This window comes from Telmatherina bonti, assembly GCF_933228915.1.
Source record: "Telmatherina bonti genome assembly, chromosome: 6".
NCBI classification, from domain to species: Eukaryota; Metazoa; Chordata; class Actinopteri; order Atheriniformes; family Telmatherinidae; genus Telmatherina; species Telmatherina bonti.
In genome coordinates this window covers 12,771,555-12,843,643 of record NC_136624.1, presented here as the reverse complement: position 1 = coordinate 12,843,643, position 72,089 = coordinate 12,771,555, and the positions used below count along the sequence as shown (strand labels likewise).

General features: G+C 40.6%; 3 protein-coding genes across 3 annotated transcripts; 1 reads left to right on the top strand and 2 right to left on the bottom strand.

Moving 5' to 3' along the window:
* Positions 1-16,190: 16,190 nt before the first annotated feature.
* Positions 16,191-24,444, top strand: nicn1 (nicolin 1; the record flags this gene model as incomplete). Its single annotated transcript, XM_079241973.1, has 6 exons — positions 16,191-16,370; positions 19,391-19,570; positions 19,928-20,041; positions 20,228-20,296; positions 20,593-20,697; positions 24,403-24,444. 6 exons carry the CDS (start codon positions 16,191-16,193, stop codon positions 24,442-24,444), a joined length of 690 nt encoding a protein of 229 aa, XP_079098099.1.
* A 2,154-nt stretch (positions 24,445-26,598) lies between these two features.
* LOC306757230 (zinc-binding protein A33-like) lies at positions 26,599-27,978 on the bottom strand (the record flags this gene model as incomplete). Its single annotated transcript, XM_079242207.1, has 1 exon — positions 26,599-27,978. One exon carries the CDS (start codon positions 27,976-27,978, stop codon positions 26,599-26,601), a length of 1,380 nt encoding a protein of 459 aa, XP_079098333.1.
* A 22,725-nt stretch (positions 27,979-50,703) lies between these two features.
* Positions 50,704-52,086, bottom strand: LOC306757008 (nuclear factor 7, brain-like; the record flags this gene model as incomplete). Its single annotated transcript, XM_079241972.1, has 1 exon — positions 50,704-52,086. One exon carries the CDS (start codon positions 52,084-52,086, stop codon positions 50,704-50,706), a length of 1,383 nt encoding a protein of 460 aa, XP_079098098.1.
* Between the last annotated feature and the right edge of the window lie 20,003 nt (positions 52,087-72,089).

Sequence of the window (72,089 nt, the reverse complement as noted above, 5' to 3'; positions counted from 1 at the left end):
ACTGAGTGAAAACTGTAATATAAGACAAAACAAGAGTTTGGAAATTTAGCAACCAGTTTTTGCCTATTTAGATGCAGAGAAGCTTCTAATGAATGATGAAAATAAGAAGCTGAAATCAGAGGAATATGCAGATAATTGACAAAAAGTTTGATGTAAGTGAGAAAAGTCAGATGAAAGAGGGACTGCATCAGCTTATAGTTGTTTAAATAAATATATGAGATTTCAGCTCTGAATGAAGCCTGTGGAGGAGTTGAGACCAGATCTCTCCTGCTTGTTTAAATCAAGGTTAAATTCAGACGAAGGCAGAACATGATGGTGCATTTAAACCTCACACTGTCATTTTCAGATATTTCCAGCTGCAGAAATCCTCCATCTCTTATTTGAGCATGACGCCTCAGCTTTTAATAACTCAACTCCTTCTGCCACCATCATTTGTCTCACCTTTTAAAGGGTGGTGGGCCTGCGACTGCTCCGGACTTGTCAGCTGTGATTTACCGCGCGCCATTACAGAACCCGAGTATAAAACACCGGCCTGATAACAAATGCATGGAAAATAAAAAATCTGCAGGTGTTTGCACTGGTGTGCTTCTCCAGGCGAAAAATCAGGTGGACTTTACTGGGATCATTTCTCTTCTGCTCTGACGATGCCACCGGTCTCCTTCTCTTTCTCCATCTCTCCTGAAGCCATCTTTCTTTTCCAGCTCAATCTTTCTCCCTCCCTTTTTTCCTCGTGTTCTTTTTTTTTTTTCTCTCCAAAAGCAACACGCATTCCTCATTGTATGATTAAGAGAAGGCTGCGGTCAAAAAACAGAGCCAGCCATCAGAGAAAGCACTCAGATAATATTTTAGCTGCAGGGTAAAAGCATAAAACATTGTTAAGGTGTCTTATTCAGCCAGTGTCACTGGATAAATTCAACCTGTCTGTTAAACGTGGACGTTGGAGAGGACAAATGAGGAGGAGCACTTGGCATGTTAATCTTTTTAATGTATGAAACGGGCGGTGAAGGAACTCGTGATATTATATTTGTGACCAGACCTTGAAAGTATTCAAACTCCTTTATCAAAAGTACGTCAACACAGAAAGAAATGAATTCTTCTTGAACAAGTCAGGACTGAGTCACATAACTAGGGACTGAACCAAACAATAAACCATTGATTTCCTTACTTCCGCCAATCTAAAAATGTTTTGATGTGACCCACTGAGAGAAGTTAATACATTCCACATTCAGCCCAATGGGGCTGTTGCATGACAGAGAATGCGTTTTTTACCCCCCTGAGAGTATTTTTGGGAGGAACCAGGAAACAATCACCAAAACACATGACTTATCCAACATTTTGGAGCAGCTGAATAAACTCAGGATGGTTTTTGAGAGGAGTCGCGTGCAGATAACAGACTTTGCATTTCACAGCTTGGATCCCCCAAAAGTTCTGTTCAAGTCCTTTGCATTGGTCACGGTTATTAGTTTGCTTTTTCTTTCTTTTTCTGTACATGGATGATTTGTAAGTAATAGAAGCATATGATTATGCTTACATGTGCAAAATATCTGCGGTCGGTGCATGATTCTTTTATTTCCGATAATTCTTTAACCTGAGAGTTTTCTGTTCTCAGGTTGCGAGCTGGTGAGGTTTCAGGCAGCTGGCTTGTAGGTGGGTCAAGGTGGGTCAAATTCTTAGTATCCTTAGTAAACCTTAGTTAATTATTATTTTTGATAGTATTTTATTATCGTGGCAATTTATCTAAATTGTATTGCCATGGGGCTGCACGGTGGCACAGTGGTTAGCACTGTGGCCCCACAGCAAGAAGGTTGCTGGTTCAATCCTTGGCTGGTTTGGTCAGTGGCCTTTCTGTGTGGAGTTTGCATGTTCTCCCCGTGTATGCGTGGGTTCTCTCTGGGTACTCCGGCTTCCTCCCACCTTCAAAACACATGCATGATAGGTGAATTGGTCACTCTAAATTGCCCCTAGGAGTGAGTGTGAGCATGAGTGGTTGTTTGTCTCTCTGTGTGTGGCCCTGCAATGGACTGGCGAGCTGTCCAGGGTGTACCCTGCCTGTCACCCAAAGCCGGCTGGGATAGGCTCCAGCTTCCCCACGACCCTGAATTGGAATAAGCGGTTCAGAAAATGAATGAATGTATTGCCATGCTTGACTTTATAAATCAGCCCAGGTTTTCTAACTCTGGATACATGTGAAATAAATGGAAAAGCAGAGAAAAAGAACATAAAAGAAAAACAATGTTAACCATGTAAAGGTGCAAATTAATCTGATCAAATAAATAGCTGACCAGCTGTAGAAGCCAGAAGTGTTCATCCAGGATGGATCCAAGGTCTCCACGTAATTTTGACACGGAATCTGGAGCTGAAATGGAGATTCATCAGACAAGGCGCCCAGAGCTGGACATTTTTCTATAGTCCAGTACTGGTGAGTGTCTGTGATTTGTAGACTCAGTTTCTTGAGTTTTCCCCTACCAGGGCCACCTGCCTGGGTCTGCATTCAGTGTCACTTAAGTCCCTTTTTCTTCCTCATTCTGATGCTCAGTTTGAACTATATAACAATGACTTGCTGCCATCTGATTGGCTGATTAGTGTTGAGAAGCCGCTAGCCATGTGCGCCTGGTTTTAGCAGCTTTTTTCAGCAACTGTAATTGTGATTTAAATATTCTTTTGTTTTGCTATTAGTTGGCTATAAAATCGGTGTGAGAGCTGGAATCAGAAGTCAAGTTGAACACGGGCAACTCTGCAATCTCGTCATTAAACAGATGCTCCTACGGTGAGTCCTGAGGGACACATCACAATGGGCCAAATTACATCAGGGTTATGTGAAGCTTGGGACCGAACCATTTACTTTCTGATTCATGGACTAACAGTCGACCCCCTGAGCCATCTAAACATGTGATTCTATCCTACTCTGTACCTTTTTTGAGGGCTTGGTTCAGAGCTGGAAAGTACCTTTGGATTTCAGAGTGTATTTGACGAGAATCAATAAAGCAGTAAATAATTGAAACTTAAATCTGCATGGCTGCAAAAAGCTGCTAGTAAATCATGGAGGTGTCTGGAAATGTCAATGAAGATTAAAATCTCAGTGAGGAGGCGGTGGTCTGAACTCTCTCTTCACACACATTGAGTCATTAAAATTGTTCAAATTGAGCGACGGTGAGAAAAAGAACATCTGAGAAGCAGCACATTTAAAATCTAGCAGATTTTTTTTCTATTTATCAGTTTATAGGAAAAAAGAAAAAGCGTGAAGGGAATTATGTGGCACAGAGTAGTTAAGAGAGAAAACCCATGAACCATGGGAAGGATGGGGATAAAACTTTACCAGTAGTTCCAGTCAGGAGTTTGTCCCTAACAAAGATTTACATTCAGCAGGATGCAACAAAATAAAAAGCAAAAAATAATTTCATGTCGTCTCCTAAAACATCATAATAATAATAATAAAGTAAACATAGTGAAATGGTAAAGAAATCTTGGAATTACACACAACAGAGATGACAGCCAGATTATTTCTGCATATTATAAAGAAACTTGATCATAATCACTGAATTTTTTGTTAAAGGGTGTATAGCCCTGCTTAATAATGAGGAATAACACCAGTTCTATATCTAAAATAGTTGGCCTTTTCCCACTGTACTAACGTTTTCTCCAAAAAGTGCTCTTTTTCTTTTATTTTTTTTCCAGCCTTCTGATTGGTCTACATGGCTTCAGAGTGAAATCATCATATTGTGGTCTGGTGTAATGCTGATGTTAAACAGCAACTCAAGTTTAACTGGATGTAGTTTCCAGATAGCCAGAGACAAATGTCAGAAATGTAGGATGACTCTGCGGTTCAACTGCTGCTAATACTTGTCTCATTGCTCCAGTGATTCGTAACCACAGGGCTGTGGTGTTTTGGTTTCAGAGAGAGTACAGTTTGCCGCAGTATGAATACAAGCCGTACTGTCATCTAAACCAAAGAAGCAAACTCTAATGTCTCTAATGCTTTGACTTTCATCTTAAACACTAAAAGGGTGAAAACTTTACCATCACTTTCAGCAACAGTGTCAGCTACACAGACATGCAGTGTAGTGGATCATTTCAATTCATTTTTAAACAATAACATATACAAAGTGAAGGAGACTAATAAAACAGTGAAAAAAAACCTCATCAAAACACAGTATTAAAAGAGCCCTGTTTAAAAAAAAATCTCTCACTGGTTGGTTCAAGTCTTTAGATGAGTAAGATAAAGGAGAATTCAGATCATTTTTATGTCTTTTTCTCTTTTTACATGTGTCATATTTTACAAGGTTTTATCTTATTAATCTGCAAGTAGATTTATTGCATGTAAATTAAACCAATAGTAAAATTAATTACACCATTACAGTGTTGATATTTTAATGGGCTACAGACCACTTTTGTACTGGAAAACTTAGGTTCTCATGTAATTAGGAATCCCTAATCTAATTAACCAACAGGAAAAAAGCACTGAGGGATGTGTTAATAAACCAATACAGATACCATTGTACTAAATCTAACAAAGACCCGATCTGTGTTGTTGAATGGACATCCATAAAAGGGGAAATCTGGACAAACTGCAGCTGCAGAAGTTTTGTTTTGCCATCGTTTTTCAGTCTGGCATCTCATTCATCACATGTTCTGTACTGAAATCAAGCAAAAAAACACAGTGATGCAGTTATGTGTGACATAAACATTAAAATATGTTTCAAAGTGAGAAAGTGAGACTGAAAGCTGTACCTGAAATCAGCAGAAGGCCTTATGAATTTCTTTTTTTCCTCTCCGTGAATGTTGAATGGAGGAGAGCTGCGAGATAAAAGTTCAAGAGAAAAAAAAGGAGGTACTGTCTTCCAGCGGAAGTGACAGTAAAAGTTAAAGGTAGAAACCCTGATATGAGGTGTGATGAGCCTGCTGCATCCAGAGGCAACACTCTGAAGCCACAGATCGATCGCAGAGGTGATGATTCTGACAAGGTTCGCACACCGAGGTCCAAATGTTCAGCATTTTCCATCTGCAGGCCAGAGCTCGCTGAACTTTACCACAGAGCGAAGATTCGTCCTTTTCACTCACACATTGCAACCGCTTTACAGTTTCACCTGAAAATCTCAAAGATGGAGTTTGTTTTTCCATCGGCAGTTAACTCTGCTTCCAACACAGAGCTATCAGCAGTAACTGCAGGTAAATAACCTGCTTGACTTCCTCTTTGTCAATGTAACCAATAAAACATTCCCAAATATCAGAGATATCAGCGTTGGTTGCTTAATCTGTCCGATCCATTTGTCTCCTCTTACCAGGATTTAAGTGCTGATGTGGGATGAGGGTTTGGAGAATCTGAAATATCTTGCCAGTGCTAGGCTAGACCTCCATTTTTCCTTCAAAACAGCCCTAATTCTTTGTGTCATAAATCCAACAAGGTGTCGGAACAGTTCTTCAAAGATTTTGATGGATAAGAGCAGCAGTAATACTCAGGTAGGCTGGTTGTTTAAACTTTGCCACATTGTGCCAAGAAAAGTTTCCCCAAACCATTACTACACCACCAGTACGCTGAAGTGCTGAAACATGAAGGATGGATCGATGTTTCCATTTTATTTCCACTAAATTCTGACCCTATTATCTGAATGCGGAGCTGAAATGGAGACTCATCAGACCAACATTTTTCCACCTTCTATTCTCCAGTTCTGGTGAGTCTGTGTGAATTGTAGCCTTTTTATCGTACAGGAGTGGCACCCAGTGTGGTCTTCTGCTGCTGTAGACCATCTGCTTCAAGGTTGGACATGTTGTGTGTTCAGAGATGCTATTCTCCATATCTTGGTTGGAACCAATGCATCTTTGACTTTGACTAAATTTAACTGGATGTTGAAAACGATGCTTAGGGATTTTTCACACAGCTGCTGCACATCCATGATGAGAATCTCCCATTCCGCCAAATCCCAAAGGCGTTCCATTGGACTGAGATCTGGTGATTGTGGAGGCCGTTGGAGTAAAGTGAACTCATTGTCATGTGTGCTTTGAGCTTTGGGACACGGTGCATTGTCGTGCTGGAAGTTTCCATCGGAAGATGCTACACTGTAGTCATGAAGGGATGGACACGGTCAGCAACAATATTCAGATAGTCATAGTGTTTAAATCAGGCCACATTGTTACGAAGGGGCTGAAGGTGGGCAAGGAAACTATCCCCCCACAGCAATACACCACCAGCAGCCTAAACAGTTGATCAAAGTCAGACCAGAGCCATGCTTCCATGTTTTTCATACTAAAGTTTGACCATGTCACCTGAATGAGGAGCTGAAACTGAGACTCATCAGACCAGATGACGTTTTGCGTTTTTTATTGTCCCGTCTTGGTGAGTCTGTGTGAACTGTAGCTTCAGTTTCCTGTTGTTAGCCGACGGGAGTGGCACCCAGTGTGGTCTTCTGCTGCTGGAGACCATCTGTTTCAAGACCGGACATGTTGTAACTTCAGATACTCTTCATACCTTGGTCGGAAGCAGCGCTTATTTTAGCTCCTGGTGCATTTCTAACATCTCCAATCAGTCTTTCCATTCCTCTATGACCTCTGACATCAACAAGCCGTTTTGGTCTAGACAACTGCTTTTTGCTGGTTTATTTTTTCATTTTTTAAACCATCTCTGTGGATATGGATGAGTGTGAAAATCCCAGTAAATTAGCAGTCTATGAAATACTCAGAAAAACAAGCATGTCACTGTCAAAGTCACCTAAATCCTCTTTAGATATTAGTTATTTGTGTCAACAATCAGTTTAATGTTTGGACCTGAAAAAGTGGATGATGGGTGTAAATTTACTTATACTTGACACGGCACCCATTCAGTCATCTAAAATATGACGTAGCAGCATTTTTGCATCACTTTCAACTCAGCTGCAAGTTGATTTTCATTTTTGATCACTGAAAAATGAAAATCAGACTACAGACTTTGGAAGGGAGTTTATATTTCCCCATAAACATCCTTAAAAGACTATCAGAACTCTAAGCTCTCTCTGCAGTAATTGGATCCTTGGATGACTTAGGGCTTCATTTTGCAGGTGTTTGAAATTGGTTTGGCGATTTCAGAAGAGTCTTCGTCTAATTTTACTACAACCAATTTTCCCTCTGCTCCTTCTGCTCACAGGTTATCCTCTGCTGCACTATCAAAGCTGTGCCAGCTGCATGTTTCTTTACATGGAACTGACGCCTCTTATCTGAGAAACATGTCATCCAGCGGGCAGAATGCTTTTTCTCTCCTTAAAGCAGCGGGGAGTCTGCTTCAGAAAACAACAACGATAGAAGGTCCCTCTCTGTGAAGAACAGTCATCAGCCTGTCCTCATTTATTTGGAAAAAGAAAAAGCCCAACTTCTTATTGTGGGAAAATCTGACAGTTGGTGTTGGCACGAGGGAAAAGAAATGTACATCAGAGAGGAGGGAATAAAAAAGGAAGGATGGACAGAAAGAGGTAGAGTGAGAGGATGCCAGGGGTTTGGGCATCAGAGATTATGAAAAATAAATAAACACAAAGAGAAAACCATGGACGTTGATACTTGGATGTGTGCGGAGATTTTCCTCCATGGCTCCTGTAAGCGCCCGCAGCCCCACGCTCACCATCTGGGAGGAAAAGGGGATTGTTTCTGCAGAGGGACCCTCGGTGCCAGCTTCTGCACCCACTGATCTGGGGGCTTTGGAAAGCCTGACTCCTCCCGGCTTCAAACACAATCAACACAGCAGATGAATATAAGCTGCTCTGTGTCTGGAGGAGGGAGGGGGAGGAGGACGCGGGGAAGGAAGGCCAAGGGACGGAGCACCTCGGTACGGGAGCTGAGGACATCATTCAGAATGTGATTAATAAGAAAACATTTCCTCAAATGAAACAATTAAAGACCAGTTGAGGAAAATTTCCGCCAATCGTTCAGTTCAGGTTGTCACAAAGAGCTTCATTATTCCTCTGACCTTTTGTGCCAACAGGCTGTTTTGTCTTTAAATAATCTCCTTTTTCAGTGATTCATGATATCGGTCACTCGCCAGACACCTGGTCCTCGTCCATCTTCATTCTGTCACTCATCCTCATGGTTTTCCTTTCTGCTACATTCACTCTGGTCATTGTCCTGTTTTAGCCAGAGTTTCTTGTTAGTTTACATCTGGGGTGTCAAACTCCAGTCATCGAGGGTCGGTATCTGGCCGGTTTTTGTTGTTTCCCTCTACCAACACAGCTGTTTTAAATCAAATAGATCCAGCAGCTTCTTGTCAACCTATTTATGAATGTCGTCTCTGGTGTGTTGGAGCATGGAGACAACTAAAACCTGTAGGATGCCGGCCCATGAGGACTGGAGTTTGACACCTGTGGTTTACATTAAGGTTTTCATTTTCTCATCAAGCTTAAGCTCTTCTTCACAAGAACCCCTTGTACGGTGGGATAGAGGGTGTTTTCACACACTGAGTACAAGTCCTACCATGTAGCATAACAAAGTCACAGAGAAAACAAAGCTAAAGAACTACTAAGCATTGGCATCTAAATAAAACACAGTTATATGTAACAAAACCAGGAAGCTCGCTTTTGGGCACATAAGTTCTGAGAGTTTTCTAGCTTTACTTTTACATCACATTATATGCAGAGGATGATGGCAGGATGGTCCAAATGTTAATGTGTTCATACGTTTGTTGTCGTTCTGTGCACAAGTTGCTGCTGCTGCTGTCATCTTTCATTGAAAGAGACAATACTGAGAAAAGTTAACGTTTAATTAAAAGTGGCATTTAAAGAATAATAATAATAATACATTGTAAAATAAATTAATCATGACATCCCTACATGTAGCACACCACATTGATGAGGGAAATCTAAACCCTCTATCAAGCAATGGTTCCCAAATAAACACAATTCAAACCCCAAGTAATTATATGGGGATGTAAAACAAAAACAAATAAAAAGAAAAGAAAAGAAAAGCCCAATTTAGAGCTTCTGCTCTTTTTTTCCCCACTTGAAGCAAAAGCACACAAACATGGTTTCATACAAAAACAGAGATTCTGCTGATAGCAAAGATGTCTGACTCATCACTGTGGGACAGAAACTCTGAGCTGGCAGCCACAATCATGATTCAGCTCTTCCATTTACTGTTGTTTATTGGTCAAAAGTTTCCAGCTCTAAAAATCTCTGCAAATGTGTTATCATACGACTCTGCCTTTGTTTAACATGAATCATGAAGGCCCTGATGGTTTCCAAGGAGATGAAGTTTTATAATGAAGTGCAGGCTTTGTATGATAAACCATCTTGGGCTTCGCTTCTTTCTGGATCCTCGTGGTGTTTCTTCGGTGAACATAGAAGCCATCTGTTAATTCTTCTGTCTCTGACCTTTCTTCTTACCATTGATGAAGGTGTCCATCATCATCATCATCAGATGGGAGTCATGAGATATTTCCCTGATAACAGTTTTTCATCAGACATTACTAATTCCTAGACCGCTTGCTCTTCTATCCTCTGGTTTTAGCTAAAAATAACGTGGTTTTCTTTTAGGGAGAGAGACAACCGCTTACATTTTCTACTGTGTTCCAGGCAACGTTACACTAACACAGTAATATGTCCTGATTCTGACACTTCTGTAGCAATCCCACGACTTAGTTTTCTAAGGAGATGAAGATTACACACAGCCCTCGTTGCTGTAAAGATATATTTCATTTGTTTTCTAGGTTGGTGTTTCAGACACAAAGCAGAGAGAAACAGGCCAGGTGAAGATGAGGTTAACTACAGATTGTAGCACTATCTGCTCTGTTACACAACATGGATATTTCTCTCTTTGACAATCCTCCAAAACAGTCCTGTCCACATGAAAGCAGACGGCTGAAACGCTGTCAGGAGTCAAACTAAATGATGGCGATCTAGATTAGCTTCTGAAGTCAAGTCAGTCGTCCTGAAAAGTGACAAAAACTTCCCGAAAAAAAGAGAATTTGTTTCTGTATCATTCCTCTGAAGATGGTATCTGCCTGTTGTGACGCCTTTGTTCTCTTTTTCATGTTAATCTCAGGCTGTAAAACACAACTGAACTGATTAGTCAGACCTGTTGTTGTTTTCTGTAGTTTAATCATGGTATTAGGTGTTTGTTATTGTGCACTTTATTTGTTTACAGTACATTTAATTTGGCATAATGTGAAAAACTGAGGCAGGACAGCTGATTATTGATTTGCAATGGTTTGCATCCACCCTCCCTGCCAGGTGACTGGCAGAGAGATGATCAGACAAGAGGAGGACAGGTGTTGGACAGGTGTTGGACTGAGAGACCCAGCAGAGACTGCAGGCACAAGACACAAGCAAGACAGCATATTTACGAAAAAAAAAAAAAAAAAGCATCCAGAATCGGGGGCAAGCAGACTGGGCAGTAACAGAGAAGGTGAGTTTTGTGGGAGACAACAGTCAACGACTCAGTGAAAGAATAGTGGGACACCAGAGGGACTGCTGACTGAACGGAGAAGGAACGACGCAATAAACTGTAAAAGGACATTTATGCCTTAAACTATTCTGGAGTTTCTTAGTACGAAGTCAGTGATGTATGTTGTTTGAAGTTGTTTTTGTTTTTTTTTTTCCGGCAGCAGCACGACAGCTGTGATTTGATGCAGACAGTGGTGTCAACACCTGGGTAATTTGGGGGGACACGTGCCTTTCTTGCTGCAACAGACATTCCCACCAGGAGGAGGAGGACAATTCAGATGATTGAAAATTAAAGATAAAAAAACAGGGGGCTAAACGCAGTGACTGTCAATAAAATCACCCCAATTAGATGCTGAGCAGATTGTCCTTCATTGTTTTGTGCTGATAGTGCAAGGAAGAGACTGGAGAACTTAACAAGATTAGAACCAGAACAAACTTAGCTGTCTGCGGTTGATATGGAAACAAAGATGTGCATGTTCCTGCAAAGTGCAAACTCAAACAGATGGCAGTAAAAACAAAACTGGCGCGACAAGCCAAAAAACAGTTTGTCCTGTTCAGACAGTCAGATTACCAAAAAAAAGTTCATTTTTGAAATTTTTATCCCAAATTTGTTTCCAAACATCGAAACTGGATAAACACGATTCTCAGCTTAAGAGCAAAAACATATATTAGTCAAAAAGAGTTGGCTACAAAAAGATGATTCCTTTCTTAGTGCTGCAGGCCAGTCAAGCTCAACATTAACACTGGGGTGTGTAGCTTCTCAGTGTCGAAGATGATGATTTCAAGAACCAACGGAAAGAAATCCAGCTGCCTTTATCCAAGCTTCAAGGAAGTCCAGAGATCATCCATCACACAAGTTTAGCTTTAGGAATCTAGTGTCATGGTTTGTGGAGATGTGGACCCAAATGCAGAACAGAGAGGTGCAGGAAATGCTGAGAATGGTGTTTAAATAACTGAGGAACAATGAGGGAGAACTACAAACAATGAACCAGCCAGTGACAACTGAAACCATGCGTTATGGATACCAGTGACGTGCGGTGAGGTTCAAGGCTGGTGAGGCACTGACTTCTCAAGAGTCAGATTTACTTTTGTAAGAACTGGGAAAAAAAGCACCTTGCCAGACAGCCAGGCTTTTAGCTTGTACCACTCAGTTTGAAAAGAACTACTCTTCTGCCCCGCAGTTTGAAGCAAACCTTTTAGCTCCGGTGTTGGTCTTCCATCACGTATCACCTTCTGTTTGGACTGGAAATCAAGTTTTGAGACATTTTTTAGTGTTGAAATTTAATCCTCCATAATGAGACGGATCAGACAGGGTATTAAATAGCCACTGGCTTCAGCTTGGCCCCGACTTTCAGTTGCCTCTGCTGAAGCCGCTGCAGCTAGAAAGCACCTGCCAGATTGCTTACGCCCCCTTGAGGTGAGGCAGAGTACTGCGTGCCTCACTGGTTGACTTTTCTCTACACTTTATTGTACGATTGGCAAGGATAACTCTCTCACACATACATAAAAGACATTACACAGACTGTAGAAAGTCATGGTGTATAACTAATATTTATGTAAAGTTCATATTGCCAGTAGGCAGAGGAACAGAAACGGGCACGCATCATGCTACCCAGTTTGTATTGGATTGTGCTATCAAACGTGAAGCACCACTCACCACTGTCTCACCTCGGGTTTCTGCCATCAGGGATAACTCAAATTTGGCAAATTTTTTTGATAAAATGTCAGAAATATGTATGTAGTAATACTGAAGATGTATTTTAAATACAGATTAGTGGAAAATATTAATATTTATTGTATGTACTTTTTTAAGTTCATGACAGGTAAGGGCACAGCCTCACCTGCCTCCCCTGACCGCACGTCACCGATACACAAAAAGCACAACCAGACTCTGGTCTAATGGATAAACTAACTGAACCCAGGTGAACTAACAAACAGAAGACAGATCACACAATGAAGACTACAAAATAAAACAGGAAACCAGAACTAAGACTACACAAAAAACTCCATACCATAATATGAAGGCAACTTGGCAGGAGTTTGGAAACATCAGCGTCTTTAATGACTTTTACGAGTCTGAAATGAAGCGATCATTGTGGGAATTGAATTGGGGATCAACATCAGCCCACCTCTGACTCTCCACACAGCCCGCCTGGTGTGGACTTTCACATATCAAGCTTGCATCGCAGCTGATTGAGGTTTTGATGATATTTATGGTCTATGTGTGTTTCTGCTTCTGTTGTTTGAGTTAAGTTTTTGTTTATTGTCTAATTTGCTCCTGGTAAATCCTGCCTGAGCAGCACAATCTGTTAGTTTTGAGAAAATCTTCAGTTGTTCCTCGAGGTCCAACACTTAGGACCAATTCCTCGTCTCCTCGTGTTCAACATCTCATAAAAGGCATGTCAGCACTGAATCGTACAAACTACATTGTGACAAGTCCAAATATTTAAACAGCATCCAGTTTAAGGCTGATTGCAGAGACTGTATGAGGGACACATCCGATCACATTTTGTCACATTATATCCCAATTCCACTGAGTTATTGTCACTCTTCCTTTGATTCTGTGACACCATAATGATTTGTGAAAGGACACACAGGCAGCTTGTTTGGCTCATTTGCAAACAGATACAGCAGCTCAGAAAGAAACATGTGGTTATATGGAAGTCATGCGTAAACAGGAGTAAAAAAACACTTTTTTTCTGCTAAAAAGGGTTTTTCATGACATTTATGTCACATCACAACATAATACATTTGTTAGATTGCTCAAGTGGTGCATCCACACATGTTTTCACATTGTTTTGTTCTCAGTGGGGCATCATATTAAAATTATAATAATGATATTCATACAAAGAGACACTGTGATTTGATTTCAGCTGGTAAAATACAACATGACAAAGCAGATTTCTGTTTGTGTAGCATTTCAAGTTTCTTCCTTTTTCTGACTAGAATTCTTTCTTTTTTTTAAGAGATGATTCATTGGTTTTAAAAATGCATGAAAATACTCTCAGTTATCACTTTAAGTAATATTTTATAAGATTTTTTTTATTATTATTTGAGTTTCCTACTTTTACTTAAGAAAAAAAAAATACAGATATTCTAATGGTAAAAAATAATAATTAAACACATGCTAACTTACCTGAATCACATATTAAATCAGTTTTTCCCAGTATTTGCAGAGAGAGGCTCAGCCAAACATTTAAGCACATCCAGAGCTGCTCACACAGCTGATCCTAAAACCTGTTCAGGATGTGTGTGAGCAGATGCTGAGAATGCAGAGGACAAACACCCAAAACTTCAACGCAACCAGAGTTTGAATCTGTGAATGATTGAGTGGCTCAGAAGCATGTGAGGTTGTGTTGTTGGATCTGAGCCGATCATCTTCAAGATTATCACTGAACCCCTCAGCTCAGACACGGCGTGCTGCTGTGTGCACGCGGGGGTATCAGGTAAACACGTTTTGTTCACATTCGATACGAGACATTCAGTGAAGCTTGTTTCAGGGATATCTTTACAAGGCCAAGGAGAAAGTTCTGCCTCTGACTGATAAAGCAAAAGCTGGCTGACTCTCCCTGATATCACTGCTGCTCACCTGAATCTGTCTCTGACGGAGGATGGTGGCTGTCGGGAGGGCTGAGTGTATATCTTGTTTTTATGGAGAAGCTTTAGGTGCAGTGTGCAGATGTGAAGGAGGTGATGAGCAAAGAGGAGGGGGCAGGGGTGTTGAAAATCAGAACATGTGATCAAGCTCGCGCTGTGATACAAGACTGATCTATGAGACAACGCTGCCACCTGCTGGAGGCTGACGGAAGTACACATGGACGCTGCAGAAGCTGATTTAAAAAAGTACTTTTTCTCCACTTCATTAGGTCCGCGTCACCTGATCTGTTGCAAAAATATCTAAATATCCAACCACATAGCAGCAGATCAATGCATTTAGTCACGCAGACGACTTCTGCTGTTCAAACAGAGCATCAAAAAGAGGAAGAAAGAAGATTTAAGTGACTGAAAGTGTCATGGTTGATGGTCATGCCAGTTTTCTGGAGGTAATGATCGCAGGCCTCTTTGGTTAACATGTTCATTTAATCCCTTTTCCTTTCTGGCATTTCGGTATTTTCTGTAGCAGTACTTCATATCCAAACTCACTGTGAATGAATGGAATAAACTGTTGTTTACATTGTGGTAGATGCCAACATGGCATGCTTGGCCCATCATGCTGAGCAGCTCTCATTTCCTATATCATAAGCTGATGATCTACTAGCACTTTCACTCAACCATCTCTATAGTTTAAAGAGAATGGTCTGAAAAGGAGAAAATACCCAGAGAGCAGCAGTTGTTTGTGTTAATGTCAGAGGTCAGAGGAGAATGGGCAGACTGATTGAAGTTGATAGAAAAGTCAGCATTAAGTAAAACCTCTAACTATTATTAATCTGATTCTAAAGGAGCAGTATCTCACCAGCCATGTACCTCTTGCAGACAATAATTATCTAAAACCTCCACATTTTTCAGGCTTTTAGGATTAACTTGTGAAAGCTAAATCTTTCTGAACAAAGAAAATATTCTGATGAAATATTCGCATGTTTCATTAAAAAGAAATTCATGGCAGATGATGTGTTAAAACCTTTTCTGAGACTGACACTTTTTGACACCATCAGCTCAGTGCTGCTGGCCCTTTAAGACGCTCCGTCGCCTTGGTTACTGACACGAAGCAGCGCAGCGAATGCATTTAGCATGTTAGCATGTTAGGCTTTAAACCGTTCATTTTAGCGTTTTTCTTCTCTTCTTCTCGAGTCTGGGGAGGTGTGAGCTTTGTCACGGGAAGGTGAGACCTGACCCAGCTCAGTGGACCATTAATGGATGTATCAGAACCTGAGTTTATCAGAACAACCCGTCTGTTAGCTGTTGTGTTTGCGGGCCGTTAGCTTCCACGCTAACAGCATTAGCTGGTTTTTGCGACGATCAGTGTAAACATGCAGGAATTCAGACCATAGACTGAATACGGTCTATGATCCAGACATGCAGATGAAACAGTCAAGCCGTCTGATGTTTGTCGCGCGCGCATTCTGCTGCTGCTGCACCGCATGTCGCTGTCCATGGTGCTCGGACGGCGCGCGCAGCCACGGCAGCCGGATGTCACATAGAAAACACCGTCATACTCTTATCATAGATTGCGTTTCTAAGCTTCGTGTTTATAAAGGATATAAAAGACAGTCGTTAATAAATGTGGCTAATAAAGAATTCGGCTTGGTGCTTAGAGGGTTTTGTGCCACAGTTTTATATTAAAATGTCCTTAAGACACAAATGAGACTGAGCTGAATGATAATGCACTGCAGCTCTTTTATCAGTTTGAACGCTAAATATCATGTTTGTGTTGTATTCAGTTAAATATGGCTTATAAAGCATTTTCAAATAACTGTGTTCTGATATTTTTTGTTTTGTTCTTTTTTTTTATATATGTTTATATATGTTTTTTTTATATATGTTTTATGCGCAATGTCCCAACTTTAAATAAATGAAAGATTGTAGTCCCATCAGACCAAGACCACACCTAACACATTACAGTTTAAAACATTAACATAATGTTGTTAGCATTTCTATAAATATACTTTAAAATGAAGGAATTACATTTACATGATTCTTCTTAAAGTCGGCCAGGCATGATATAATATCAGTATAACATTACCTTTAACATGTTTTCAAATGTAAAGATACGTCTTTAATTGTTAATCATTAATCATCATTAATTTAATCACAGTCATGGTGGAAATAAAGCTTTTTAAGTTTGGAGGATAAGGAAAGATGACAATAATAATGGAGTCTTCTTCTGTCTTCCAGAAGATGAGCAACGACAACATGGAGCCGGTGACGTGCACCATCAAACCTCCGGTCTATCTGCAGATTGGAGATTCCAAAGCGGACGCGGCTCATTCCGGTGTCTGTGTGGTGGACGTCAACCTCCCCTTTGGAAAGACGGTCAATGTAAGCTAAAGCTAAAGGAAATATGTTCAGGATCACTTATGCTTGTTCTTAGTTATAGCTCAAAGAGAAACTTCATTCCTGATCTCTAGTGTCATCTGACTGGGTTCACTTTGTTCTAGTCTGTCAGAATATACAAATAATCTAGACTTAAATCAACAATTTAAGTTGTATTTGGTTTGTGTTGCCAGAAATACAGTTCTATGGGAAAGCAGAAAGCATCACGAAAGAACCTCCATATTACTGCAGTCTGCCTTCAGCTCTGTTTAACAACACACACACACAGAAAACATTTGTGTGGTTATAATGCTGCATTTCTGCCTCAAGAGGAGCTTCAAACATTTCGGGCACTGACCTACTTTCCAGCATTTAATTCTAATTATGATCCATTTTAAATGCAGAGTGACTCCTCATTAACTCAGAGCTTTGGCTTCAAAGGAGTTGGCCTGGAGGAAGTTCCAGCAGAAAGGATTTATCTCCAGCAAACATTTCCATGTTAGTGCTGGGATCTGACACATTCAGTGTGTTTCAAACAAAAGGTTGAGACCTCAGATAGACCAAAGGCTTCTTTGTCCTGGTTGCAGTGTGGCTCGGTGATCCTGATTTACTCTTCAGAGCTTCACTGCATCCAGCAGATGGAATATAACTGAAACAATAGAAATATAAATGAAGGGCAGCAATTTAATTAATAAGTAAAATCAACACGTAAAATGAATTTAAGAAGGAAGTCAGTGATTTCATAAAAAAGGCAACACATCTGGAAAAGTTGGAATAGGGGCAACAAAAGGCTGGAAACGTTGTTGGTACAAATCAAAAGCAACCAGAGGATTAATTAAGTAATAATTACGCTGGCCGGCTACAAGTCAGTAACATGACTGGGTGTAAAAGGAGGATTTTTTTTCACCAGTTTAACAAACTGTAAAAACATCACGCAGTTACAGAAAATGTCCCTTAAAATGAAGACGTTAAAGATTTCATAATCTTCACTGAATAACATCGTCAACAGCTTGAGAGAATCAGGAGGAATCTCTTTAGGCATGGGACGGTACTGAGGTTTAAACTGGATGCTGGTGAGACTGAGACCACCAGGCAGAACTGCATTAAACCCAGACAGGATTCTCTGCTGGAAATCGCTGCATGGACTCAGGAGCACTTCAAGATCTCAGTGTTTGTAAACAGAAATTACTGTGAAATCTTCAAATGCAGGTTTAAAGCTCCATCATGCAAAGAAGCCAAATGTGAAAAGGATTCAGAAACACAGCTGTCTTTTCTGGATCAGAGCTTATTTATAATGGTCTGATGCATCAAAATATAAAATTCTGTATTGGAAACCATAGTATCCATGTCGTTTCATCATTTTTACCACTGACAAGGGGTGAGCTGATGTACTAGTTATTTGATTTGTCATTATTACGGTCCCTAAACGAAACAATAATATGACTCAAGAGTAGGAACCATAACATATAAGAAAGACCAACACCAAACAGCAACATTTAACAAAGGGAGCAGTCTCAAACCAGCCACGCAATGGGCCGAAAGATCCCCAAACAAAAAGAGGATCAAACCAAAAGAACTAAAACCTAAAACTGGACTACTGCAGAGGAAATAAAAGACATGATGACACACAGCTGATAATGGCAAGCAGAAACAACAAACCATGGCAAGCGCAACAGTCGTAAAGTGGCTTGGGCAGATTTATTAATGTTACATCAATGTTAAAAAATAATGATCATTTCATAAAAAAGGTCAATGACACAAACACATCTGCAAAGTGTGCATGTGCAACATACTGTAACAGTTCCGCGTGGCGCCCAGACACTTCAGGGAACAGGCTGGCAGTCCGTCCCCCACTGGTAAACAGTAAACAAATGACCAGGGAGGTGGCAGCTACCCTTTCAGCCACTGCTACCAAGCAGGAGATTTACTCATCGGGTTTAATGGAAAGCTTTTACAATTATTTTGGCTTTCAATGAAAACCAAAAACCAGCAGTCCAAGTCATCTTGAAATTAGCTGAAAGGGAACCTGAGCAGTTTTCCAAAGGATTTTCTAGAGCTGTTATGCAGGTAAATGTCTCAGTGAGCCAATGGCTGATACTAATGATGGATAACTCCAACCACAGTCAGTCAGGAGAATCAAGGGAGAGCCCCCAAATCCACCTTAAGGCCTTTATACACCTACTCCAAATATTGTGTCCAAATAATCACACAGCAGTATTTTTTTATTGGATCAGTGTAAAGTAAATGTAAACATTCACATCAGTAACGAAATTTTTCAAACCTGGGTTGATTTTTTTTTTTTAAATTCGCATCCGATAGATACATAATCAACCAATCAGAGAAGGCATGTTGACTATTTTATTCAACTGTGCATCATCATGGCCGAGCGTCTTTATTATTTCTTCTCTGCTTCTTAAAGCAAGCAGCTCGCTGCTAAAGCAGATCCTCAAACTGTCCCAAGGACGTCTAAAAAAGTTCGTCCTGAAGCAGCTGTGGTCCAACTTCAGCTCCTGTATTAAATAATGAAACAAGTAAAAACCAAGTCAGTGTTCCTAAAAATGACCCCTTTGGGCCAACATATATTTAAAAAAAGTCAGACCATGGGTGCGTTGACACTTTTCCTGAACCCCTCATTTACTATACCGAGCACAGTAAGTTTTCTCATTCTGTTGGTAGTTCGGACACAAATCCGGCTATCACGTGACTACCGACTGTCGCCACAGCAACCAACATGCGTCGTACCAAATCCATTCCAAACTCATGCGAAAATATTTTATTTTCTTACTTTGTATTTTATTATTTCTTTATTGCAAGAATATGAAATAAATGATCTAAAGCGTTTTTTTTTTTGTTGTTGTTTTTTTAAACCTGCTTTGACATTTGCCTGCAATACATTTTGGTCTATACTGATCCTCTAATGACATTGATGCACACTGCTTTTTAAGATGCATTGTGGGTAATTTTAAGTGCACTACTTTTTTTCTATCTGGACATTTGAACACCCCCACAACCGCTTTGTCTTACAGATCAAGGAGATCAACTTCAAGAACTATTATACAGCTTATGTGACTGTCCGTCTGTTGAGGAGGGGCCCCGGACAGGAGGCCCCTGCCAAGTGGTCCACTGCCCTCAGAGACCTGCCCTTGATGGAAAACCCTCACACTGAGAGGGGGTCCCAGGATTACTACTCCATTCACAGGTCACAGGTGAGTGTTTCTGCTCTAGCAGCATCATAACGGCATTCTGCAGACCTTCTAATGGACGGCTCCACGGCTTCTGAGAAGTTTCCTGAACTTCTGCTGATCTAAACATGTTGATATGTTGAGACATGGTTCTGGAAGTAAAGGATTGTGGGATCTTGTTTATGGATTCACAGGTGTGTTTTGTTTAAGGTTTTGAACTCAATGCTTTTTTTCAACACCCCAGCTGGTTTGTATGAAAACTCTGAAACAGATTTTTTTCCCCTGACTTTCAGATAAATAAACAGTTTTCCTTCGTGTTTGTGTCTTTCACTCCCATCAGCTGATGAGTTGCTGATGCAGGACTGCGATGTTTTGTTCCAGATGCACGTGGAACCGGATAACGTGGTGTCAGTCAGACTGATCCTGAGACAGCCGTCCTCCGCCTGGCTGACCTTCAGCCTGGAAGAGATCAAGATTTTTCCTCATGTGGAGCCGGTCAGTCGTTTTACTCAGTTTCACTGAATGTTGCTAAAAATATAGAGACTAAAAGAAGTAACAAACTAATCTGTTCAGAAACTGTTTACCATACCATGACTCAGCTATCTGACACACACCATAATTACATGTCTTGGTTTTACTGAACTGGACTGAGCTGAACCCTTTTTCCATCTTTTCTTCCAGGACCCAGAGAAGGAGGTCTCCGATTGGTTGTCAGATTTGATCCTTGTTGATCACCACCCTGACTTGGAGGTACTGTACTGTTGGATCTGAATTAGTGTTTTTGTGAAAAACCCTGTAACTCTCAGTGGAGACATGAAGCATGTACTTTGTCTTTATGGGACTTTGGCTTTTAACAACAGTTCAGCCTGCTGTACGCCACATTTAAAGGTCTATTCCTGTATTTTTAAGTATATGAGTTTATATATAAACAAACTGTCCAGGTTTGTGCAAGCCTTTCTAGAATAATACCTTTCAGTAATCCACACAGTTGCAGAATGTGTGTGATTAGGAGGTTAAGATAATCTGTCATGTTGTATGTCTTGTAGGGTCTCCCAGACCCCCACACTGTGTCCTCCAGTATTCAGCAGATGTGGGCTCTGACTGAGGTGATGCAGACCAATCAGACCACAGCCTCCATCGGACGCTTTGATGTGAGTCTTTCTTCAGTTCTGTCCTGGCTGTAGAGATCGATGAAAGGAACATGTTTTTGTTCTAAAGACAGTAACTTTCAGACCTCAGATGGGGGAAAAAAGCAGGTTTTGTGAATGAAAATTTGAGAAAAAAAGTCTAAAGCTTTCAACATAGCACCACAAGGTACGATAGTGCAAAAGGACATCAGCATCCATCAGAGATGATACAGTCAAAAAGTGTAGAATTTAATTCTAAAGGAAAATAAATATGGTTCATATTGATTTTAGGCTTTGGTGTTTTTCAGTGTTAGATGGTTGTTGTAAAGGAATAAAAAACAAACTGTATATGAAATATAAATGACAATATCATGAGAATAAAAAGTGGAATTTATAGACATTTTGTTCAGCTCTTTCATGTCTGACCCACAAAGTAGTGGAGAGAAAATTCTAGTTATTATCTTAGGTCATTATTTTATCCTGTGATAAACTGGTGACCTGTCCAGAATGTACGCTGCCTTACACTTAGACATCAAAACACAAAAGCACTGACAACTCACATGATAAGGGGGAAGAGCATGCGGTGTATGGTGGGCGGGGCTGCTTAGGTGGTCCCTCTCCCAACACCGCGTGGCACTTCCCTCAATTTTAATTGCAATTAATACACACTTCACAATCAGTCATAAGCGGGGGGGAGGCAGGGGCGATAGGGTCCTCTCATGCCCCTATTCTCGGGGCTTTACTGGGGGGGGGGGATTAGGGTTGGGGATATAGGTGGGTGGGGGGGTGAGGGGGTATGGATGTGTGCGGATGAGTAGATGTGTGTGTGTGTGCGGAGGGGTATGTTGGTGGGTGGGTTGTATGTAATGGGGTGTGCCTGTGTTGGAGGAGTAAGGGTGTGTGTGTGTGTGTGTGTGTGTGTGGGGGGGGGGGGGGGGGGGGGGTATATGCGGAATGGGATGTGTGAGTGAGGGTGAAGTTTGGAGGGGGGGCTGTGGGTGGTGGAGGGGTGTTTGGTGGGGCATGTGTGGTTGGGTAGAAGTAGAGGGATGGGGTGGTGGGGTGTGAGCGTGTGTGGGGGCAGGGTGGGTTGGGGTTTGTGTGACTTGGTATGGGTGAGTGAGTAGAGGTGGGGTGGGGTTGTGTATGTGATGGGGGATGTGTGTGGATTGCGGAGGGGTGTGTGGATGGGGGCTGAGAGGGTAATGCGTGTTGGGAGAGGGAGGGTATGCATGTATATGTGTTTGTGGTTTGGTGGTGGGGGGGGTGGTGTCCTGTACCCAGGGAGCACAGCTGGTGCACTGGGGTGCGACCTGGCTGCCGCTAGGTGGCGGTCTGGGGATCCTGGTCTTCCGTCGGTGTGGGCTGTGCCCTCTGCCTGTGGGGGCGGGGGGCTGCTCTCAGGCTGTTGGGGCCCTGGGGCCTGCGCTCTGTCTGCCCTGGGTGGCCGGTGCCCTGCGGGATCAGCCCTTGCCGGCCTGGGCCTGCTGGGGCCTGTTCCCCCTTACTGCGGGGGACTCTGGTTGGGGTGGCAAAGGAGTGGGGTGGTTGGGGTCTGTGCCTGGGGGTGACTGTCGGTTACCCGGGTCTCTGGGTTCTCCTGGCCTGCCTCTAGCCGTAGGCGGGTGGGGTCACATTGGCACGATCTCTCTTCTCTGAACACGTTCCACTCTAAATGTTCTGCATGAATGTTCTGCAAGTGTCACAGTCACTGAGTCATCCAGCAAGTTTATTCATTAACAGCAGGTACCTCTCTTTCTGTCTTTTTGATTTAACTTGCTGTTTCTGGTCCTCCTGATTGTCAGTGGTTCTGTTCTCCACAGGGACCATGAATCTAGAGTTGACCAGTGTGGGTGTATATATTTATGTGTGTGGGTGGGTATGTGTGTGTACATATGTATGTATGTGTGTGTGTATATATATATATATATATATATATATATATATATATATATATATATATGTATCTATGTATGTATATGTGCGTATGTGTATATGGGTGTGTATGCATGTGTATGTGTGTGTATATGTATATATATGTATATATGTATATACGTATATATATAATGTATGTGCAAGTGTATATATACATATATATATATGTAGGTGGGTATGTATGTGCATATACGTGTATGCATTGATCTCTTTCTTTTGTTTTTTATGTTCTCTTTTCTGTTCTCTTTCTGCCCCTTTCCTGGCCTTTCCGGCCAGGTCCAGCAGCATAAACTCAATACAAGCTATTATCCAAAGCAAATAGAAATAGAAAATAAGAATCAAGAAATACCGACAAGCCTGAATTACAATAAATTTTATAGAAATGAATGGGATGAGTTCCAACCTTGAATAGACATAGAAACAAACCAAAAATGGTAACAATACTTTGTATATTTGTATTACATACAATTAATAAAACATGTAATTTCCCCTTGGGTCATCTGGAACTTCTGCATCTTTACACAATTGTTTTCTCAGATTTTCTTTTTTTACATCTGCATTTTTAAATTCCTTTCTCTCATTTCACCAGTTGGTACATGTTTGGTGCAATACTTCCTTCCAGCCATAAAATAAAATTTTTTTGATTTAGTAAAAAAATTTTGGAAACATACCAATTACAGCTGACAAATATATATATATATATATATATATATATATATATATATATATATATATATATATATATATATATATATATATATATGTATATATATATATATATATATATATATATATATATATATATATATATATATATATATATATATATATATATATATATATGTATATATATATATATATATATATATATATATATATATGTATATATATATACATATATATATATATATATATATATATATGTATGTCTTCTGATAAGGAAGCAGAGCTGGAGGACTCCGTAGTGGACTCTCCTGTCTCTGGGGCTGAGGTCGCAGAGGTGGTTAAACAGCTCCTTGGTGGCAAGGCCCTGGAGTTCCTTGTTGTGTGGCTGTCCTGGCTGACACGCTTTGCCAGTAAGGTCTATTCAGGGGTCCTGGAGAGGAGGGTCCGCTGGATAGTCGAATCCCGGATTGAGGAGGAGCAGAAGGGGTACCGAACCCCCCTGTAAGAGCTGTCCAGTCGTTGTATGACAGGTGTCAGAGCTTGGTTCGCATTGTTGACAGTAAGTCTGATTCGTTTCCAGTGAGGGTTGGACTCCACCAAGGCTGCCCTTTATCACCGATTCTGTTCATAACTTATATGGACAGAATTTCTAGGTGAAGCCGAGGTGAGGTGTCCCTGGTGAGGTGTTCTGGGCATGTCTCTGCGGGAGGAGACCCCAGGGAAGACCCAGGACACGCTGGAGGGATTATATGTCTCAGGTGGCCTTGGCCCTTGTTTTACCCCTTGCAGAGTTGGCAAATGTGGCTGGGGGGAGGGGGGAGCGGGGGCTGCTTAGGTTGCAGCCCCCGCTACCCGACCCCGGATAAGCAATAGAAGATGGATGGATGGATCCTTAAATCCATAAAGTTCTGCTTATCAAGGAAAATGTTCTTGGCATCACACAGCAGCCAGACCATCATTCTGCTTGCTGTTGAGCTGGTCATAACAAGAGGGGGAAAAAAATTACTGCTGTTGTACATTTTTATAACACCTTAAAATCACCCTGAAAGCCATCCACAGATTAACTCTCATGCAGATGCAGAATAGGTACAAAAATAAAACATAACAATTCCTTCTTTCTTGTTGCAGGTGGATGGATGTTACGATATCAACTTACTCTCTCTGACATAACAGGGCCACACATCTCCATCATGGATTTGTTGAGTTTGTCCCTAATGTGAAGTCACCGAGGACCACAAACACATCCCGTCCTGTGTGCATGACAGTAACCATCAAGTTTTCTTCTAATGCTACCAGTCATATTCACCCTCTGTAATGACAGTGTAAACAGTGTTTAAGCATGAATGACGAGCTACTGTGTGTCAGCACTATCTGCACCGTGTTGCAGACTGTTATCATGTTGTTGAGTATTTTATTTACAAGCTGAAGGAGGCTTTAAAAAAATCCTGTTTTCTTTAAGTGTCATCATGCAGAACCTGAATGGGTAAAAACAAACAGCTGTTTGTGTGTAATACTGTCTGTTGTCACATGGTGGCAGCAGCGTCTCATTACGCAGGTTGGACCTGCAGATTGTGTTTTGTCCTGACTTTTGTGTTTGTTTTTCATAACAGTGACAAAGTCAGTCAGTGTGTAAGCAAACAAAGAGACACAATTTTCTAAATTTGCTGATATTTGTGCTGTAAGTTGATCAGCTAACATAGAGAAGCCGGATTGTTGCTCATGTTACAAACATGTAAAACATTAAGTTTCAACGTCCTTATTTCAATGAATTATTGTTTGGAAAAGTTCCCTGTGCCTTTTTATCTCTTCTGTTGCCAGAATACCTGCATCATTGGTTGAGTTTAATTTAAAATTCCACTTCTGCAGAAAATCTGAAATTGCATTTCATTGATCTTTAGTTAAGAGCTTTTCAGTAAATTCTTTGTGTTTGTTCTAGAAATGTTTTAAATGTTTCTTTTTTGTTTGTTTGTTCATTTACTAGCACAAATAAAGTTGTTAGTATCCATGTAGAATCCAAAAGTTTTGTCCTCTAGATCCAGTGCTGGAGTCTGAAAGAGCCGTGGGTTACAGAATCATGCCAGCAGACGATGAGGCAGGAACGGTAATGACGGGGAAAGTCTCTTTAGATATTATGGAAGACTGAGTTCCAGTAGGGGAGAGGGACTATCCAGAGACGGATCTGGACATGCATGAAGACTGTGATGAAGACTCTGACCTGAACTTACAGCAAGTGAACTTTGTTATGACTGTTAACTGACTGGTAAGTGAATAAAAAGGAAAAGTCAGGCTGCTGGCAGAACAAACTACCACCACATCTTTTATTCCAGTCTGGATTTTAACTCCTGATCAGAACCAGATGCTTTATTATTTATTAAATAAAAAAAACAAAGAATGGAAAAAGCACAAAAAAACCAAAGAGATGCAGATAGTGACTAGATAACTGGAGAGCACCACAACTGTACAAACCACGATTAGAAAAAAGTTTCAACCATGTAAATATTTGTCATTAAATATTTTTTCATATTTTTCCATTTTTAAATTTTAGGCTTCAACATATTTAAAAAAAAAAAAAAACATCAGAATGGGACAATTTACAGCTAATGATGAGGGAAATTATGTTCAATCAGCTGACTGTAATGAGGATTTGCTCAAAGTCAGAACCCATTAAAGTCTCTGAGGTTCAAAGATGGACAAAAGCTCTCTGATTAGCCTCCAAATGTAAGAAAGTCATTTAACAGTTTTAAAACTGTTCCAATAAATTATTAAAATAAAATAGAAACTAACCTTGTGATATGAAAAAGAATCTGATTACTTTCAAATGAAAATTAAATTACTGTTTTAGTTTTGTTTATAAAATCAGCTGAAAGGTCAAAATAATTTTGTACCATTACAATAAGATCAGATCCCTCTGATGCGGTGATGTGTTGTGTCTGCAGCTCTGAAACTACAGACTGGTCGTTCATCTGAGGCTCTGGAGCATGATGTGTACTAATGGTGGTTTTAACTGTATGCTTTGGTTCCCTTTAAAATTTTGTGTATTTATATGTGTGAGAATGTGTAGATGATGGATAGATGGATGTGTGAGTGTTTGTGTGCGTGTGTAGAGTGGTCATGTCTTGTCTGCATTTTCTTCAATGAGTAAAACCACAGTAATAGTAGCAATATAAACATAGCACTCTGTGTGGGTTTATATGCTGATCCACTGCTTAATTCAATCTATTCAGATCAGTTCTGTTCTGGTTTCAGCTCCAAACTTCCAGTTTGGTATGGAAGTCACAACAATTCAACCAAATTGTGAACTGTGTATTCTTCATACTGAACACATTAGATCTGTTTCACCACTGAGACCTTCACAGGTAAAATATGAGCTTCATCAAGAGTATATATGTGTGGAAACATCCTCTCTGTGAAAGTGTGTGTGAAGGTGTGTATTTGTGTGTTTGTATCAAGATCAGAGAATGACAGATTTCCTTTGTCACAGTCCAGATTCACTCTGATCCTCTGCAGCTTCTTCTGAACTGGAAGATTAATCTGAGAACCTGGAGAACCTGCTGTGTATTTACCTTGATGGAACCGTATTCTCCATAATCCAGACCCTAAGTCTGTCTTCCTGTTTGCAGACTCTGCTGACACACCCACATTCCACAACTTACTGTCTCCAACCTTCACATCCCAGCAGTGAGTTCCTGAGTTAAAACCCTCAGAACTCAGGACAAAACCATAAAAAACAGTCCTCTCTAGATTATCAGGAAGGTTCTGTTTCTTTCCTACTTTCACACTGGTCAGATCTTCAGACATGATCAAGTCTGGACCAGCAGTGTTTGGGTCCAGAATGATGGGGGTGTAGCAGACCAGGTCCTTCATGTTGTTCCAGATGTTGAAGGCCAGGTTGCCCAGATGTTTGACCTGGTCTATCAGAGCTCCAGAGTGCAGCTGTGGATCAACCAGCAGGGGGGAGCGCTGGACTCTTGCCACTGCAGCCTTGTAGTTGTTCAGGAATGAGACGTCTGCAGCTCTCAGCTCCTCCTCTGTGGTTCTGACTGTGTCTGAAAGAGCTGCTATGTCTCTGCTCAGAGCCTCCATCTTCTCCTTCATCATCCCACTCTTCTGCTCCTCTTCCTCCCTCAGTGCAGCCAGCCTGGCCTCCTCTTCCTCTGCTAGAAACTGATGAAGCTTCTTAAACTGCTCCTTAATCTGCCTCTCTGTGTGTCGGGCCTGGACCTTAATGTGTTTTGCTGTTTGATCAAACTCCTTCTGAACTTTCTTCTGGATCTCCAGTTTCTTCTTTAATGGTTGCAGAGTTTCCTGAAGTTCCCTCCTGTGCTGTGATGCAGCTTCATCGATGGGTCTAAATCTGTGGTTGGTGTGTTTTTCTGAATCTCTGCAGACGAGACACACTGGCTGCTGGTGGTCCAGACAGAAGAGTTTGAGTTTCTCAGAGTGCAGATGGCAGAAACCTTCTGAAGCTTTCTGATCTCTCTCCTGTAAGAAGGACTCACACACATCCCTCAACGCAAGATTTAAAGGTGGTTCCTCTTTTGATGATCTTCTCTTACAAACTGGACATTCATGTGTTAGTTTCTGTGTCCACCAGCTCTTCAGACAGTCTCTACAGAAGCTGTGGCTGCATGACAGATGGACAGGATCTCTGAAGATGTCCTTACAGACCGGACAGCAGAGATCCTCCTCTGATCTGGAAGCCATTTAGTCTGAAAACACGGCAGACAGAAAGTCCAGTCAGTCATGGTTCCTCTGCTACATACTGGTGTATTTGCTGAGACTCACCTTCAGTATGTGGACTGGAAGCAGCTTGAAGTTTCCAACTTCTCTATATCGTAGCTGGACTCACTCAGAGGAAACTGGAGGTGAATCTGATCGTCTGTGTGTTTCGCTGTAGAAACAAAGAATAACTGACTGTTTCCTGCTTCACCTCAGGTAAGTCAGGTGGAGCTTAAACCAGTCAGACCTGTCCTCATACCAGTCACTAAGGTGCGCTTCGTCATTATATGCCGATTTAAATCATCAACCTAAACACACTGTAAAGTATTCACACCCTCACTTTGTGTCACTCGGTTCTGGTCAACAAGACATGAAAAGTTCTGCATAAATACAGTCTGTTTATCATCCAAACACTGTTAGAACACAATTAAACTGCTAAACTCAACATTTTTAAACTTCCTTCCATGTCTTCGACTTGTGTGCCCTTCAATTTCCTTTAAATAAGTATTTGGACTCTGATCCCTAGAAATAATCTGAAGACTTCATCTGCTCCAAAACACTGCTGTGAGGGTTCAGATGAGGAAAATCAGCAGAGGATTTTACACAGTTTCATCATCCTTTAGCAGGTTCCCTGTTCAATTCAGAAAAACATCTTACATTCTTCTTCACATATGAAACTTGAAGCGACCAAACTAGATGTCAGAGTTCCAGTTTTTCTCATCAGAGCACTTCATTCCCAGATTGCAGGTTTAATGGTAGAGTCAGAGCTTCTTCAAGTAGAATGTAAGGCAGGTTCATTTGTATTACACACTTCATCTAAAAAAAAAACTTATATAATGTTCAATTTTTTATCATTTTAATTATAAATATTAAATAATTAGATTATATGTTATTTTTACACGGAAATTTTAGTTATTTTATATAAAACATTAAAAGCATAACAACGGGGTGCAGAAGGATTTAGAAAGTTGAATAAAAGAACATGAAGCGACAATGAAAAAAAATACAGTCATTAAATAAGTTTGCCAAAATCATAATCCAAATTTATAAAGAAATTTTGTGGAAAAAAACTTTTTAAAATCAAAATGATTAAAATCAAGCAGCAGTCAAAGACAAGTCACCGGCTACAGTGCAGATTTCATGCATGTGTGCATGAGAAAGGAAATATTTGGGGAATGAATGGCAGGCAGAAAGTTGTGGAACCAGTTCCCAGTTTAGCTTCAAGAAACAGAAACATTCTCTACTTTTATGATCAACTTTTCCTTTCTGATAAACCTTATAGTTTGGTCTGGCTTGGTGCTCATTATCAATCCCTTTAGCCTAAAAAAGTACAAGTACATCCTGCTACGCTCATTGGAACACATTACAGGCTCTCTGTCTAAGTTCAGAAATAATTATTGTTAGAGCTGAATTTGGATTAGTTAAAATCAAACTGAGTTCAGAATGAAACTCATGCAGATGCAAAACAGATGCAAAAACAAATGTAAAAGAGTAATAATTCCTTCTTTCTTGTTGCAGATGGATAGATGTTACAATATTGACTTACTCTCTCTGACGTATCAAGGCCACAGATCTCCATCATAGACTTCTCTGATGTAAAATCCTTGAGGAGCAAAGCTGCAAATGTGTCCAGTCTTGTGTGTGTGACAGTAACCATCAAGTTTTCATCTAATGCTACAAGTCATGTTCACCTTCTGTAATGACTGAACAGTGTTTAAGCATAAATGAAGAGCTACTGTGTGTCAGCACTATCTGCACCGTGTTGCAGACTGTTATCATGTTGTTGAGTATTTTATCTACAAGCTGAAGGAGGCTTTAAAAAACCGTTTTCTTCAAGTGTCATCACAAGGAACCTGTGTGTGTAAAAACAAACAGCTCAACAGCTGTTTGTGTCATACTAAACTTGTAGTATATGCAATTAAATAGGTGAATCAGTAAGATTGGTGGTTCAGAGTCGTTGGTATCTGTAGAGAACTTGAGCTAAGGATTTTTCCCTTAGTAGATCGCCATTGAAGTGCTACTGTGTTTTGGAGGCCTTGTCTTCATTCATTTGTGGTCTATTCACCCCATCTAAAGGAAAACTTTGTGTACTGCATAGTCACATATGTTTCTTTATAAGATGGCCAAAGTAATGATGAAAAAGAAAAACACTTGGCCTGCTACTATATACAAGTTATATGATGTCACTTTAGAAAATGCTTTGGCAAGTGAAAGGCAACTGATGTTGACATAAACTTGTGTATTTTTCTGTCAAAAAGGAAATGGGAAATGTTGGGAATTTCAGTTTATATCATTCTTAGTTTATATTTTAACTTCTCATTAATCTCTCACACTGATATGTTACTTGTCATGTACAAGTTAAAAGGTTTCTGTGTGCGTAAGAAGACTTCAGTTTGGATAAACAGGATGTCTGGGCGATATGCCATAGAACATTGAACAGCGGTCGTGGAAAACATCTGGTCCCCAGAAGAACGATTACGGGAAAAGGATTACGCACAGATATTAGATATTGCAGATATTATTGTAGCTAAGATCTGATGAATGTTCTCCAACTTGACCCCCTTGTATTTTGAATTCTCTCTTCTGGAGATAGGGGAGATCTCTTAGGGAGATGATTCCCTAACTGGACATTGGGGCCGGGGTTTGGTGATGTAGTTCCCTGTCATGTTTACCAGTTTTGTCTGAATACACCCTTAGCTTCCTGCTCAGCTCTTTATAACTCCTATGCATTTCCTGCAACTCAATATTTGTGATGTCAGGTATAGCTTTAGCTGATTCATGACACACACACACTCACACTCACACACACACACACACACACACACACACGCACGCACGCACGCACGCACGCACGCACGCACGCACGCACGCACGCACACACACACACACACACCTTAACAGGTTGTTCTATTCAGTGTTTAGATTAATAAATGTCACACAATTCAGCAGCAAACTACTGATTATTGATCCTCAGAAATGTGCTTAAATATCAGTGTAATTTTAATTTTGAGTCTGAGGAAAAGTTGCTGTTGGAAGTTGGCAGATGTTGTCTTGTTGCCACACATCAATAAAAACACAAGGTCTTGTGTTTGCTGTGTTGTGTGTAACACAACAGTGGGATTATATTAACTCAGAGACCTGGAGGAAAAATCTGGAATATCAGTGGTGCCACATTACATCACCTCTTATTTTGATTCATTTCACAGGATATTCTTGATATGAAAAGTCAGTTTTATTTTTTTTATTTATAAATGTATTTTTACATAGAGCAGACAGATTGTTGCTCATGTTGCAAACACTTCAAGCACTCAAGCATATTCATTCTAGATTGCACCATCTGTTGGCAGCAAATTGTAGTAGCTCTGACTTGCTATCTTGATTTTTTTTTAAGTACAAAAGTCTTCTCACGTAGATGTTACCTCAAATTAGGGTTTTTTTGTTTTTTCTGAGGATTTCATGCCGGTTTGGAGGGTGTGCTGCAAGGAAGATTTTTCTGCATTTTTTTGGCTCTTTCGAGGCTTGTTATGATGAGTCTCCCTGGCAAAAAAAGACTTGTTTATAATCGGGATCAACTGATTAACCTCTCCCAAATCAGGATTATCAGTGAAACAACACATCAAATCCCCATTGAGTTAAAAAGAACAAGAAGAAGATGCAGAGCTGGAGTCAGAGAGCGTAGAAAGCGATGGAGATTTAAACCATTTCTCCCGACTGTCTTAATGGGTAATGTGAGATCGCTAGCTAACAAAACAGACGAGCTTGAGATGCTAACAAGGTCTCAGAAAGAATACAGAGTGCAGTATGATGTGCTTCACCGAGACATGGCTGCATGAACACATCCCTGACTGTAATGTGTCTGTACCAGGCTTTAAAATGATCCATGCAGACCGCAGTAGACAACACAGTGAAAAGCTAAAGGGTGGTGGGATTGCAGTGCTGGTTAACCAGCGTTGGTGTCATCCTGGACATGTTACTGTCAAGGAGAAGATATACACAAGGGACATCAAACTGTTAGCTGTGAGCTTCCATCCATATTATTTACCCAGAGAGTTTACCTGTGTTATTCTGGTAGCGTTTATATAATACCTGGTACCACACCAGACACAGCCTGTGACGTCATCAGCTCCGTCGTTGCTCGGCTACAAACAAACACAGCATCCAAACTCCTTCATGGCGATCTCTGGAGACTTCAACAACATCTCCCTCTCTGCAACTCTACCAACATTCCAACAGTTTGTCAGCTACTCCACCAGAGAAAAAAAGATCATGGACTTATTTTATGCAAATATAAATAATGGATACAGTTGTTTTCTCCCTGCCTCCTTTAGGAAGATCTGACCATAATCTGGTTCTTCTCACCTCCACCTACAAGCCCATCATTCAGCAGCATCCAGTCATCACAAAGACTATCAAAATCTGGTCTGCTGAAGCTGAAGATGATCTTAGAGGAGGCTTTGAGGCTACAGACTGGAACCTCCTCTGTGAACCTCATGGAGACGACATCAACGCCATGACTGAATGTGTGACAGATTACATAAACTTCTGTGTGGACAGTATCGTCCCAACAAGAACAGTGAGGTTCTTCCCCAATAACAAACCCTGGATCACCAGTGACCTGAAAAAGCTGCTGAACATCAAAAAGAAAGCCTTCAGGGATGGAGACAGGGAGTGATTGAGGGCAACACAAAAACAACTTAAAATACAAACTAAGAAGTGCAAGAAGGACTACAGGAAGAAGTTAGAAAGTCAGCTCCAGCAGAATAACGTGAGGGATGTGTGGTCTGGAGTGAAGAAGATCACCGGCTTTAAGGTCTGGACAGACCTAGTGAGCTTAACATATAACACAACAGGTTCAGTTCACCCCCTACCTCCAGCCCAACAGACCACACACCCTCCTAAAAAAAACACAACCAGCTGAACCAATTGACTACAGATCAGTTGCCCTGACAAGTGCTTTTAATACCATTCAGCCTGATTTGTTTTGTGAGAAGCTCCATAAATTCCAGGTTGATACCTCCACAACCACCTGGATCTATGACTACCTCACAAACAGACCCCAGTTTGTGAGAGTGAAAGGTTGTGTGTCTGAGATGGAGGTCAGCATTACTGGTGCACCACAAGGAACTGTACTCTGGCCATTCCTCTTCACACTGCACACCTCAGACTTCTAGTACAACTCTGAGTCCTGTCATCTGCAGAAATACTCTGATGACTCTGCAGTTGTGGGGTGTATCAGGGATGGAAAAGAAGCAGAGTACAGAGAACTGGTCAGTCAGTTTGTTAAATGGTGAAGTGACAATCATCTCATATTAAATAATAGCAAAAAAAAAAAGAGATGATTGTTGACTTCAGCAGGAACAAGAATAAACAAAGCACTGTTTCCATCCTGGGAGAGGAGGTGGAGGTGGTAGAGAAATGCAAGTATCTTGGAGTTCAGCTGGACAACAAACTGGACTGGAAATGCAACACTGACTACATCTACAAGAATGGTCAGAGCAGACTCTACGTCTTAAGGAAGCTGAGATCATTTAACGTTTGCACCAAGATGTTGCATATCTTCTATAAGTCTGTTGTGGAGAGTGCAGTCAGCTTTGCAGCCATCTGCTGGGGTCGTAGCATCAGAACCAGAGGCTTGAAGAGGATCAACAAACTAATCAAGAAAGTTGGTTTTGTGCTTGGAGTAACTCTGAAGCCGCTGGAGCTGATTGTCCAAAGAAGAATGCTGCACAAGCTGATGAAGATGATGGAGGATTCTTCACACCCTCACCACAACAGTGATGAAACAACAAAGTGTGTTCAGTGAGAGGCTTCTCCAGGTCTGATGCAAGACTGAAAGATACAGAAGATCATTCCTGCCAGCAGCCATCAGCCTCCGGAACAAGACCTCCTCTAGTTAATTATTATTATATACTACAATATTGAATTTCCCTTTGGGATTAATAAAGTATTTTTCATTTCATTTCATTTCACTGAGAGTATGAATGTCCAGAAAGTCCCAGAAATGTTCTATATTTCTATATTTCCACACACAGCAGAGAACTAGGCAGGTTTACATCAGAAAATCTCAGATCTCATTGGCCATTGAATTGATATTTTGTGGGCTTGATAAATATGTCGCCATAAGACATCAGTCTGCAATGTTTACTCATTAAAAAGCCATTTTTACCACCTGTACCACTAAATGAACAACGCTAAGATCTGTAAAGTTAATTTGACCCAACAAAGTAACTTACAAAAATCAACATGGTCAACATTTCATTGCTTTTTAAATGTGTCCGGACCATAGACTGTATATAAAGAGATAGACGGAGCCTCTGTGACATCACCCATAGGTTTCTGCAGAGCTGAATTGAAGCTAACCCCGAGATAGCGGTAGCTAACCAGCTAACGGAGGTAAGTGGGCTAAAGCTAAGTCACGTTGTTAACCGGCTAAAAACCGCGGCTGATCTACATTCATCTTACTTGAAGCCGGAGATTGGTACCTGTCAATCAAAAGGACACGCCCTTAAATTTGCCAAACTTCGAGATTAAATTACTTTAAAAGGGGCGAGATAGAAAAAAATTCACTCCCTCCACAGTTGTCATGAAGGTAAACCTGACCTGTAAACCGAAAATGGATTTTTTTAACCAGGCTGTAAACATGTTTCTTTCTCTTTTTCTTTTTCTTTTTTTTTTTTGTATAAATTTATTTATTGAGGACGTACAATAGTAACAAACGTCGAGTTTCAAGTTATCCTCAATACATTTTTCTTTCTTTTTTTCCCCCCCTCAAAATGATAGGCCTATATTACACATTGAATCAGTCAACAGACATAAAATAAACGCTGTTGTAGCTGATTGCTTCAATACCAGATAAACAAAAAACAACAAAAAACAGGTTTCAAAAAATGAAATAAAATAAAGATAACCTAGAAGAAAATAATAATAGTAATAACAATAAGTAAATATAATTAGAACAACAACAGCAACAACAAAAAAGGTAGGGCAAGGTAAGTGGGTGGAGGGTGGGGGTGGGTGATTAATCAGAAGGCATTGTTTGTAGTGATTTACAATATTCCATTAAAGATCCCCATTTACGTTCGAACTTTTGTTTGTGTCCTTTGATTGTGAAATTAATTTTCTCTATCTTAAGAAATGATAGGACATCACGGAACCAGTCAGATATTAAAGGTGCCTTAGAAGATTTCCAAGGTAATAAAATATTACGTCTAGCAATAAGTGATGTAAATGACAAAATTTGGGCATGACTGGAATCAGTCAGAGTGGAATTTACTGGAATGCCAAAAATCGCTAAATAGGGATTCAAATCAACTTTAATTTTAAGAACCTTGGAAATGATTGTCCAATATTGGTTCCAGAAATTACAGAGTGATGGGCACAGAAAAAACATGTGGCTCAGGTCACATGGACTTGCATGACATCTTTCACACTGATCTATTACCTGTGGGTAAATTTTTGACAAGCGTGATTTTGAATAGTGAACTCTATACAGTACTTTAAATTGAATTAGTTGTAATCTAGCTGAGGGTGTGCTAGAGCGAACATTTGCTATTGCTTTCTCCCACTGCCGATCCGAAATGGTTTCTCCCAATTCCTGTTCCCAAGACATTCTGATCCTTTCTGTTGAGTGTACATCCAAGTCCATAAGTCGTTTATAAATTACAGATGCAATTGACTTTGTTTTCATTTTGAGAGATAACAATTCTTCCCATGGTTTTGTGCTTGGAAGAGAGGGATAAGATGGAAAAAGAGAAGATATACAATGTCTTATCTCAAAGGAGCGAAATAGGTGAGTAGCAGGAAGTTCATTCTCATAGGACAAATCAGAGAAGCTTGAAAAGGTATTCTTTCTGAAAAGATCTCTAAAAATTTTGATACCACAGTTTCTCCATCTCAAATAAGTAGCATCAAAGAGACCGGGAGGGAGAAAGTGATTTTTAACAATAGGCATCATTGAAGACGCTGATGTAAACTTAAAGTGATTTCTATTTTGTGACCATATTTTGAGAGTGGACTGTACGACTGGATTTTTTTGTAAATCGACCAGGGTTGATCGGCAGTGCAGAAAATACAAGAGCCTCTAGTGATGAAGAAGTACATGACTGGGATTCCTGTTTACACCATAGCAGTTCGCTTGACTGTAGCCAACATATTAATTTATGAGTATGAGCCGACCAGTAATAATACAAAAAATTGAGCAACGAAAGCCCACCACTAAATGTAAATTTCTGTAAAAGTGACTTCCTAACCCTGGGATTCATCCCCTCCCATAAAAATGAAGTTATAAATCCATCAAGAGTTTTAAAAAAGGTTCTAGGAAGAAAAATAGGAATACACTGAAAGAAGAAAAGAAACTGAGGCAAAACGTTCATTTTAATTGTATTGATTCGACCTATAAGTGAAAGGGGTAGAGAACCCCATCTCTGAAAGTCTATTTTTAGTTGATTAATCAAGGGGAGGAAATTTGCTGTGTATAACAAGGGCAGAGTGCGAGTAACGTTAATTCCTAGATATTTAAATCCTGATGGGCTCAGTTTAAATGGAATCTGTTTGTTTGAGAGCAAGAGCTAAGGAATTTACTGGATAACATTAACTTTTGAGAATATTTATTTTATAGCCTGAAATTGAACCATTCATTCATTCATTCATTTTCTGAACCGCTTAATCCTATTCAGGGTCGCGGGGAACCTGGAGCCTATCCCAGCTGGCTTTGGGCAACAGGCAGGGTACACCCTGGACAGCTCGCCAGTCCATCGCAGGGCGAAATTGAACCAAACCTAGTTAATAATGAAATTATATGAGGAACACTTGTCATAGGATCTGTAACGTACAAAAGCAGGTCGTGTGTAGAGCGACAATTCTAAATTACACTACTTATAAAAAGTTAGGGATATTTGGCTTTCAGGTGAAATTTATGGAAAATGCAATATGTTCATGCTACAGTGATATAATATCATAAAAGTAAGACATTTAAGTAGAAGGATGCACTACTGATTTCCTCATCTCAAAAAATTCATTCAACACAAAAGGTAACAACAATGGTAGTTACACCACAACAAAAAATTTGAACGTCTCAATATCTCGTCATGTGCCCTTGAGCATCAATTACAGCTTGACAACGACGTCTCATGCTGTTCACAAGGCAACTTATTGCCTGCTGAGGCATGGCATCCCACTCTTCTTGAAGGGCAGCCCTCAGGTCATTGAGGTTCTGGGGTGCAGGGTCTCGAGCCTCTACACGACGGCTCAGCTGATCCCACAGGTTTTCAATGGGATTCAGGTCTGGAGAGAGTGCAGGCCATTCCATTTGAGGTACACCAGTCTCCAACAGCCGTTCCCTGATGATGCGGCCTCGATGAGCAGGAGCATTGTCGTCCATGAAGATGAAATTAGGCCTGTGCTGTTCATGTAGAGGCACAATCACTGGATTAATGATGTTATTCAGGTAGTATGGGCTTGTCACTGTACCATTCACAAAGTGTAGGGCAGTTCTGTACCAAGTGGACACCCGTGCCCACACTGTAAGACCGCCACCACCAAAAGCTCGCCTGGTGACAACAGTGGCTGATGCATAGCACTCTCCCTGACGTCTCCAACATCGTTGCCGGCCATCATTTCTGCTCAGTGTGAATCGACTTTCATCAGAGAACAGCACTGAGGCCCACTGGTTCCTCGTCCAGCGTAAATGCTCCCTGGCCCATGCAAGACGATGATGCCTGTGCCTGGTGGTGTGGTCAGGTACCCGTGCAGGTCGTCTAGCACGCAGACCACGCTGATGGAAACGATTTCGAATGGTCTGACGTGACACTTGGGTGCCTCTCACCTCTCTTAAACGTGCCTGGAGTTGAGTGGCATTCATCATCCGGTTTCTCAGGGCAGTGTTCACAATGTAGAGGTCATCAGCACGGGATGTGGCCAAAGGACGTCCACTTCTAGGCCTTTCTGTGACTCTTCCAGTCTCTCGATATCTCTGTTGCAACCTGCTGATGACACTCTGGGACACTCCAAGCTCAGTGGCCACTTCTGTCTGAGAACGTCCTGTTTGAAGCATCGCAATGGCAAGGGACTGTTGTTCCATTGTTAGGTGTCGTCTTGGTCTCATGATGTCAAAATATGAACAGCATGATGAGGACAACTGTTTAAACACCAGCTCTAATTGAACCAGGACATTTATTGGTCAATTCAAGGATCACACACCTGCCGTGATTTTTGCCGTTAAGCTCCTTGTTAGAGAACAGCAACTTGTGCAAAATTTATTGAAACATTTAACAGTTGGACATGTGCATTTAAAAGCTTAGAGAAGATCACATTAAGTTCACCTGTACAGGTTTGAATGCATTTTAGGCTTGTTGTGAAATTTCACCCAAAAGCTGAATATCCCTAACTTTTTGTGAATAGTGTAATACCAAAGCAAGATATCCCTTGAAAGCCATTAAGTGAGCGTAAAGCTATTGATAAAGGCTCAATAGCCAGGGCAAAAAGCCAGGGAGACAGGGGACATCCCTGCCTAGTGCCACGGGACAGACTAAAATAATCAGAAACAACATTGTTTGTACAAACACTAGCCTGAGGTGAGTCATATAACAATCAAATCCATGAAATAAAATGACTTCCAAAGCCAAATTTATGCAAAACAGCAAAAAGGTATGCCCATTCCACACGGTCAAAAGCTTTCTCGGCGTCAACCGATATCACTACTTCTGAATTGATGGTGGAATGTTGAGTCATCATAACATTTAGCAAGGTATGAATGTTATAAAACAACTGACGGCCTTTAATAAACCCATTCTATCCCTCACTAATTATTAAAGGAAGAATTTTTTTCCAATCGACCTGATAAAACCTTAGCGAGGACCTTGACGTCTACATTAAGGAGAGCTATTGGTCTGTATGAGGAGCAAGATGTGGGATCTTTATCTTTCTTCAGAAGGACTGTAATAATAGCTTGAGAGAGCTTAGGGGGTAATGTGCCTCGGTCTAACGATACATTGTATTCCGAAAGTAACAATGGGGCCAACTGAACTGCAAACTTCTTAAAAAATTCTGCTGAATACCCGTCTGGACCTGGTGCCTTGCCATTACACATAGAATTAATGGCATGTAAAATTTCTTCCAATTGAAGGGGAGCATCTGGTTGTTCAGCCATGGTTGGATCAACAGTGGGTATAGCAAGATTTTTAAAGAAAAGAGACAGATCCGAAGCATTAGCCTTAAATTCAGATTGATACAAAGATGAATAATATTTTTTGAAAGGTTCATTTATGGCTTTTGAATCAGTAAAGAGAATGCCTGAATTATCCTTAATTTGAGATATTAACCGAGAAGCTGATTGACGTTTCAGCTGATGAGCCAAAAGTCTACTAGGTTTATCACCATGTTCATAATAAGTTGCACGTATACGAAACAAAAGGCGTTCAGCATGAGTTGTGGAAAGTAGATCAAATTCTGTCTGTAAATCAAGACGTTGTTTATGAAGATCCTGAGCGGAGTTATTTACAATCTACCAGTCTATCTCAGTTATCTTGTCCATTAATTCTTGAAGCTTGGCTATACGTTCTCGATTGGAATTGACAGAAAAGGAGATCCACGCAAGTAAGCTTTCATAAATTCCCATAGCAACGAACATGAGATTGTGTCATTTTTATTAAACCCAATGTATTCATCAATTTTTGATTGTATATAATTATTAAATTTCTCATCGGCTAACAATAAGGAATTTAACCTCCAAGGGAAGGAAAAGAGAGGTAGATTTAGCAGTTTAACATCAATACTATGTGGCGCATGATCAGAAATGACAATTGGATGATATTCAGTTAAAGCTATTTTAGAGATAAGAGAATTATCAACAAAGAAATAATCTATACGCGAAGATGATTGGTGAACCCGAGAGTAAAAAGAATATGCTTTTGTATTAGGATTATAGAATCTAAAAGGATCGGCACATCCATTTTGCAACATAAATTCTGAGACCGATTTAGCCATAGATGACTGAATCATAGTTTTGGGATTTGAGCGATCCAATGTGGGATTGATGACACAGTTCAAATCTCCAGCAAATATTAAAAGGTGACTATCAAGGGAAGGGATGCCACCTAATAATTTATCCATAAATCTGGGATTGTCAAAATTGGGGGCATATACATTAACTAATAATATAGGATAGCTATATAAACTACCAACAACGATCAGCTGTCTTCCATTTTTTGTCAGCTATTAATTTTGACCTTGTAAATTGAACTCTTTTAGTAATTAAAATAGCCACTCCTCTGGCTCTGGAATTGAAAGTAGAATGAAATATATGTCCTATCCATGAACACCTGAGCCTGACATGATCCCTGTCCCGCAGATGAGTTTCCTGGAGAAATATTACGTCACTTTTGAGGCGTTTTAAATGTGAAAATACTTTTGAACGCTTAATGGGGCTATTTAAACCTTTTACATTCCAAGTCAAAAACCTAATACCACTCATATGGTCGGAAATGTTAGCCATAATTAAACATCATGTTGTGATCCTGTTCCTTGGTGGGCGTGCCTGGCATCCTAAACACCTGATCCTCATTCTGGCAATCAGCTGCAGCACTATTTAGGATCCGCCCGGCCTGCTGTTCATCGCCAGATTGTTGAACGTTCCGCGGTACAACTCTCGGCCTGAAAGATTCTTTCCTGTGTGTAGTCCTGATCAATAACCCGTGTGTTTTTTCCCGTCAGAGATCCTGCCTGTTTGCCCGATTGTTGTCCTGCCTGCCTGCCTGCCTGCCTGCCCGCCTCTCTATCCGCTAGGTTTTCCTCCCCGCTTGTCTGCCTGCCGACTAAGCCTGGTTTCCGCATCCACCTGGGAAAGAATCAAGAATCTGAAAGAAGCAAATAAATTATTATCGAAACTCCAAGCCGAGTCCGCATGTGAATTCTCCGAACCTGACGTCAACATAACACATCAGGTATTCCAGGCTGTGCCCGAGAGGGAGAAGGAGGGGGGGCAAACAAAACAAAAAAAACCCACATATATACATACAAAGTACACAGAGGCCTAAACCACATCTAACCCAATAAATCCCTTCACCCCAAAGTACAGTAAACGGTCCTATCCCCAAACGATGCATTTAGGAGTGCAAACTCCTAAATACAAAAACAACTAGAAGTGAAAAAAAAAAAGTATTATTGTACAAATACTGATCGTACGTATTAATACTACAAAGTAAAGGGCTGAAAATCTTTTACTGATAATTCTACAACTGAAAAATAATAGTGCTAATAATAATGGAATAAAATAACCATTTGTAGTTTACTGTTATAGATCAGTCTCATCACACCCAGATGGGACAAAACACAGGATCTGGAACAACGTCACTGTCCCGGGGCAGGTGGCGTAGTTATTGTCTTAATGTAACCTTGGCTTTCCCTGGTGAAGTGAAATCGCACTGCATCCCTCCATAGGTGATGCGCAGTTTTCCTGGATGTAGAATACCGAACCAGACTCCTTCAATGTCCCGCAGCTCTTAAAGGCAGCACGAGCACGAGCAGTCTTTGCGGTGTAGTCGGGGAAAATGGAGATGGTCATATCTCTTATCCTGATTCGCTGTTGCTCCCTGGCACTCCGGAGGATATTGACACAGTCTGAGTAGCAGTGTAATCTAGCCACAATAGCACAGGGGCGTTCACCCGATCCAGGTTTGGGGGCCAGGGAGCGATGTGCGCGATCCACAAGTGGCTGCTTGGTCAGTTTAAAAGCCTCCTCCAAAAGATTGGTCACATATTCACAGGACGGAGTGTGATCCTCCGGGACTCCTACAATACGGATATTATTCCTACGGGAACGTGACTCCAGGTCTTCACACTTGTTTTCCAGTTTGACCATTTCTTTGGCCATGTTTTCTACCTGGGAGCGAAGTGAGGTAATATCATCTGTGCAACTAGAAAGAGATCGCTCCATAACCGTAATGGTGCCCTTCAGTCCCATGAAGTCTTGTTTCATCGTAGTAATATCAGACGAGATTTCGGTTTTGAACATAAGCAGCTCTGATTTAATCTATACAAGATTTTCCCCAAGAGCTGCATGTAGTTCGTCTTTAAACATAGTTTTTATCTCCTCGCGAAGAGCAAAAAGTAAATCCGCCTTGAGGCCAGTAACATCGGCTTCGGGCAGCGGCTCCACATGTTGCCCCATACTGGGCACAAGTCGCTGTGACAATCTACCAAAAGGCGGAGATGAGGAGGTAGCAGCAGGCCGCGGTTGAGGTTGTTGGGTGTTTGCGTTCTTAGCAGATTTAGGCATTGTTGAAATCGTGCCCTGTGACAACATTGTTGTGAAGTGGTGTATACAAATAAAGCTGAATTGAGTTGAATACCTGAGACGAAATTGTGTTTGAATTTCATCTGCAGATTTAAACCATCAGCCTAAATGCAGACTGTAAAGTTTTCACACCTTCACCCTGTACGTCGCTCTGTTTTTGTAAACAAGACATGAAAATTTCTGCATAAACAGACCCTGTTTATCATCCAAACACTGTTAAAACACAAATATACTGCTAAACTCAACACACACTATCTTCCTCCACCTCTTGTTTGTCCTTCTGTTTTCTTCATAGAAGAATCTGGACTCAGCAGTGTCTCATCAGACAAGTTGGACCTGCAGATTGTTGTTTTATCCCCAGTTTTGTTTGTTTTTCACAACAGTGGAAAAGTCAGTCAGTGTGTCAGTAAACAAAGAGAAACGTTTTTTAACAGTTTTGATCTTTGTACTGTAAGTACTTTTCCTTTATGCAGATGATCAAGGTCTCAAGATTAAAGACCACAGTGACAAAGATGTTTCCTTTTATTTAAGTAGGTTAAAGAAGGAAAGTAAGGCCATGATGCATCTTGTATTCTCTCTCTCTCAGGCTGTGTCTCAATCCAGGATCTGTACACTTAATAAATTGTCAGCTTTGTCACTGTGGCACGCCAAGTGCTGTCCCAGTTCAAATGCTCCTTCGAATCCACCCTTCAGATCTGCACTTTGTGTGGCTCCAGATTAGCTTAAAACGAAGGCTACAAGCGATGCATCCTTCGCAGCCTCTTTTCATCCAGAATTCATTGCGAGTCTGAAAAGAATGTGGTGTAGGTACCACACCAGTTAGGCCATTTATTTATTTATTTTTGTTTGTATGTATATACACCCATGTATTTGTCACACCAGAGAAACTGGGACAACATTGTGTCCAATAACCATAAACGCATTTAATTCCATGCTTCTGACCAGGATTTTTTTTTCACTGAAGTTAACGTCATCTTGACAGGATGAGCTATCAGCCTGCTTCATCCACAAGTTTGTAATTTAGACAGGTAAATAAAAATAGATACAATTAAAATTACTTGCATTTGACTGGTTCTGCATCTTTGAGAGAAATATTCATTTCTAGTTTTTCGATGTGGCCAATATCACTATGTGATTTTGAGAAGAAGTGACACTCCCCCCTAAGCATCTGCTTCACTACTAGCAACTAATTGTCTCTGGTCTTCACTTCAGTGACTTAAATCTACTGGCTGGTCCCAGTGTTCACAGGCATCATGGGCTGTGGGCTGTGTGCCCACATGATTCACTGTGGCTGATGTCAAGCTACTTTCAAAAATTTGGGCAGGCAAGACTGTCAAAATTGTTTGCACAGTTCCTATTAAAGTACGTTCTGGCAAAGCAATATCATGATCAGTTGGATTGAAAACATAAATTAAACTAGAAACAGCAATTATTGAAATAATAGCAAATGTGAATGCCCATTTATTGAACTATGCTGAATGATTAAAATAAAACTGCACAAGTATAACAAACGCAAAAACTATAAAAAAAGCAAAACTACATTTTTTCATATTGCCCCATATCAGGATTGAACCCATGAACTTCTGCATTGGAGTACATTGCCTTTACGCACTACACCACTACACTCCAAATTGCGTTGTGGAAAAAAAAAAGTGTTCTCATTTTTTCCAGATGCCTTTTTTTCACTTCCAGCAGGGCGCAATCAGCGGGATTGCAAAAAACTAAACTCCAGTAAAGACAGACTTTATTGTTCAATGTGAAAAACTGTTTGATGTGTTTAAGATTTATCAGAGTGTTGAAATGTTGCAGGGAGCATTGTTGGAACAAATCCTTCATATTTAACTGGGACATTTGCAAATAAATTCCTTTGCTCCTTGAAGTGCGCAGCTGAGGCCAACAGTTCGCATTGAGCAGCCTGCAGAACTACATGCCATCACACAAGCAACAGCCGACAAACGACAATGGGGCTATGTGTTAAATGCTGCGTTCAAACCAGTGCCTTGTATGTGTACCTGTGTCCCGCTGCACAAAATGGACCAATCGCTGAGATAAATTCTGTTTCATCCAATCACAGAAACTGATTTCAAAACATTGACAAAAACTTGAATACCTTAAAAAGTTTAAATGTTACAATGTTTAAATGTTTGGTTATTTCCAGAAACTAGCCTAAATGTGGTTTCAACCCATCCTAAATATGGCACATCAGTTCCGTTTGCAGCAGTAAGTGTCAAAGCATGTGGTGAATCAAGAATCTCAGAAACATCCCTCAGCGCCATGGTTGGTAAGTATTTATGTTTCCACCCTTCATCGATGATTGACACCTGGGAGCCTGTGTTCCACAGAGCCTGCAGTTGTTGTCCATCCAGGTGACCCTTGACAAGATACTGTTTTCCCACTAACGAAGTAACTTTGTGTCTGTAACTGGCCTGAACTAGTGGAGGCAGAGTGCTGACATTTCTATTTGTCAGAACCTTTCATGAGTATTAAACATGTGGATGTATTTTTTCATATGTGCAGTCCAATTTTGTTTCTGACATGCTTTAGAACAATATAGTGTCTCCTTACAGGATGAGCATTGTTTCAGTTTGTCCAGTGAGTATATACAACCACAGTTCTCACATTTTTGGGACCTCTTAATAGTGATGGTTAGCATCCGTCCCACTGTGGTAACCACTCCATTTAAAGGAGCATCCCTGGGCTGTCTAACATTCCCGGCTCTGCATCCAGATTGAAAATGCTCTCCACTTCCACACTGGTAGCAGTTTATGCAGCGTTCATTTGTGTCTGTCTGCTGACAGACCAAACATCTCCGGCGAGCACGCCCAAAGTAGTTTGTCTGCTGACTGTGTCCATGGTGAGGAACTACTGGAGCAGGCTCTTGGGGCTGGTTTTGTCTGTTGTAGAACTGATGTGGTGGGGTGGATGACTGGAAGTTTCTGTCTGGAATGGTTGAAGGTGGGATGTGAAAACATGGCTGGGACCTGGGCTGCTGCAGCGTTTCCTTAATTTGAGCTATTTCTGTATTCAAACCTTTAGAGATGCTACACCTGTCTTAAGTTCTTGTATTTCTGTCATGAGTTCTGGCGAGAGCTTTGCTTTGGTCTCTCTCACTGTGCATTTAGTGGTTTGCACATCTTCTGACTGGACTTTCTTTTGTTCTTCAGTTCAGCCTCAGTGGCACAGGCCATGTTTAGCTTCTCTAGCAGAGCCTCATCTGAAGTTTCTTGATCCAGCAGGAGAGGCTGCATGTCTATCCTGATGCTGTCATCATGGACACCAGTAAGTAAAGTGTGCAAACACATGCATTGTATGAGAGCTGGGTCAAATTTGAGCCCAGATTCTGACTCTTGAGAAGCAAATAATACTTTCTGTTTCAGATATAAGACTTTGATAACAAAGCTCTGCGGGGTTTCCTTGCTGTTCTTTACCTCAGATGCTAAATGTTTAAAAAGATCAGTGGCACTCTTTTCTTGAAAATGGGAGCACAGGATGCATCTAATAGTGGGAAGAGTTAGGTGAGGTTTTCCTTGCAAATAGCTGCGCAGTTGTGAGCCAGGTGAAATAGCTCTGATGATTGCATCCACAATTTCTATCTCAGGATAATCCCTTTTCCATTTTCAATCTGTTGAGCACAGCTGGAAAAAGTCAACTTATCTTTTTGGCCTATTTGTCCAGAGATTTTAAAGTCTTTACGCCAGAATGAACTTGGCTGCTGCTGAACACTGCCAAGAAAACAATGTGCTTGTGGAACCAACTGTAGTTGGAGAAGGTGCTGAGGATCCTGAGCTCCGTCATTTGCTGTGGTTATCATTTCAGTTCCGATTTACTGACTTTCTCTTACAGTTCTTTGTTCCCCATTTCCACTTGTTGCATCTGTGCTCCCTGCATTATCAGCTGGCACTGCTTCCACCTCTACCTCAGCAGTCAAGTCTGCAATTTTATCTTTCAGTAACAGCAATTCAGACATGCCACTATCCTCTAACTCAGCCACTTTCTCTCTTTCAAGGTGCTTAATTACATTAGTCAAGAGTGTTATGCATGATTTTTTTTTCCAACATTTGGTCTTTGATCTCCACTTATATCTAGAACACCACAGACTTTAAGTAAATTTTCTTTAGTCAGTCAGAGCGTGTAGCCCTTCTACTCCCTCTTCCTGTAATGTTTCCAAGGCTTCCATGACTAACCGGACAGATCTGTGCAGAACTTAGCTCTAAACTGGATAATTTTTAGTGTTCCTGATGATCTCTTGTTGGTCTCAGGTGACAGATCAACACGACAACCACCAACTTCCAGCTTTTGTCACACAGCACACCTTCCTGGGTCAAGTTTTGGGGGCGCTGCATCAAAATTTGATGACCAGGCTGTTGGTACCAGACATCCGACAAGCAATCCCAGCAGTGCCTCCAAATGTTATACCCTTGCATTAGGGTGGAAAGAATCACACGAGTGACAGCAAGGCACGCATTGAGGTAAAACCGCTACATCTCAAAACAGCATAAAACCTCAATTTGACTTCACCAAACTAACATAAAATGCTGTAATATATTTAAAAACTTAACATTACATTATTCACTATTACTGTTTTGTTTATGTTTTTCTTAACATAACTCTCCAGATGTTTTCTTTAGCAACTAGCTTTTTATTCAACATCTTCGTACTACCAACACATGACTTCCTGTCCTGACGTGACTTTTTCTTCTTTGCATCCTGTTTATAACATGCCACAATCATGCTAAACATTACTGACTCCTTGTGGTCAGCTGTGGAACAGCTTGATTATCACAATTACCTGAATTAGGGTGGAAAGAATCATGTGAGTGATTATTACTGCTTCCCTCATGCTGTGAGTTTATTGCAATGAGGATATCTATAACTACCTCTTAACTGAATTGTATTTTACTATTCATAACAAACCTTTTTGCTTTCTTAACTATTTTAACCATTTTAAAATTAAATCAAATTATGAATTGATTTTTAGACTGTGGTTATGAGGAAAAGTTAAGCCTATGTTATCCCTGTCATGGTTAAGACTTTTCGTGTATTAATTTTTCTGTTTTATTTTGTAGTTTTTCCTTTTTAGCTCCCTTATGTCTTGTTTAGCTTTTGTTCCATGTTCATTAGCTTCACCTGTATTCAGTTAGTTTATCTGTGTCACCTGTGTCCCGTTTGGATCAGTGTATTTATAGTTCTCACTTGTTGGTTTTCTTTGCTGGATCATTGTGTTTGAGTTAGTCTCCTGAGTTCCTGTGTTGAATTAAATCAGTCTAAAAACCTGCATCCCTGTGCTGTCCTCCCTGCATTTGGGTCCACACCTTCACCTCCCATGTCGTCAGCGTAAAATAATGATCCAGCCAAACAAGGACCCAACAGAGATGATCACGCTATTTGAGTTTTTTCGTCGGGAGGTGGTCAAACACCTCCCGACCTACGAGCATCTGGACCCGGAGCTTCACCAGACCTCACCAAAAAAGACCAGGTACAGACGGTGCAGACGGCTGGCTTGCCCGGTGGAGAGCCCGGGCCAGTCCCCTTTTCAGGGAACTAGGCTGGCGTTCCGGACCACTACGTATGCCAGCTCCATGCCCCCTGTCTCCAGTGTCCCCGCCAGTCCCCACAACCCATCCGGCGCCGCAGCACCTTGTTCCCGAGGAGGTCCCAGGTCGGGACTCTCCTCCTCCGACCCATGTTTCCGAGGAGGTCGCTCCGTCTCCTCCATTCCCGTTTTTGGGCCGTGCGGTGGCCGGCCCTTGAGTGTGGGGGGGGGGGGGGGGGGGGGGGGGGGGGCATGTCATTTCCTTGTGTTTTGTTTTGTGGTTTTTCCTGTTTAGTTCACTTGTCTTGTTTCTTGTTTAACCTTTGTTTCTGTTCATATAAATAAATCAGTCTTGAATCTGCATCCCTGCTTGCTCGTCTCTGCATTTGGGTCCACACCACACCTTCACCGCCACCATGACAATCCCAACCATCACATCTACAACGTTTACAAACTTTTTAGCAGCTGTCCCACTAAACTAACAACATTAAGAGCTCTAAAGTTAATTTGACCCAACAAAGTAAAAAGCTACACATCATCAGAGTTGTTATATCTACATAAGCACTGTGTGGTGGAGCTGAACCACTTTGAGTTGTGATGTTATTTGCCATTTTAACGCTCCTGTCCTTGACAGTCTTTGCAGAGAGAAACATGTCTAAACTATTTTCGGAACTATTTCACATTTATTAGGTCTGACTTAAAATGCTCTAATATTTCATTGAATTCTTGTTTTGTGAAACGTTTCCTGCACTGTTTCATGTCTTCTGCTCCCTGAGTACCTGCATCAGTAGTTGAGTTTAAAAATTCCACTCCTGCTCGACGTTCCACGGAAAATCGGAAATTGCACTTGATCACTAATCTCTAGTTTAATACTTTTCAGTTGATATTTTTGTTCTAGAAATGTCTTTACCTGCAACCAAGACTGCAACGATTTTTCGACAAAGTCGACAATGTCGTCAATGAAAATTCATTGAAGCAAAATTTAATTGTTGACACGTTGCATTATAAAACACCACCCACGACTTTTCAGATAGAATAAGAACTGTAAACACCAAGAAGTCCTGGGGGAAGCATTGTGATTTTCTGCAGCGTTTTTTTTTTTTTTTTTTAAACAAAGAACAAACTGATGGCGTCTCAACCTGTTTCCAAATTTTGGGGATATTTCACGCTAAACAAAGTGTCAAACAGGTAAAATGTGTCGTCTGCCACGCAGAGTTGGCGTACCATGGCAGCACGACAGTAATGCATGACCATCTGAAATGAAAGCACCCCAGAGTCGTGGTTTACAGCATTCCGGGAACGAAAGTTTGCATAACTAGTGATGTGCTGTTAACTCTGCCAAAGAGGTTCTGTTTTTACCAGTGTTTATCTGTTTGTTTGTGTTTAAGATAACTCAAAAAGTTCTGGATAGATTTTAAAGAAATTTTCAGGAGTTGTTGGAAATGTGAAAAGGAAGAAGTGATTTAATTTTGGGGTGATCCGGATCACCGTTTAGATTCAAGGCTTTTTAAAAGGATTCTGGCCCTTGGTTACCATACAAAACAAGCTTTTCAAGATGTAAATAATCATTTCAATGCAATTCTATGAAAATTAAGATGGCGAAATATTACTTTTATTTTGTATTCCTTTTGAGGCAAATTCTGTATAGCTTGGATATGACACTATAGCTAAGTTTGAATGTTTCAAAATAAATTAGTAGTAAGCTGTTAAGCTTAAATTTAACATTCCACTGGTTCAGGAGTCCTTCTTTTGACTTACTAAAGGACATTATGTTTTGACTGACTGGGAATCAGAGTGACATTTATATGATGCAAATGAAGAGATTGGGGTAAAACATACTGGAGCCTGTAAGGGGCTGCGTAAACTGGAAACACAGATGGTGGGTGTAAGAAATAATCGTGACTAATCAAAAAAAATATTTACAGATTAGTCAACTATTAAAATAATCGTTAATTGCAACCCTACATGTAATATTTTGTGCTGTTTGCTAATGTTGTTTGTTGTTTGCTAATGTTGTTTGCTAATTTTCATCCCAAATAAAGTTGTCAGTGTCCATGACAAAAAAAAAAAAAAAATACAAATAAATCCAAGAGTTTTCCTTTAGATCCAGTGCAGAAGGCTGGAAGAGCTGTGGGTTCCAGAATCCTCCCATAAGACAATGAGGCTGGAACACTGCTGAGGGGCAAAGTCTCATTGGATACGATAAAAGACTGAGTTCCAGTAAGGGACAAAGACTGATTAACTGATCCAGACATGCTTGAAGACCGTGATGAAGACTCTGACCGTGGCTCATTACAAGTGAACTTTGATATGACTGTTAACTGGCTGGTAAGTGAATAAAAAGGAAAAGTCAGACTGATGTCAGAAAGAGCTACCACCACGTCTTTTATTCCAGCCTGGATTTTAACTCCTGATCAGAACCAGATGCTTTTTATGATTTCCTGCTTAGTCACACCTGAGAACTGAAACATGACTCAATGAAACACCTACAGTTAGATGTAAACATGTCAATACAGTAATGAAATTAAGAACAAAGAATGGAAAAAGCAGAAAAAGGCAAAGACATAACATCACAACTGTACAAATCACAATCAGATAAAAAGTTTGAACAATGTAAATAATTGACATAACAGAATGAATGAAAATAAAGTTGTTGTTTTTTTTTATATAAATTAATCTGATTTTAATTTTCTGCTGAGAGAATGAACCACAAATATTTCTTTTATCTCTTCAACTTTATTTACTTTCATTTTTATCTATATTTACATTTCAGAATTAAAACATTTCTCTTTCAAACAAACAGATGTTCCTGTTTGACTGAAGTCTCTACATTTCCACCAGATCAACAAGGTTTAATGTGAACTCTGTGTTCTTCATACTGAACATATCAGAGAAGCTGTTTCATCACTGAGACCTTTAAAGGTAAAATCTGTGCTTTATAATCTATGTGTATGAATGGAAACATCCTCTCAGTGAAAGTGTGTGTGAGGCTGTGTATGTGTGTGTTTGTATCAAGATCAGAGAACAACAGCTTTCCTTTGTCCCAGTCCAGATTCACTCTGATCCTCTGCAGCTTCTTCTGAACTGGAAGATTAATGTTCAAACCTGGAGAACCTGCTGAGTATTTACCTTGATGGAACCATATTCTCCATAATCCAGACCCTATGTCTGTCATCCTGTTTGCAGACTCTGCTGACACACCCACTCTCCACATCTCACTGTCTCCAACCTCCATATGCCAGCTGTGAGTTCCTGAATTAAAACCCTCAGAACTCAGGACAAAACCATAAAAACCAGTTCTCTCTGGATTACCAGGAAGGTTCTGTTCCTCTCCTACTTTCACACTGGTCAGATCTTCAGACATGATCAAGTCTGGACCAGCAGTGTTTGGGTCCAGAATGATGGGGGTGTAGCAGACCAGGTCCTTCATGTTGTTCCAGATGTTGAAGGCCAGGTTGCCCAGATGTTTGACCTGGTCTATCAGAGCTCCAGAGTGCAGCTGTGGATCATCCAGCAGGGGGCAGCGCTGGACTCTTTCCACTGCAGCCTTGTAGTTGTTCAGGAATGAGACGTCTGCAGCTCTCAGCTCCTCCTCTGTGGTTCTGACTGTGTCTGAAAGAGCTGCTATGTCTCTGCTCAGAGCCTCCATCTTCTCCTTCATCATCCCACTCTTCTGCTCCTCTTCCTCCCTCAGTGCAGCCAGCCTGGCCTCCTCTTCCTCTGCTAGAAACTGATGAAGCTTCTTAAACTGCTCCTTAATCTGCCTCTCTGTGTGTCGGGCCTGGACCTTAATGTGTTCTGCTGTTTGATCAAACTCCTTCTGAACTTTCTTCTGGATCTCCAGTTTCTTCTTTAATGGTTGCAGAGTTTCCTGAAGTTCCTTCCTGTGCTGTGATGCAGCTTCATCGATGGGTCTGATTCTGTGGTTGGTGTGTTTTTCTGAATCTCTGCAGACGAGACACACTGGCTGCTGGTGGTCCAGACAGAAGAGTTTGAGTTTCTCAGAGTGCAGATGGCAGAAACCTTCTGAAGCTTTCTGATCTCTCTCCTGTAAGAAGGACTCACACAGATTCTTCAATGCCAGGCTTATAGGTGGTTCCTCTTTTGATGATCTTCTCTTACAAACGGGACATTCACGTGTGGGTTTCTGTGTCCACCAGTTCTTCAGACAGTCTCTACAGAAGCTGTGGCTACATGACAGAACAACAGGATCTCTGAAGATGTCCTGACAGACCGGACAGCAGAGATCCTCCTCTGATTTGGAAGCCATTTAGTCTGAGATGGTTTTATTGCATGTGTTTTTAACTTGTTTGACTACAAACCCCTCCTGGAGGCCTCGCTAGCACAACCCTAATTATTAATTGGGAACACCTGAGTGATTGGAGCAGACCATTTAAAAGATGAGCAACAGGTGTGAAGACAAGAGAGAAGAAGAGCAGAAGAGAAGCAGAGAGCATGACACGGGACTGGGACTGGGACTGGTGAGGGGCCAGTGACGACTGGTCCCACTGCGGCTTGGTGGTGGCCAGGCGGAGCCTGAAGTGCAGCAGCCGGTCTGGACCCTTAGGCGCAGCTACTCAGTCCTGGGCCTACAGATATTCCTGTCCCAGGACCAAGCGTGAGTAACAAGGCTTAGTTTAGGTTCCAGAGGGAGAGGCCTGGCTCCAGGGCCAGGCAGGAGGGTTCCCCTCTTAAGTATGTAGACTGGTGCGTATTCTCCTCTCTGCAGGTCCTGGATGTGATATCGCCAAGTGGAAGGCAGAAGATTGGATCCGTCGCTGCAGAGAGGAGGACCACCCCAAGCCACACAGTGACCATTTTAAAGGACTTGGGTTTTAATATTTTAACTTTTTTTTTTTTTTTTTTTTTAATCTCTTTTTATTAAACTGGTTTTATTGAGATTTAGTGTGGTTGACTCTGCTCCCCCTGATTTTTAAAAGAACCAAGAGAACAGACAAAACCTTCATTGACTGGGATGATATGGGCATTAAAACCTTCGCTGACTTTTACGATAATGGGACATTTATTTCATTTGCCAACTTTCAATCTAAATTTTAACATATCAAACGGTGATTTTTTTTTTTTTTTCCGCTATTTACAACTACGGGATTTTATGTCTAAAAGTGTCTCTCAGTTTCCCAATGCACCACCAAAAAATCCAATTGACTCAATTTTAGATCAGCCTCAAACATTTAAGGGCATTATTTCAATTTTGTATAATTTTTTTTTATGCAATGAAAAAAAAACAGCTTTTTTTTGTACTGAAGCGTGAATGGGAAACTGAGTTAAATATAACACTTTGTGATGACCTCTGGCTGTCCATCCTTAACAGGGTCCACACTTCTTCAGTTTGTGCAAAACAATCATTTATGCAATGTAAGATTTTGCACCGCTGTTTCTGGACCAACCAAAAGATGGCAAAGATTTTTCCAGAATTCAGAAAGTAAAAATCCTAAAAAAATAAATAAATAAAACTAATCGTCTCTATTTGAAAATAAATTATGGGTGTAACCACAGAAATGCTGATATATGGGAGGCCCAAGCACCACTACTGATACACAAACTACAGTTTGAGAACTGTTAGGCAATATATATTATGTGAGATTTTTTTCTGTGTTTTCTTTATATATGTACACTTTATTTTATTTATTTTTTTAAACCTGTTTTTATTTTCTTTAAACATGCCCCAGCCACCCGTTACATAAAGCTCTGCACAAGTCCGCTACTGAGCCATCAATTTCAGCCAGGTCAAATCAATGGATCCAGCAGCTTCTTGTTAACCTATTTGAGTGTCTGTCAGTCAGGTGTGTGTTGGAGCACAGACACAACAAAAACCTGCAGGATACCGGCCCTCCAGAACTGCAGTTTGACACCCCTGCACTAGAGTGAAAGCACCGTCAGCATTCGAAAGTGACCAAAACATCAGTCAGAAAGCGTCCGAACTGAGAAGTGGTCTGTGGTCACCACCTGCAGAACCACTCCTTTATTGGGTGTGTCTTGCCAATTGCCTATAATTTCCACCTGTATTCCATTTGAACAACAGCATGTGGAATTGATTGTCAGTCAGTGTTGCTTCATAAGTGGACAGTTCAATTTCAAAGAAGTGTGGTTGACTTGGAGTTACATTGTGTTGTTTAAAGGAGTCATAACCTGGTCTTTTCATGTGCCTACTGTCCTCTAATGGTTTTTGAATAACTGTTTAAAAACTTAAACAAAAAAATTTTATAAAAGTGCTTTTTCTGACACTTTATTCTTAAACATTTTCTCGCGAGAATTCACGCGAGATTTTCACCAACCTGGATATGGATTAAAATAAAGAGCTGCCCGCTGATTGATCGCTGGAAGTCCGGAGCCGGAAGGGGGGTGAGGCCAGTAGTCTCAATGCTAAAAACATTAGCGGCAAGTGATAGCAGCTAACCTGACAGCAGCAGCTTTCTGAATTCAGCATTGATGTTTGAACCGGACTCTGAGCCTGAGAGAGAAGATACCGAGATGGTGGAAGGAGCATGTTTACAACAAACTGTCTCTGAATGGTAAAGTCCTCACTTTTAATGTCTGCTCACCTAGCCTGTTCAGATAGCATGTTGACAACGAGGCATGTCGTTCGTGTTAATATGTCTGTTTTATTCCGTGTTACGCCAATTTTTGAACAATAAATGAAACAAAAAAATGAAGCAGATGTTGACATCCCGGGAGAAAATTTAAAAAATGCGTTTGCGAGACTTCGGTGTTGCGGCCAGTTTTGCTGCAAACAAAGCGTACAGACGTAAAAACCCGGCCGTCTTCAACAGAAAGGCTTCCAGGGATGTTACCACTTCCGCCTAACACTAACACGCATGTTTTAACTCAAAAAAGAGCAATTTCTGGGTGATGACTCTAAGTGTTCCATTTATTTTCTGAGCAGTGTATACTACCTACTCCGTAAGTGAAAACCCTTTGCGTTCAATTGGAACAATAACATTGTCAAATGTCTGGGGATAAAATTATTAAATATAAAATATCCCAAAATATAGTCAGATATCAGTTATGAATTATTTATCTATTACTAGACAAATAAAGGAAGACATTCATAGATGGTGTCACAATCAGCCCTGCTTCCTCCAGCATTGCTGCTCGCCACACCCCTAATCAGGTTTACTGCCCTCACCTGCCACTGCCACCTGTTCATCATCCCCATCAGTTCAGCCTGTGTATATATGCAGCTTCCACCATTCACTCACTGCCAGATTGTCATGCTCTTGTGCCTGACCTTCCAGCACTCCTATCGGAATTGCCTGCCTGTTACCGATCTGATCTGCCTCTTGTCTTGCCCTTGGAACCTGCTCTCCAGTGGTTACTGGGTTTCTGTCCTGGAGGACCAGTGAGTTAGTGGAGTCTCTGTCTTCTTGTTGGTCATGTTGCCTCCCCTGTTGGCCCAGAGAAAGATTACTCTGCTTGGCACATTGGGAACCAGAGTTCAATCCCAATACTGAACATTCTCAGGTGGATAATAAAGACTCTTAACCTGCCCTGATCTCTTGTGCTGTTTTTGGGGTCCTTTCTCCGATCATTTCAGATGGGCTTTGTTGCCACTTGATGTGCATAACAGAACTGACATAATCAAAAATGTCTACTTTTTCTTTCAATCAATACAGTGCAAACACCAACTAAACAATTTGTCACAGCAGAATGTTTCAGGATTTAATGAAGAGGGCTACAAACCCAGAGATGCTTTTACAACATTACAGCTTCCTAAGGAACAAAGCGGTCTTTCCCTCCCAGATTTGCAAAGTTATTTTAAAGCTGCACAGCTGAGATGCTCAATCCACCCTTCCCATGAAGCCAAACAAAAAAGCCTGGACATGAATGAATAATTTGACCATTTGTATTTGGAAATAAGTGTTTATATTGAAAACAAAAGATATCTAAACTGCTGGACAAAGACTCCCTTAAATATCTGGTTTGAGGAATGTGACAAACAGAAGTTAGGAACTCAGAAACCAGAAAGGCTAGGTGGCATGTGATGGAGAATTTGCTCTTGCACAGTATGTTTTAAACTTTGGTCTGCAGGAGGTATTTAGGCATTCTGTTTAATCTCAGAAGGATGGGATATTTATAGTTTTGAAAAACTTATGGAGAAATTTAACCGAGAAACACACTTTTTAAGATATCTCTAAATCAGATCTTAATTTAATTACGATAGAACTAGAGAGGAAAATAACTCTGGCCTAATTACCCTGCTAACTAATGCATATCAAACTAAGGTAATTGTAAAGATAGATTTATGTTTACAAACACTTAAAGGCCAGTCGACAAACTACATTAGAAAAAAAAAAGGGAAAAGGAAGCAAAGATCGACACATCGGAGGAATAATGGCTCAATATTTGCAGAACTCCACAGAATTGCTTTCCAGGTCACTGGAGGGAATTTACATGCAAAAATGTCATTAGATTTCTTCTTTTTTTTTTTTTTTATCCCACTACAACAAAAACAGGTCAAACTGAGTCTGTACGTTGTTTGTAATAATGTAGTCGACTAACTGCTAACCATTTCCATATATTCTGGGGGATATGGGAGACATTTTAATTTGACATATGATTTGTGTATTGTCTACTTGGGAGATATTCCTACTAATATATTCTCTGGTCACAAATATTTAATATTTTGTTGGCAGCCAGTAAAAAAAAAAAGCTGTCACCAGGAAATGGTTAGTGAAACCCCCTCCAGTACACAAGGAATGGGCAGAAATAACAAAAATATATAACATAGAGAAGTTAACTTTTTCTCTTGACTGCAAAGTGGAAAAATTCAGTAAGTACTGGAAGGGAATGGGGAACCGATATTGATCAGAAAGACACTATAAGTGAGTAGTTATATCTGTAACCTGATGTTCAGAGGGAAAAATGCAGTTCTGAAAACTTAAAAAAAAAAAAAGAATCAAAAAACTCCAGTGTTGATGACATATGAGGCCCTTATTTACCCTCAGAGGTGACTTGAGTTTGACTTTCTGAACACAGTCATATTGTAGGTGCCTTTACACTTTGTGTGTGTTATCTGTAGCTATATCAATTTTTTGTGTATTTTTTATCTTGCAAGTATTGTCTATTACATACACACATTTTATAATAAGAATGTTTAAATAAAATAAGAACCTCCTCATCCTTCCCAGACTGTCAGTTGCTTCTCTAAGATCACGCAGGATGTCTTTCCTCCTTGGCATCATGTTAACACCCACCTGTGAATTGGATGTGGCTTCAGAGTCACAGCTCGATGTAAAACTTCACAGTTTCAACCCACCGATGAGCTGTTTTACTGTCTGCCTGCTGAGGGAAAACACAAACCGAGACATTGATGAGCGCTGAAATTTACTCTGACAAATGAACAAACAACACAGGCTGACATTTTATAAGATTAAAAAATGATCATGTAGACAGGAGCTACTCTGTGTTTCGATATAATATCAATAATCTACCATCAGATGCTTGTTTCAGCGTCACACAGCTTGTTACTGATGCTAAGTGATAAATAATGAAAATGATGAATGTAACAACCTCGTCTTCCTCGGGGCTTCACAGATGCAGCAAATCATTTCTGCTAATTGGAACAGAGGCGAGTTTGTTTGGAGGGGGTGTGATGTGCGTCACAGCTCAATCATTCAGATTACTGCTGCTGTTTTCCATGTTTTATTACTTTGTTTTTTCACTAAATGCAGACAGCTCTCAGATTAATATGCAAAACAGAAAAAAAAAGGTTTGATGGGAAAGACATGGAGCTGGAACTACTGACATCTCCTGTAAAGAAGAATGATGGAGGCCTTAAAAAGGAAAGTGAAGACCACTGAGTTTCAGACATTTCACATTTTATTTCAGTTATTAATCAGCTCTCATGTCAGTGTCAGAAAGTTTTAGTTTGCTATTTTACCTTTTTGCTTCAGAGTGAATTTCATCAGCCTGCAGGCTGGAAAAAAGCACTTAGTCAAATATGCAAAACATGCAGGTGCCGAATTGTATAAACAATGAATATGGATCAATTCTGATAACTGAAACATGAGCAGGTGTTTTACGGTTCTGACAGAAATGATAGGATTATGCTTATTTCCTTTATTTGCAACAAAAAAGAAAAAAGAAAGCTCTGCTGCTCTTGAGGTGTCTGTAAATGTGCTCTGATGCAGCATTAACTGCAAAAAATGGGCTTATTTATGCAAATAAGAAAAACACTGAAGAAGAAATGATGGCTCAACACAGGAACAACTGAAGTCAGTTTTACTTTGAGCTGCAGGGAGGAAGAAGTCCATTTCTGGACCAAAGAAAAAGAAAATATCAGGGGTCAGTTGCAGACAGAACACTGTCTTTTTTCATAAATAATAACATTAATAAACTGTCCTAAAATATTATTAAACTGTTGTTAAGAATTTTATGTTTTATTCATAAGGTGTTGGCATGAACTGACTCTACCTCCCACTCTGAGTGGACTCAGGATCAGGACTTTCTACTGTGAAACTCCCCACAGATGAACTGCCTTTGGAAAAAAATACTACACCATGGATTACATAAATGTGATCTACGATTATTTGGAGTATTTTTACTCCAGTCAAATGTCCAATCAGAACAAGAGTATATATAACATCACATCTGGGCAATATTAACTATGTTTACACTCATTCCAGTTGTCTTGTGGCAGATGTTGTTTCTGTGCATGCTTGAACAACGTGCAGGTTACCTGCTGTCATGAGTTTTCACCGAAGGCTTGAAAAACAGCAGCAGCAAAACCAAACAGGACAATAGCAGATTTAATGTATTGTTTAAAATGGAGAAGTTAAAAATTATTGAGCATTTTAACAGGTTCAAAATAAAAAATTTAAAAAAAAATCCTTTTTTTCAGACAAATAAAACACTGTGAAAAGCATTACGATCATATTAAATCTGTTAATGTCCATACAAGTCTGATGGAATCACCTTACATGGCTTCATGTGTGTGTGTGTGTAAGTGTGAAATAGTTTTTATTTTGTAAAATACTTTGAAATGCACCTGTATAAAAAGTGCGATATAAAAAAAGTTTGATTTTTTTTTTTTTTTAATAAATAAGGCAATGACTACAGGACTGACCAGGATTGAGAAATACTAAGCCTGAAACATCCTAATTAATAGGTTCCTCATCAAGAACAGCTCCTGAAATATACATAATAAATGTCACTGTGCCATCAAAATAAAATCAACAAAGCTCATTTTAACCCACAAGAATCCAGTCTTACATGTACGATCCATAAAGTTTCTGAGACATTAGGCATCACTTTTTACCACAAACTTTGCTCAAACTCCTGGGAAACACAGTCAGATTATTTTCTTTTGGTCCTTAATGGACACCAGAAAGCAGAAGATTAAACTACAGAAATTCAGACATATTACATGGTTAGTAGCTACTTTTATTTTGTTGAAGGGACAAATAAAGACCTCATTAAAAAAAAAAGAAAAAAAAAACTGACTGACCAAAACATCCCTGAACGCTACAATCTGTGAATAAAGTCTGAAAATAAGACTTAAAAACACACTGTTTGTGAAAGGGATCCATGGTTTGGACTTTTTTGATGTAAGGTCCTGAACCTGAACGCAGGTGCACAAGCCTGATTTCCTGTTGCGGATGTAAACAGTTTAACAGGACAGCGAAACCAGCAGCACAGAAGAAGAAACAAGTGTAACAGGTTTAACAGGGGCAAAGAGAAAGAAAACAGCAAAGAGAAATGTTTCATGTGGTCTTAGAATCCTAAAACCACCAGGTTTCTTTTCATATCAGACTTGTTTATCTTCCTCTCAGCTGAGTGTGTCGGTATTCAGTTACTGGCCCCCCGTCATGGCGGACAGCCGCAACAAGACCAGCTGATTGAATGCAATAAAACTGTCCTTCCTTGTAGAATCAGTGTTGGCAGACATAAAAAAAAAAAAAAAATCAATGACATGCTGGTGAGTTACACCAAGGTGTCATTTTGCCTCCTTTATTTCTTCCTCTGGTACAGTCATCCTTTAGAAAGCTGTCAGGTGCCAGGAAAGCTGCCATGTTGCAGGAGTCATGATGAAACTGACAGTTTAATTTCACATTTGTACACGTCTGTTCCTGCAGCTGAGAGAGGAGATACAACATGTTTGACAGGCCTGTGAGACAAACAACCTTATTTACCCATTAACCTCCATCCTGCAGCCTGATCCACTCACAGAAAGGACTAACACACATCTTCTGGAAACATAACAGAATTATTCATGTTGGTTTATCTGCATATACAATCAGAGCTTCCAAAAAGGTTTCACACATATGAAGCAATGGACACCTTCAGGGTTGAACCTCCTGATAGTTAGATTTAGTCTGCACAGCTGATGAGTCAGGACTCTGGAAAATCTGCTTCCTTCTCATGGAAAAACAACCTATCTGAGTCTGTACCCAGGCGTCCCATTACTCCATGCTGGAGGAGATGTTATGAGCTTATTTTCTTAAGCACGGCATGCATTTAAAAGACTGCTTCAGGCAGAGAATAAAATGAGGTCAGTAATGGTAAAAGTGTACATTATGCAGCTGAAAACAGGCTCTGCCACATATAATACATGTTGCAAAATGAACATTGTGCATGTTTAGGCGCTTTGCCTCCAAGAGGAAAAATCATTTTGCAGTCCTGTGCACAACTGGAGTGTCAGCTTTATGTTTTCTTTCCAAGAGGGCAGACTTTGAGTTCTTCTGTGGATATTTCACTGCTTTTTTCTTTTCTTGTTTTTAAGCCTTTGAATTCTTCAGGCACATAAAGTAAAGGGATGAACCAGCGTTAACACAGAACAAACAGTGGAGTATCAAATGACTATGCCACCTTTTTAGACCACTGTGTTGCCATGAACACTGTTTTTCTATTATTTTTTCAACTTTTGAGAGTAAAAAAAGAAAACAGTTTTTTTCTTGTGTCAACATGTCATGTCCAACATGTGTGATTATTTACCGCTTGGACTCCTGATGGTTATAATAGATGGATTATTGTGAAAACTGCATTAGGTTTTAACTACAAACTTCCAAACACTTCAAATTTATGGTTGCTCCAGAATAGGAATATGGTTTAATCCCAGTTAATGGACCGTTTTCAGTTCTGGCCAATTGGTGAGCTGATTTTCATCTTCTTTTGTCTTGTTCAGTGGTCACATCAGCCCCTAGATAGCAGCTGTTGTAGATGCATGACATTGTTCCAGCGGTTATATCTGCTTGTGTAAAGCACAGTGTGAAAGCAAATTTAAACCAATTGGAAATATGAAAGTTTTTGAAGTTCCCTGGCTGATTTTATCAAGCCTCCATGACGACTGTGTGAACACACACACAACACCCTTCAGCTGATCCACAACTCTGTTGCAAGAGTACTGAATAGTACAATTACAGCCACCAACATCAGTTTACCACCATCATATTTCAATAATCACAGCAATATCTCTGCAATATCTCTGTCTCCACATTGATGTGCTCCATGTAGCGTTGGACAAAAAAGCATTGGACAGGACCAGACACCTCTAACCATTTTAAACAGTTACTACAGTGGGCAAGCCCTCCCCTGGTAGCAGATACATGCAGGATCCATTGTTCACACCTGAGACACAATTTTAACAAAGCAGTAGCCATAAAAAGTAAATACTTGAATTCTTCAAGGCCAGTTCTGGTTGAAAATCTTAAAAAGTTCAAATCACTGTTTGAAGGTTAAAGCAATGATTCGCCTGAGCTGCGTAGGACTCCAAACAGAAACGCAATTTCTCCAATCAAATCAAACTTTTATTTAGCATTTTTATACAGATGGATTCCGGGCTTTACAACATTAAAAAAAAAAAAAATCAATTACACACTCACACATGCAACCACACATGCAGCCCAAACACACAACCCCACCCTTCACCTAACCATCTGTACCAAAATAAAAATGGCTTCATGTGTCTGTCTCTGTATCTGGCTTGACCTTGCTGTGAGGAAATGATACCTGGGGGATCCGTCCACATTGAGAGCTAAGATAATTACAAAGCTGTTCTGCTTGTCAGGAGTCTACATTCATCAAGCCATTAAAATGACTGGTTGCTGGAAACACATCAGTTCTTCACTGGGACAGTTTGACATCACTTTAACAGTTCTGTGGTATTTCGGACAGAAGTACGACCATTGCAAAGGAGAAATGATCCCAGCCATGATTTCTAAAACAAATAAATATTTCCACCTGTGTAGTATTGAAATGGTACCAAGTACTGAGCACCATCTTCAGTATTGGTGTTGAGTTTGAAACTTTTGTACTGTGACAACCCTGCTGTCATGATTTCACATCTTTAGAACCAGCTGTTGGGATCAGAGGTTTTCTCTTTTCAGGGCCTCCTGGTGTGCTGTCTGAGGGAGGGTGGAGTCTTCCACAGGCATGCCGGCGGTACACCTTTTTCTCATCTGTGCTTATGTGAATCTATGCCAACTCATTCCAACCTCTTTCCTTGTAGGATAAAATTCTAGATCCGCTCCCTCAAAGGCTTCCCCACAGACAGAACCATCCTTTCTCCGTTTCTGAAAACATTAGTTTTCCTCCACACCACAACAGGATATCGCTTTGCCTGCCTACAGCTACACGTCTGCCCTCCAGCCATCCTCTTCACTTCTTTTCAAGAACTGGTTGGTTCCACACAACCCCTTCACTACATCTTAACCAAGTCTGCTGTAAATAAACACCTTTAAATCTCTTCTGTCTCCTCAGAGTGTTGCATGTGGGTCAAGCTTCTTCCTAAAACCATGACAGCAGCTACCGGTTTGTGGCAGATTTTCTCAGTGATGAGCCCCCAAAGATCCATCTTGCATCGTACTTAACTAAAACTTAAGTCAGTGTTTACGTTACCTTTCTCTTCATCTTTTCCAGTCTTCTTCCAATAGTCTTCTTGCATTTCATTGCTAAATCAGACAGTGTGACGGGTTGTTTTCCCGCCGTAAAGGGAAGCAGTGTCTAAGAAAACAAACAAAACTATGTATATAAAAGGTAAGAAGTGAGGGTTTACTGCTTTGTGACACTGCTGAGGAACATCAACTCCAAGAATATGCCTTTTGTCACCGTGGCAATAAAAAATGTCAGAAACACATGTAAGCATGTTAGAGTCAGAATGTCACATAGTGCAACTTTAAGACCAAGCTCAAAACACATTTCATGTTCTCTGGATACTCTGTCTGGTTTTCTGTAACCTTTTGATTCTTTAATCAATTTTACAAGTTTATTTTAATGCATCACCAGGTAGCAGTAAATCACATTAGGTGAGATCAGCAGTTTATGCAATGTCGATTTTAGAATTAGTTTACCTTTTTGGATTAGAAAGAAATGATTGTTTTTTAAATGGAGATTACATTCTGATTCAGAGGCTGTACTCCTCAGTGGTTTCTCCTTGTTGACTTTTTTTTTTTTTTAGATCTCTTATGAGTAATAATGAAAATAAAAGAGCAGTGGGATCAACTGATTAAGCTCATCAAAAGCAAGTTAATCGGTATAATAAACACCAAATCCCATACGAGTTGAAGAGGAAGTGAGGAGGATTAAAGATGGAGGCCATTCAAAACATTTTACCAATGTGAGATTACTAGCTAACAAAATGGAACAAAAGCGCCACACAGAAGGAATAAATGCAATCTGATGTGTTTCACCGAGACATGGCAACAGGAACATAAACTCAACTTTAATCATTCAATAAAATACGTTTGAAGTTTTAAATAAACAGAATTAAATAAGTAAATAATTTTTAAATAAGCAGACTAAATAAGTTAGCATAAAACTAAAGTGAGGTGGCACTGCAGCGCTTTTTAACCGCTGATGATGTCATCCTGGACATCAGCGAAGAAGATCTGCATGAGGGACATTGAACTGTGAGATGTGAATTTCCGTGCATTATTTACAGTAACATGCATCATTTGGCTGATAATGTCATTGACAACATCCCAACATATTCATGGCAATTTCTGAAGATTTCAGCAGAAGTTTCCGTCATGCTACATTAAAAGCATGCCAAGAGTTTGCTGGCGAATAGAGATTTTTTTATTTATTTATTTTTTGCAATTGTAAGAAATGCAAATAGCTGTTCTTCCTCCTAAAGGGAAGACAACACAATAATCTGGCTCTTCTTATCTCAGCATGCACTCGCCTCTTTATGTGTGCTTCAAGACTGACAGAAAAAGTAGCAGCCACCCACTTGGAACAAATCTAGACTGTAAACTAGTTCTTTTTTCCTTCTTTTTTTCAAACTATGTTTTGTTGCTTTAACTGTTGTGTACTCCCATGTTTGTCCTTCAGTTTTCTCTGTACACTTTAGGTTGCTGTTAGGTTTGATAAAATGAAATGTATAATTCTGAAATGAAAAGGGAAGTGATGAGACTGGAGCTGCAGTGACAATGGCTGCCACTAGATGTCACTGTAGCTCTTTCCAACACCTTCCCTCCACATTCCAGCACGTTTTTCTCAGACAGCTGCTGTCTGTGTGTCTAGTGGAAATGTTCAAGGCATGGACTCCTTTTATTTTCTGATCACTGTAAACAGGAAACAGAGGAATAAGCAGCGAAGCAGCAGAGGTATTCAGACGGCTGCTTTCACCCAGACAGTCTGATGCAAGCTGCCAGGGACCAGAATCCAATTTCAGGGGCTGTGATGGGCTGTCAGAGCGATGCTAATTGCACTCTCCACAGATAGGCAGAACAAAGACCCGACAATCAAAGTCAACCTCTGTCACACTCATTAGCTAAGTTACTGCCCGTTTATTTCATTCAGGTTTTCACTGCTTCAAGTGTCGCAGCCGAGCAGGAACAGGATGATGTGATGCTGCAGTAAAGCTCAGAGTCTGGCTAAAACTTCCCCTCATCCCAACCACACCTGAGGGATGCATTCAGGATTAAGCTGCTGGGTGATGATGATGATGTCATGACAAAATAAGTGTTTTACACACTTCACACCAACTCAGATCTGCAGTGAAAGCATGAAGGATGTGAGTCTGGATGCCGCTGGAGGACAGAAACACATCAGAAAGAAATGATGATGCTGAACTTTTTACCGCATCAGAGTCACACCTGCGTCCACAGATACAGCCATTATTTTCACATTATCCACAGATCTGCCCATCATGCAAGTCTACGGTGCTCAGAGGAGCGTCAGTGTAAGATCCGGATCATGGTCTGAGCTTCTGTGTCAGTTTTAATTATCATTCTTTGTGCTTTGACAAGAAATCATGAGTGGAACAGAGGTCAGAAGACCCAATTCACCAGTTTACATTTGAGCAACATAAATTCTTACATTTTACGAGGTTAATGAATCTCTGCATGAAGTTTATCATGCATGCAATCCCATAAAACTCTCCTTACAGTAATAGAATCTGAATGAAGAACAGGAAGCAGAACCAACACGACCCTCAGCCTGCCAATGAGGAAGAAGACACGTTCAATTCAGTTTAAATAAACAGCACTGTTGTTTCAGTGGAGATGAAATGCAGCTTTGCCCTCTGCGTCGTCTTCTGTAACCCGATTGTCGTTTAATTGATTTGGAGAGTCCTTTGTTGTTCGTGTCAGCAGTAAATATATTTCTATTCATTTGTTGGTTTGAAGTTTTCACCTCAGACAATAAAAAGAGAAAAAAAACAGGCTTGTATAATTTCAATTTGTTTAGAGCAGTGTGTTGTGTGTGAGGACAGAAGAATCAGAGATGCAAACAGAAGGACGTGGAAACTCTGACGTTTCATGGGAACCATTTAAATGCACACAAACAGGCAAAGTTCATCTGAGTTCTGATTAATTCATGTTCATGTGATGGAAAAGGAAGTGGACCCATCTGACAGAGCAATGTACATACACGTGTACATCCACATGTACATACACATGCGAACCGCATAGGCAATCATGTGCTTTGGAACCTTTTCATGTGATCAACTTGTGAAAAACACGCATTCACGTGTGAGATCCACATGTGGTTGACATGTTGGATTACACATCCTCATCATGTGTGATAAAATGTAAAATGCATTTAAATCACATGTGGTTCACATGATTTTAATGTGAACCACTTTTGACACATGTAGATTACACATGAAATCTAAATAAGATTATATATATATATATATATAATAAAATATAAATATAATAAAATATAAATATAATATACATCATGTAATCTTTTTTTTTTTTTTTTTTTTTTTAACCTGTCCTGTCCAGCATCTCAGCATACAGAACAGCAATCTGCGTGCCATATTTTTGCCAGACAGATTTGCTCTGTCAAGGGAGACATCTCATGTAAATAGCTGCCCTTGATAATCTGAATATTTTTATTATTATGATAATTATTTTATTTTATTTATTTATTTTCCTTTTATCATTTTGCAATCATCGTCAGTCTTGATATGGCCGAGCTGGACCTGGCAGGGAAAGAGGGAAAAAAAGAAGAAATGAAAGGAGGAAAAAGAGAGACTGAAAAGAAAGGCGTGTCTAAGCTGCTAAAGTTACAGTATTTGCAAAACAATATAAAGTACTGAAAAAATACAACAAGACAAAAGTAGGATAGTGACAATATTCAAAAACAGACAAAAAAATGAAAAATGAAAGTAAAAAAAGTAAATGAATTAATAAAATAACAATTACAATACCAGCCGTTATTAAATATACCTACAGAGGGTCATCAGCAACGTTTAGTAGGAAGCAGATGGGAAGATGAGCGCTTTGTGGGCGTGCACGTGTGACTGTTCAACCTGTGATCATACAATCAAAGATCAGCTGAGTGCTTGTAGGGGAACATGACCACGACCCGAGGTGTAGAGGAGGAAGCCAAGGCCCCCAGGGCCCGGCAAGCCCACCGCGCACAGAGCCTGGGCAGGCAAAGCAGAGAGAGCCTCCGTCCCCCGAGCCCAGAGCAGTGGAAGCCTTCAGGCAGGCGCCACCCGGCGCCACGAGGCAGGGGCACCGGGTAGCACAGGGCGACGGCACGCCAGCCCGGCACAGAGAGCCGGCAGCCCACAGGCCCCATGACCACCCGTTCCCCCCGGCAGAGCCCCGGCCAAGACCCAGCGGGCCCCGCCCACCCAGAGCAACTCCTCAGCTGGCCGCAGTAGGTGCCCCCACCTCACTGGGACAGCCCCAGGGCAGAAGGGCAAGTTCCGGCCCGCCAAGTGGAGCGGGAGGCAGACCCCGGTTGTCCCCCCATCCCCGGCGGCCCAGTGCCAACACTCCAGGTGCCGACATCATGTAATCTACATGTTCTTCACATGTGGATCACATGAAATTGTACAAATGTCACACGTCTGTGCATGTGGTCCGTGTGTTTGACACATTAATGTGAAGAACATAAAACCACCTGCAGGTGGTTTACATTTGATTTGCATGGGATTTATATGTGGCCAACTTGTGTGAAGAATATGAGAACTACATGTAAACGACATGTGACTTTCATGTTCTTCACATCTGGATAACATGTGTTTTGTCACACCTAATCACATGTAATCAACATGGGATGTGTATCACATGCTCTTCACACGTGGATCACATGAAATCCTTCCAAAACCACACATTTGCACATGAGGTTCACATGTTCACATGTTAACATATGTGTGGAATCCATGTGGTTATTCGGTGGAAGTCCACTTACTGTTGCAGTCTCAGTGAGATTAATATTTAACATGTATGTCCATGTAAACTTTAATACAACTTTGTTGCAGAATCCACCCAGAACTTTGCAACGTGACAAACTAACCTTGTCAGCACGGCGGCTGACCTTGAAGAGCAGCAGCTGTGATAACTGTGACAACATGGCTGCAACATGAAGGACAGATTTTTTTTTAGGGAGTTCATTCAAAGATACTCACAATGAGCTGGTTCGATCCCCCTGAAGGCCTCCTCCACAGACGTTCCAACACACCTACACATGTAGAGTTAATGTAGTTCAAACCATTAAAGCCTTTACAACCTCACTGCAAGGCCAGTCCAACACGGAGAAAGTCCTGCTTCGCAGCACATCACCAGTTTAATCCAGATTAAATATTAATCCACTTACATGGAGCTGCTCCCAGAATTATTCATAAAGTTAAGTTTTTCATCTAAAGCAAAAACATCAGCGAGAAAATGAGAAGGTTGTATCTGTGAGACTAAACAGAAGCAGTAAGAGAAAATAAAGGAAGTTTTTTTCTTTTCCTCAATAAAATAAATTATTCCATTTATTCAAATTTTCCTTGCCACTAAACATCCTGGAATATTTTTTTGTTCGTTTTTTCTTTTACTCTAAACTCAGTTTTCAGGAGGGAAAAATGCCATTTTTAGTCTGAAAGTGTAGCTGAAGCTGATAAAGTACAAACACGCTCTGTTTGTGTAAACTATAAAAAGCTCTGACAAGAAGCACTGAATCAGAACGCACAACAGCTCACGGATATGTTCGCGTCCTTCATTTGGATTCATGAGCTTCGTGTGGTGTGTTTGGAGATGGAGATGTGGGATTTTTCCAGACCTGACGTGGAGACTCCTGAGATGTGACTTCTCCTAACAGTGTTATTGTGACTGTGTCAGCCTTTCCACATCTTTGATGTACAAGACATTGACGTTTCCAGGGAAATGATTATGCAGATGGAAGCATGTCGATGGAGATGTTCTGACTGATGGCAGCAGCAGGAATCCACACCGACGGCCTCCAATCCAGCTGTCAGAAACACACTTTTGCTTTTGCCTTATTTTCCTTTTATGTAAAAGACATACTTTGAGAAGATAGAAACATAAATAATATGCAAGATTTATATAAAATCTTTTTGTTTCTTCAGAAAAGTTTGTTTATATGGATTCCTTAACTTGTTTTATTCTTTATGTCAAACTGATAAAATATTGGAGTGCTTATCTTGTCTTGTCTCATCTTATCTCATCTCCTCTTATCTGATCTGATCTGATCTTATCTTATCGTATTTTGGTGTTTGTTCTTGTTCTAACTGCAGTTGTGAGGGACTGCTAATTGAAAAGTGGGGCCACATCTGAGTGCATTGAGATGGGAAGGAGGGCACATGGATATGTCATTAGCTAGGGGTGGGAAAATCTAATCGAAAAATCGAAAATCTGGATTCTTTTCCTTTGCAATTTTAAAATCGATTTTTTTTTTTGTTAAAAAATTGATTTATTTTCAAAAAAATAAAAATCATCCATCATAAAATTTTTGTCATTTTTATTGTTTTTTTTTTTTTTTTTTTTTATCTTTTTACTTTAAAAATCGGTAATGTTGAAGAATTGTGAGAATCGCATTTTAAATCAAATCGGCACCCAAAAACCGGAATTGAATCGAATCGAGTCGGGGCAAAAGCGTTATCACAACTCTATCATTAGTCTTTTTTTTTTTTTTTTTTTTAATGTCCTGAGGTGTTTGAAGAGTAAGAAAAAAAAGAAGAAAAAAAAAACACTACAAAGTCTCCAGCAAGACTGGAACAAGTCATTTTCTGTGAACTGGCTTCATCTGAAGTTGACACAGTAGTGTATGTAACATTTGGCCACATGTGTTGTGTGGTGGTGGTGGTGGGGGCGTCTTGTGGTGTGAAGATCTCTTCTTTTATAGCAGAATCTGTAACATAAATTATTCACTTTGACCAAATGGAGCTTTGATGAATGAATCTTACACGCAACAAATGTCATAATCCATATTGACAATAGGTGTATATGTGCCGTTTGTTATTGATTTTAGACAGATGAAGTGGTAAAGCTCCTGTTGCTGCTTCAGCATCCACTCGTGAAACAGAATCAGAAATACTGAGTGGACGACAGTAATGGTGCAGGTAAGCAGCATACGCAGCATACGTGACATAAAAGTGATGCCAACAGAGCGAACTGCTCTATAAAAGCATCAATCTTTCATGTAACCTGCAGGGAGGAAACCTGCAAGGCTCACAAGAGAAAAGGGAGAGCAGTTCTCTGAAATATTTACAGTAATCCCTCATCCAGTTTTGTAATTCCTCCTTTTTTAACATGTGGTCTGAAGCACTGAGACCACGATCACATAAACGGTTGCTTCTCTGATGACGGAGCTGGGGAGACCAGCTTTTCTTTTAATTCCGATCAATTCAGCTGTATTTGACAACATTGTGGTCTCAGGACACTTTACAGACGCATCAATTTAAGCCAACTCATAATAAATACCATGGAAAAGGCAAAGGAAGTCCTGGCTAGTTTTGCACCCGGAGCGAAACACCGCACAATCCATCAGTGGGATGCGAGTTGAACCCCCTCCCCCGTCTCCCACCTGCCTTTTCTTCTGACACACACAACCTGTATAAGCCTACGTGACTCTAAGCAGCAAGTTGACAAGATAGTAGCGCGTCCAGCGCTTATTAAATTGACGTGGAAATGCGTAGAGAACTGCCGTTTTATTTTTTCTTTAGGGCGATTGTGTGGCCTGGGCGGTCGCCCACATTGGCCATAGCAAAGACCTACCCTGGGTGAAGAAAAACCAACCGACTGCATCAAATGTTGACTTGGATCCAATTTCCCATCCTGGGCATGCATAAGGTAACAGTGGGAAGCTAAAAACTCCCTTTTTACAGGAAGGCAAAGCCTCCAGTAGAACCAGGCTCAGGGAGAACATCTGCCTCGACTGGTTGAGGTGGAGAGGACAGGAAAGACAGATCAACATGCACTGCAACTTTAACCAGGAAGACCTGCAGAAAAAAAAAGGAGAAAAATGTTAATGTCAGTGCTGTCATATATTTCTACATGGATAAAAAAGGAGAAGAGAAAATGAAGTGTTCAGTGCATCATGGGATGTTCCCATGGCTGCTTAACTAAAGGATGCTCGACTACCACTGACTATAAAATTTGTTAAAAAGGAAGGTTTTCAGATTATCTTAGATAAGAAGAATGTCTGCTTCCCAGATCCAAACATGATTACAGATCATATTAAGTAGAAACACATTGTCCTCCACGATCCTTCATGAAGTCTGGAAAACCTGGTGCAAGCTTCATGGAGGATTAGTCTTAATCTTTAATCGGTGTCTCTACAGTCCCATAGATCCATAGATGAGTCTCAGCTGTTGTCTTCTTGTAAATAAAATGGTTTCTCCTCCAATCTGTTTTTTTTTTCTTCATGTTCTTGACCTTATCTAGAAAGACACATTTTTCCTCATGTTTCATTTTCATGCAGCCTGGGTCCACCCTGGCGTTTGATGCAACCAGAGATGGACTGGCTCCCTTGAATTAGGAATATCAGCCATGCATCTCCCTAGAATCACAAAAGCAATGCAGTCAGTTTGCTGTTCTTCCATTTTTTTGCTGAATCAGCTGCTTTGTGTGTGTATGCGTGTATAAAACAACCAGTATTTATATCCACCTGTCAGTGTGTGACGATCAGGTGCACAAAGTAAAGCTCAACTGCAACTTTACGCGGCGTCCTGAAATTAAAAAGTTGCATGGTGGTGTCTCCGCCTCGGGACCCTGCTGGGCAGCGACTCCAGAGATGCATGAGTCTGGAACTGGGAGTGCTAATGTCAAAATATCACAGAGAAGTGTGAAGATTCTTTAAATATCAGCTTAAGGGAATGAGTCCACTCTTAAAAAATAAAAAAAGCACTCGTCTGGCAGCGTTTACCAGAAAATTGTTCTGGTTTCATGTCTAAGAATATAAGATAATAAAAAAAACTAAAAAATGTAAAACAAGACTTGTTGGTTTAAAATTCCCCTGTCCCAAAATGAACAGAAGTAGAAGTCTGAAAAAGGAATAAAAGAAACTGCTCTTGGCTTGAGCTGCGAAGCTCCCACTGGAAATCCCGGCCAATCTTCAATTTCCAAAGGACGGGATCCGGAGCCACGCGCCGACTGCTCTGCCGCTGTGGAGGAGAAAAGGGAAGCTCAGATTGAGCGGTCTCAGTGGGAGATGGAAAGTAGCTGCACTCTCTTTTGGTGCACGCTAGCTTTCCACATTCTTTTACTTAGCTGAAAGCAAGTGTTGCATCAATTGTCTTCTGGCCTGGTCCGTTTCACACCGTCTCTGGTCCTCTGCCTGCAGTCCTTAAGGTCCAATTTTTAGCACTCCAGGTCTCAGCACCACTGCAGCTTGAGCTCAGTCCTCTTGCCTTCCTCCCATCCATGTAGCTCTGTTCCTCTCCCCTTTCCCTGATCTCCACTCAGTATTAAAAAGGCTCCCCATTAACTCTTGTCCAATTGTACGGTTTTATTACACTTCAGTTAGTCCAATAACTCCCACTGGTCAAACAGAGTCTCACTCAACCAACAGGTTACTGTATTGTTTATATTTATGAAGATACGTGCAACACACATGCTAATTACACAA